This window comes from Elephas maximus, chromosome 21, assembly GCF_024166365.1.
Source record: "Elephas maximus indicus isolate mEleMax1 chromosome 21, mEleMax1 primary haplotype, whole genome shotgun sequence".
Taxonomy (NCBI): Eukaryota; Metazoa; Chordata; class Mammalia; order Proboscidea; family Elephantidae; genus Elephas; species Elephas maximus.
The window spans coordinates 55,759,156-55,831,244 of record NC_064839.1 but is presented as its reverse complement, the minus strand read 5'-3'; the positions used below and the strand labels follow the sequence as shown (position 1 = coordinate 55,831,244).

The following is a 72,089-nucleotide window of genomic DNA, read 5'->3' as shown; positions in this document are numbered from 1 at the left end:
CAGGAGTGGCAAGAGGCTCTGGGTGGAACACCCTGTACTGGGGTGATGAGAGGGTGTGGCAGAGACTGCCACTCCAAAGTACAGGCCCAGGCTGGGGCAAGAGGGGCCAGAGATGGTCACTGGCTGAAAGACCATAGAGAAGCTGGCTGGAGCAAGGGCCTACTGTCCGGGGTGAGACAGAGGAGGTAGGGAACCTGATGCCACTCACCTTAAGAATAATGAATAAGCAAAGTGGGAGGAAGGGCCTGGGAGACCCCAGGGCTGAGCTGGCTCTGGGTGGTCTTGGAAAGCTGGCCAGGTGACCGAGCCAAGCCTGTGGTACTGGCATAGCCAGCGAGGCCACAGCCAAGGCTCCTGGTCCTGGAAGTACAACAGATCAGAGACATCCCAGGCCTGGCACCTTCCCAGGGGCCTCCAGAGAGGGGGTGCTGAGGTGGGAGTGGGTGGGTATGGCCAGCTGTGTGACCCAGGTGTGCGTCCAGATGTGCCCCTCCGGTGTGTACTCCTGGTGCCTGTGAGCACAGAGGACAAGCCTGGCAGGCAGGAAGCCTGGCTCGGCCTGGGCACATGGTCATGTGGGGTCCCCTCTCTTGCAGCCTCAACCACGGCCCCATCAGTCTTTCCCCTGGCCCCCGGCTGTGGGGCCACATCTGAATCTAAGGTGGCCCTGGCCTGCCTGGTCGCCAACTACTTCCCAGAGCCAGTGCTGGTGTCCTGGAACTCTGGAGCCCTGTCTGGTGCATACACCTTCCCGGCCGTCCTGCAGTCGTCTGGCCTGTACTCCCTCAATAGCATGGTGACTGTGCCTGCCAGCGACTGGACCAGCCAGACCTACATCTGCAACGTCGCCCATCCAGCCAGCAACACCAAAGTGGACAAGAAGATCGGTGAGCCACGAGCCTGGTTGCAGTGGGGGACCCACAGCCTGCGTCCCCAGCAGACAGGTTCAGGGTCAGCCTGAGGCCCCTGACGCACCAAGAGATGCAGGGCAAGTGGTGACCCTGTCTGTCTCCTCCCACTAAAGGGTTCTGCCTGCCCCACCCTGAGGTCCCACAAATTCAAGGAGGGTGTCTTCTGGGGTAGCCTGCCAGGCAGAGAGGACACACAGGCTGGATGCCCATAATCCAGTCCCTGAGCTCAACGTTGGATGGTGGGTCTCAGAGCCACCAACTGCTGCATGGAAGAGCCTAACTTGACATCATCCCAGCCTGAGGGCCAAACATTCCCTCTCCCAGCTGGGATGCCCACTCTCTTTCCCACTAAGGTAACACTCCCTGTCTGTCTGCTCTCTCTGCAGTGCCACGCCAAGTGAAAGAAAAATGCAAGTGCCCAGGTAAAGTGAGCCCTACCCTTGCTAAGAGGAGACAGCCCCAATGGGAGGTCAAATCCACGCCCCAGCCTCAATGACCCTGTCACTGAAGCTCAGGTTTTTCCACCAGATCATCAGCTCCTGGGAGGACCCTCTGTCTTCATCTTCCCCCCAAAGCCCAAGGACACCCTCACGATCTCCGGAACCCCTGCGGTGACGTGCGTGGTGGTAGATGTTGGCCAGGAAGACCTGAACGTCCAGTTCACCTGGTACGTGGATGACGAGCAGGTGAGCACAGCCAAGACCAGCCAGCCGGAGATGCAATCCAACAGCACGTACCGTGTGGTCAGTGCACTCCCCATCTCGCACCAAGACTGGCTCAAGGGCAAAGAGTTCAAGTGCAGGGTCACCAATACTGCCCTCCCATCACCTATTGAGAAGGTCATCTCCAAGGCCAAAGGTAAAGCAGGTGGGCGAGGAGGGATGGGCAACCCCTTCGTCTTCACTGGGAATAACTCTCTCCACCATCTTCCCCACAGGCCAGCTCCATGAGCCACAGGTGTATCCCCTGCCCCCACACCGAGATGAGCTGACCAAGGACAAGGTCAGCCTCACATGCCTGGTGAAGGGATTCTACCCCTCTGACATTGATGTTACGTGGCAGAGGAACCAGCAGCCAGAGCCTGAGAACAGCTATGCGAACACTGAAGCCCAGCTTGAGGCTGATGGAACCTTCTTCCTGTACAGCAAGCTCACAGTGCCCAAGAATAGCTGGCAGCAAGGAAACACCTACTACTGCGTGGTTCTGCACGAGGCACTGCACAACCACTACACCCAGAAGGCCGTCTCCCTGTCTCCCGGTAAATGAACGCTGGCCAGCACGTCCAGCAATTGCCACCTCCCTGCCACTTGCCGGTGCCCCTGAGCATACCTGGAACCTTGCCTGTAAATACAGGCAATTCACCCCGAAAATAAAGCACCCAGCTCTGCCCTGGGGTACTGCAAGACTGGCATGGTTCTTTCCAAGGCCCACATGAACCTGAGCTCTCCCAGGCTGTTGGGTCAGGTGAGGCCTAAGAACTCCACTGTCACCACTGGGAGAGACCGTAGGGGTCAGTGCAGGTTACCCTGGGGAAACTGGCCATGGACAGCCTGCTACAGGGACAGGTCCTTCATAAATAGTGTCTCCCCTCTGGGTCCTTCCTCCAGCCAGCAGCTTCTCTGGGCTGGAGTGGGGGAGGGAACAGGTAGACGCAACTAGGGAGGCTGTGTGCTGAAGAGTGTCTGATTTGTTTCCAGGGGTCCCTGTCCACAGGGCCTTGCAGGAGCTCCCATGGTGGCTCTGTGTTCACATGGAGACCCGTGGATAGGGGGACGGGCCCTCTTTTTTCCTCTGGGGCTCCAAGAATAGACCACTGCACAGAACACACTCAGGATCCAGGTGGTTTGCCCAGGAGAGAGAGGGCACTGACAAGACACCCACCTGGACACTGAGTTCACACCCATGAAACACAAGCCTCTCCTGCGAAACAACACTCCAGCACCCACAGATCACCTTCACACATACCGCACACATGCATGCAGGAATACATGGACCACAGTGCACACACACACGCATGCACACATGCAAGCACACACATAAACACATGGGTATGTGGGTACACATGCACTCTTACATAAAATCCCATATACAAAGACAGACACATGGCACACACGCACTCACTCATATTCACACACATGCATATACATCCATGTACATATACACACACATATATGCACAAGTAAACATGCAAAAACACAGGCACACATGCACTTACAAGCACACACATGCACCCGTACACACAACCATACATGGGCATGCATGTACACACAAACACGTGGACACATTCACACATGCACAGTAAAGTACTCCCCTTATACACTGGGGCCTCACAAAGGGCAGACTGCACAATGCCTGCGAACACAAGCCCAGGTCACATGAACACACACACCAGCCTCATCCTACACCCTCCAAAGCTGCATGAGTGCCCCATGGGTTGCTCCCAGCTCACCTGTACCTGACCAACTCAGACAGGTCCCTACCTGCAAGAACCCACATTCCTCCTCCCAGACCCACCCTCCAGAGCTGCTCAAAGGGGCAAGACTCCTGCTCTCCTCACATTACCACAAGCTCACTCCTGTGATGACAAAGACTGCCACTGGCCTCCTGCACACTCACACTCCTGCCCCTCACACATGGGGTCAAATCCCTTCACTGTCCCTAACATTACTTCTTAGCACTGTGCTTCCCTGGGGAGGGTGGGATGCCCTCCAGGCCTTTGCACCCAAGGGAGATGAAATGGAAGGCCTGGGGCCCAGGCAGCCTGCAGGAGTTCTTGGGGTGGCCATGTCCCAAGATGAACGCTTATGCTGCCCCAACCAGCCCAGCACTGGTGGGCTAGCAAAAACAAGTGGTTATCACAGCTGGCTGGACCATAAGTGGGGACAGGTGTTCCAGCCATGCTGCGGTCCAAACTGTAGGAGAAGGATGGGACTGAGGACAGTGCCCAAGGCTGGGGAGGGGTCCCCAGCACAGTCCTGAGAAACCACAGAAGAGGCATGGCCAGGGACAGCTGACCATGGGGCCCTACTGCCTCACCTGTCCCTGGGAGGGGACAGGCAGGGAGGGCAGGGTGATGGGACTGGAGGACCATCCCCAGCATAGATGGAACCCTTCCTCCTGTACCTTCCTGTCCCCCATCTCTGCGCCAGCCCCCACAGCAGGGACACCCTCGCTGATCCCTCATCCCCTTCCCAGAGCTGCACCCAGATGAGAGCTGTGCGGAGGCTCAGGATGGGGAGCTGGACGGGCTGTGGACCACCATCTCCATCTTCATCACGCTCTTCCTGCTCAGCGTGTGCTACAGTGCCACCGTCACCCTCTTCAAGGTCTGATTCCCAGGGCCTCTATCCTGTGCCAGCCCCCAACCCCCAGCCCCCAACCCATCGCCCAGCACAGCAGGCTACTCTGCCAGTAGGGTCCCCATGCATGAAGCAGCCACACCCCAGGCAGGTAGGCAGAGGGAGAGAGGGGATCTCAGGGATCAGGGCCTGGGGCTGTAGGAGCCTGGTGTGGCCTGCTCACTGTCACCACCCTGTCACCCGCAGGTCAAGTGGATCTTCTCCTCGGCAGTGGAGCTGAAGCGGAACATCGTCCCCGACTACAGGAATATGATCGGGCAGGCTGCCTAGGAGCTACTGAGAGAGGAACACATAGGAGCCGAACCCACCACAGGCTTCAGTGGCTCCAAGCTCTACCCTGCCCTCTGACCCCACCGTTCCAGACACCTCACTGCCCTCTGACCATGTTATCTCATATCTCTCCTGTCAGAGAACCTGGTGGACAGCAGGTTCTCCCACAGACCCAGCAGCCTGGATGCCCTGCTACCCCATACCTAAATAGCATTTACAACAGCACCAGGAGCACCATTGGAGTCACCGCACTAGGAGACCCTCAGAATCAGCTGTGCATATCCATTCTGGAAGAGTGGATGGGCCAGTATTCCCCATGTCCATTTGGAGCAGGGACCTGAGTTCAAACCCCACCCCAGGCCTGGCTCAGAAAGACACCAAATCTCAAAGATCCTTGGTGGGGACATCATACACCAAGGCAGGGGAGCCACTGATCATCAACCTCAAAAGGGATACTCCTTGAGAAGTGCTGCAACCTTCACTGAATGGCCCTTCCTCCAGCCCTCACCTGGCCAGTTTCACCCTGGGAGACCGCAGGGATTCCCCCACCACTTCTATGGCCCTGGCCTGAGGAAGAAGCTCCTTTTCATTTTGAACTGGAGACTTGGTCTCTGGCTATTGTGAAAGAGCTTTCCATCCAATCCTGACCTCCTACGCAGAGCTCTTAGATATGGGGCTCAACCCAAGGGACAGAACCTCTGCCTGCATGGTGGCCAAGTGAGGGGCTTGGCCCAGGATACCCACCATCTCCCAGCCACTAACCTAGTTCCAGCTAAAGGCCCAACCTCACCACCACGCAGGGAACCACCAGAGAAGGCCTGGGCCATACCCATGGACACTGCAGGGTCTAGAGGGTGCAATGGCAGGGCTCCTGGGGTGAGGATGGGCATCTGTGCCAAACAGGAAGGGCATCAGGTCTGAGGTGCTAGTGGCCAGACAGCCTCCTAGAAAGAGGCCTGGTGACTAGTGCCCCAAGGGGTCAGGGTGTGCCAAGGGAGGCCTCATCCTTGGGCCTCTGGACAGAGGTGGCCGAAGACAAAGAGAATGGAAGAGAGGAAAATGACCAGATGCTGGGAGTGGGCATCTGGCCAACAAGACTCTGATGGGAAACCGGGCCAGCCCAGCCACAGGCACTGCACAGAGGTCCCGGGGCCAAGCATTGCCACCCCTCTGGGCTCCCTGTCTCCCATCTTCCCTTCCAGCAAATACTCAGCAGAGTCACACCACAAAGGAGCCAGAGTGCTGAGCCTGCATCTTAAGGTGGGAACAAGAATGACACAAATGGAAGCAAATCACACCAAAGAAATGCCACATCCATCAGCTCTGTAGCTTCTTACCTCTTTTTAATTTTCTGAATTTCCTTGATTTTCTTTCATGTAAATGTGTTGTTCTTGTTTTTTAATTACATTACAATGGACTTAAACTGCATGATTTATCTTGGTTGTAGTCTTTCTATGGTGACACCCTTTGAGCCCTTCAAGTGCCAGCCCCAGCACTGAGATGAGCCAAGCCATGAGTCCCAGAGCACCCTGAACTCACTCAGCTCCTGACACTGGCCAGGGTCCCTTTGGTGTCCCCAGCATCGGTGTCCTTTCTTCTCCAGCAGATTTTCACCTCGCAGCTAGGGGGGCATCAGCTTTGCCTGCCCATTTGCCCTGTGGTGTAGGCAGGACAAAGGAGTCTGAGGACAGCCTCCACCCTCACTGGAGTGACAGTGGCTGGCACTGTATAGAACAAGGCCCCCAGCTGATCATCGCGGGCCCAGGAGTTTGAGAACAGCAAGTCAGGAGTAATGATCTCAGCACCTGAAATGGATGGATCCAGTAGGTTCCAGGAGGTTCAAGGAGGCTGTTGAGGGAAACAGCTGAGGCTTGGGGAGCAAACCCCCAAGGGACAGCACAGGAGGCGTGTCTAGCCTTGGCCATCCTGAGGGAGAAGCCTCTGCTGTGCTGGAAGACAGTCAGAACTGGGCGGGATGACCAACAAAGGGCCATCAAAGAGCTGGGTCAAATGCACCTTTGAGTTACTGACCCATATCTTGGAGGCTATACAGAGATGCAGATAATTTTATGCAGGGAAGGGGTATGGACGGGTTCATTGGACGGTGGTGCATGGGAGCTGCTCTGAAGACAGGGAAGCCAGGAAGGGTAGCTATGAGAGTCCAGGCCCAACTTCTGGAATGGCTGTGGGTGGGGCCCATGGGCCATGGCACTGACACGATTGGGTCCTTCCCACTTGGCTTACTTCCATAGTGCTGCCTTAAGAGAAACACCACAACTGCGAGGCTTTAAGAGCCAGAATTTATTGTCTCACAATTCTGGTGGCTAGAATCAGAGCATCAGCTCTAAGGGGGGACAGGGACATATCTTTGTTGATAGCCCCAGCAGTTCCTTGGCATTCCTTGGTGTTTGTGTTCACCCTGTGTGTGTCTCTGTGTCTATCCTGCTCTTTTTATAAGACACCAGTCAGAAATGATAAGGTGTAGGACCCACTTTACTCAGTATGACTTCATTGCATGACAAAGTATACCCTGTTTCCAAACAAGGTCACATATACAGGTAAAGGCTTAAGACATCAACATAATATTTTTTTCAGGGGGATGGAGTGTGGAGAGGGTGGGGAGGGTATTGGTGGCTCAGTGGTAGAATTCTCACCTTCCATGTACAAGACCTGGATTCAACTCCTGACCAATGCACCACCTGTCTGTCAGTGGAGGCTTGCATGTTGCTAGGATGCTGAACAGTTTTCAGTGGAGTTTCCAGGTTAAGTTGGACTAGGAAGAAACACCTGATGAACTACTTCTGAGAATCAACCAATAAAAACTCTGTGGATTATACTGACTTGCTCCACAACCAGCCATGTGGGTGGAGGAAGACCAGGCAGTGCTTTGTTGCATTGTACACAGGCTCACCATGAGGTGGGGGTTGACATGGTGGCAAAGAACGACAAGAACTCTCCTATTTACAGAGTCAACATAACTTTTGGGGGGACATAATTCACTCCATAACACCACCGGAGTGTCCTTGCATTAGACTCAGGGCCAACCTTCAGGGAGCCTGAGACAGAGAAGGTTGTGTTCGGTAAGTGCTGCCAAATTGTGACTCTTGAAACCATAAGGCTTCCCTGTTATGGAGCTGTTGGCAAGGGGCAAAGGGTCCTGGGTAGGTCCTTCTTTCCTGACCTGAGGGCCCTTGCAGACAAAGGGATACACCACCTGCCAGCCCTATCCCAGCTAAGGATAGAGCTCCCGAGGTGCCATCGGCCCATTCACACACCTGGACACCAAGTCAAGGCCAGAACATGGGTGAGCAAACGCAGACACAGGAAGAGAAGACAGATGTCCAGAAAGTTCTCCACCTGGAAAAGGTCCTAGCCCCCAAACCTTGCCTGGAACACTGAGCATGGGCACCGCCTTTCTTGCAGAGTTGCATGAAGCAAAGGCTGCCAGTCTGACATCCACAGTGCACTTGGGACTCCTGGCTCAGTCCTTGCACTGGATGCGAAGGCCATGCAGGACATGCATAGTGTGAAGTCCAAGGTTGAGATCTAAAGTGTGCCTTTAAGTTCGCGGAACTGCAGTATGGGCAGCAAAGAGGGAGAAAAGAGCACTTACATCCTAGCCCCCTCTTCAAGTTGTACCCCAAGGTCCAGCCCAGGCCCTGCTATGGATGTGGCCAGGGCTGGGTAGATGGCAAAGGTCAGTGACGTGACCAATGTCACCCCACGGACATGTGGAATGGTGGGTCTGTACCTGGACTTCTGGACTCAGGGCAAGAAACCTTCCCCAACAGGACCAATGTCACCCCACTGGCACGAGGAGTGGTGGCTCTGTGCCTGGACCCCTGGATTTGAGGCTGGTAACCTTCCCTAACATAAGACCATCCCCAAGCTATGTTCAAACACAGGCTGCAGATGTTCACGCCAGAGGAAAGAGACCAGAGGGGAGGTTAGAGCTTGACCACATAAAGTAAGAGAAAAGACGACACCAAGAGGGGCCCAGCGGCGCCAGGGAATACAAAGACAGACCTGGGAAGGCATGATGCACAAAATGCACAAGACCTAGCAGACGCATTGGCTCTGAGGCAGACTCTGCTGAGCTCTCCAGCTGTATCCTCATCCTGATGGTAAATCACAGTCCTGCTCCTCACTATTCACTGCTGCCCAATTGCTGTGAGCATGCTTTCCCCCTGAGAGGAGGATACTCCTGCCACCACTAACACTGGCCTTGGTAGCCCACCCTATTTCCAAAGTGTGGCTCCACCATTGATCCTTTCTCTTGCTTGAGAATGGCATATTCCAGAAAGCACTTCTCCTTCAGCCTGGATCCCAGAACAAGAAAAGCACCCACACTAGAGCCACACAGTCAACTGCAGGGGACATAGACATGGGAGAGAAATAAAGCTATTATGCTGCAAGCCATTTTCATTTGGGGGTTGCTTGTTACCATGGCATATCTCTTCTAGCTCCTAGTGGCTGCCAGAAAACCAAGACAACGCTTGGCTTGCTACCATATCTGCCTCAGTCCTTCTGTCTCCCTTTCTCTATGTAAATCCTTTCTTTTTAGAAGATATCTTTCAGAAGGGATTAGGACTACAACACGCCTTACTCCTGTGTGACTTAATGGATACTATATTTTTAAAAGACCTTATTTTCTAAAACAGAATCTGTCACAAGTACAGGGGTTAGGACTTCAACATATCCTTTTAAGGGACACAACTTAATCCACAACAGAAACTTTTCTTTCATTTCATGCTGATAATACCCCCTAAGAAGTAGGCGTCACTGTCTCAATTTTACTGGTGAAGAAAGGAAGACTTTAAAGAGGCTTTAGCATCCTACTTGCAGGTAGGATGGAAGAACTTGAACTCAAGTATTTGGACTCCACGTTTCATATGCCTTCTACTCTCCCACACTGCCTTTTAAGAAGATTCCAGAAAACCATCCTGATCTCATTCCTGCCCAAGGGGGAAGGCAGGACTCAACCTAACCACTAAAATTCAGACCCTGAGGAAATTCCTCCAGCCCACAGAGGACAGAGGGCCCTAAGAAGTTCAGTGAGGACACTACCTATTTGTTTCTTAAACAAATATTTACCAAATGGCAACTTGGCACCAGATGCCACTAGGCATCAGCCACACAGACAAGGCTTCTGCCTTTCAGAAATTTGGAGTGTGGGGACACAGGCAGGGATCAAGTACATATTTCCACAATTATTTAAGTGCAATTGAGTAAGTGCTATAAAGGAAAATATGGGAGGCTATAAGGTCATCATGGACCAGAAAGAAGTGAACCCAGTATATGGGGTTAGAGAAGGCTTTCTGAAGGGAGTGCCCTTGAAGAAGACCCAAAGAGGAAGCATATGGTCGCGCTCTTAGTATCTGCTCATCAACTCCTGGCTTCCGGTCCTGGGCCAAAGGAGAATAAACCTGCTAGACACGGAGGTTGGGTAGGATCACATGGGATAAAACATTTACAACATATTAAAGGATTATTCTTGTTAAGGGTATAGTCATGACTCTCACATAGATGAATACATTTCAAAAATCGTATTTAACTCATTAATTAAGATGTTCCAACCAGTTCAAAGTAGAATTCAAAACACTATACTTACATAGTTAAATCAGGAATGCTAAAATAAATTTATAAATACAAATGATCTTTTTTTTCGTGGAAGAAGGAGAAGATTGAATTGTCCCTCCAACAAACAGGGTATATTTTGCTATCAATAATCTATAACCTATATAGTTGTGAAGTAGCTCAAAGACAATGAAAGACAGGCATAGAGCCCGCACAGAATCAGATAACCTGGAAGGGTGTGAAAGACAATGTCTTGTTTTTCACTGAAGACACCCAGTATTCTTTTGGCCCACTTCAAAGTCTTTCACAATTTTCACCTACAAACATAAGCTGATTAAAATATATCCAGAATATATAGAGCACCCCTGCAAATCAATTATAAAGATAAAACAATTCCATAGAAAAGTGGGCCAGAGCATTGAACACATGTTTTACAAAAGATAAGCTGAAGGCCATGAAACATATGAAAAAGATGTTGAACCACAGTAGTCACCAGGGAAATGAAAATGGAAAACCACACTAGAGAAAGTAGTTCTGATTCCAGCAATGGTGGAGGAGCTTGTATCAGACTAACCCTTTGACAGAGAACAGTTATAAACTCTGGGAAAACTATTTTTAGAATAACTATTTGGAGGCATGGAACGCGATCAAATGCAGGCAGACACTGGAGAGCATTCTTCCCTTTGAATATTTGTCTGAAGGCACTCTCCAGTCCACACAACCTGGTGCAACCAGAGCTCAAGCAGAACACTGAAGTCTTACTGGCTAAAGGAGTCAGATAATGAAACTCTGGACTGCATTTCCTGAGCTGCCAAGTTAAGGGAAGATACACAGTGAAACATGACAGAGCTGAAATTCGGCAGCACTGCCTTGTTTTTCTGGGTCTCTTAAGTTTTCCACCTTTGACAGAGTGAAGTCTTACCACTTTTCCCTCACTTATTTTAGCGGAAAATATTTGAGCATTCCTTCTATGACATGTTTCCACCTTACACAGGTTTTGGTTTTCACAACTTTTACTGTGCATAAAAGGAGAAAGTCCACTAACTGGAAGAAATCCATATTTACACTATTCCCAAGAAAGGTGATTGAACCAAAGGCGAAAATGATTGAACAATATCATTAATATCCCAGGGAAGTGAAATTTTGCTGAAGATCATTCCAAAGTGGCTGCAGCAGTATATTGACACGGACTGGCCAGGAATTCAAGCTGGATTAAGAAGAGGACATGGAACTAGGGATATCATTGCTGATGTCAGATGGACCATGGCTGAAAGCAGAGAACACCAGAAAAAAGTTGTGACGTTTAAGATTATGTGTCCACAGTCCTAGTCCATGGTTCTCACTGTTTGGCAGTCATATAATGTGATCACTTCCCTGTTCATATTTGATATGTGATCACCTCATGATGAAAACTGCTGTGAGTAGTTGATCAGTTGAAAGAAGATTTCCAGGGGTGTGTGGTCTGCATTCGAGTGTAAGTGGACATTCTGGTAAGGCTTGGGGGCTTTTTGCTCATTCTGGATCCTGCTTCTGGCACTTGTTCATCTGACCTCTGGTTCTTGGGGATTGAGCTAACAACTTACCTGTGCTCTTGCTGCCAATCTTGGGATTCAATGATCTTCACAGCCTGTGAGCAAGAGCCCTACTCCCTGACCTGCTGATCATGAGTTTGCCATCCTCCTCGGCTACATGGATCTTGCGAAGCCCCTATCCTAATCCATGGATGTGGGATGTCCCAGCCTCTACAACCGTGTGAGCCATGTTCTTGATATAAATCGCTCTCTCTCTCTGTATATATTATTTTATTTTTGCTTCTCTAGTGATCCCACTCTAAAACATTTGGTACCGAGAATGGTTCGAGACAAACAAAATTGTATGGATGAGTTTTCTAAATTGGTCCTCAAGTCTGGTTAGTCTTAAAGGTGTTGATGACTCTGCTACCAGTAACAAAGAGGACATTGCTAATCCATGGCATAAGACGACAATTCGAATACGCAAAATATCACCACCAATAGATCAGGTATTGGTGAAAGGCGAGGCTTTAGGTAAAGGCATGTGTGACACTTTCCTACAAGGAGGATGAGAAGTATAAGGAAGCTGGGTGGTTTGTCCTAATTTTGGTAGAAACTGGTGAAAGAAAAGGATAACCTCAGGCCTTCAGAGTCAAAGCTCAAGTGCTGCATAAATGCCCTCAAACTTTACACTACTGCCTTGAAAGAAAACCTTATTTCTTGTAGTAACGGAACTAACATTGCAGAAAACCAAACCCAGAGTCTAGCTGAATTACAATGGCAACTCAAGTGCCAACATCAAGAGATGTCTGAAGTTAAAGTGAGGACATTTATTGGGAAGAGATGGGATCCTGAAACTTGGGATGGTGACATATAGGCAGATAATCAGGAAGCTGGAGACACTAAGTCCCTAAATTCCATTGAACCACTCCTGCCAACAGAACCTGCCCACTCACTCCCATCTGAAGAGATTACTCCATGTTTGTCTGCTAAATCACCCTGCCCAGTAAAACCATTAGCCTACCCACTTCCATCTGATGAGATTAACCCCACTGCATCTAAAGCATTGTTGTCTGAGTCATTGCCTGGCGATTTACAAGACAAACCTGAATGTTCTCAAAACATTTTCCCACCACTTTTGGCTCCTAGACCTATAACTAGACTTAAGTCTCAGTGAGCCCCAAAGGGTGAAGCACAAAGTGTGAACCAGGAGGAAGTATTTATGCTACACTCCAAAAGAACTGCTTGACTTTTCTAATAAGTACAGACAGACACCTGGGGACTATGTGTGGGAATGGCTATTAAGGGTGTGGGATAATAATAAAAGGAATATAAAGATGGATCTGTCTGAGTTTATTGATGCGGGATCACTAAGCACAGATTCTTCATTCAATGTTTCAGTTCAGGAAGTTTGAAAAGGGTCTAATAGTTTATTCAATTGGGTTGCTGAAGCATAGATTACATGGTGGCCTACACTAAATCAAGTTGAAGTACCAGACCAGACTTGGTGTACTACAGAAGAAGGTATTCAAAGGCTTAGGGAAATTGGCACGCTAGAGTGAATTGATCAGGTTAGAACCACAGACACACACATGGAGCTCCCAGAGGACACACCTTTTACCAGAACTGTGAGGAACAAATTTGTGAAGGGAGCCCCAGCATCCTTGAAGACCACTGTGATTGCTAATTTATGTAAGAGAGATTTCACAGTGAGAACTGCCCTGGCTGAACTAAGACACCTAACTACAATGGGGCTGGTTGGACCCATTGGTGGAAGGGGCCAAGCGGCAGCACTCAATCAGCAAAGACAAGATGGGCGTGGTTACCGTAATGGACAACAGGTCAAAGCAGTAATCAGAGTAGTCTGACTCATACGGACTTATGATATTGGGTACTTAGTCATGATGCCCCTAGGAGTGAAATAGATGGGAAATCTACTAAATATTTACTTGATCTGTACAAGTGGATGGATTCTAGGTCAAGTGAACAGCACTCTAACTGGTATCTCCAGAAGAGAGAACCATGGCCCCTCAAGCAATTCCCAGACTTGAGTGAGTTCAAAGACCCTAAACCCCTTGATTGAAGGGGAGGCTAAAGTTCCCTTGAGGAAGGACTCCAACACACTGCCAAAAGCTTATACTGTTAATCTGTCACCCAGCCTTTCTTGAAGGGATCTATAGCCTTTTATGAGGGAATGTTCTTTGGGGAAAAAGGAAAGAATTAGAATTTTCTTGTATTACTGGATACCGGCTCTGAACTGACACTAATTTCAGGAGACCCAAAATATCACTGTGGCCACCAGTCAAAGTGTGCGCATGTGGACGTCAGGTTAATAATGGAGTCTTAGCTCATGTCCATCTCACCGGAGGTCCACTGGATCCCTGAACCCATCCTATAGTGATTTTCCCAGTTCCAGGATGCATAATTGGAATACATATACTCAGCAACTGTCAGAGCCCCCGCATTTGATCCCCAACAAACAAAGGAAGGGCTGTTATGGTAGGAAAAGCCAAGTGGAAGCAATTTCCTACATTGGAAAATAATAAACCAAAAGCAATTCCGCATTCCTGCAGGGATCGCAGAGATTACCACCACCATCAAGGATTTAAAGGATGCAGGGGTGGTGATTCCCACCACACCCCCATTCAACTCACCTATTTGGCCTGTGCAAAAAACAGATGGATCTTGGAGAACGACAGTGAATAATCGAAAACTTAACCAGGTGGTAACTCCAATCGCAGCTGCTGTTCCAGATGCAGTTTCATTGCTTGAGCAAATTAATACATCACTCGGTACCTGGTAAGCAGCTGTTGGTCTGGCTAATGCCTTTTTCTCCATACGTGTTTTGAAGGACCATCAGAAGCAGTTTGCCTTTGGCTGGCAAGGCCTGTCATACACCTTCAGTTGCCTGCCTCAGCACTACATCAACTCTCCAAGCCTTAGTCATAACTTAGTCTGAAGGGACCCAGATCACCTTTCCCTTCCACAAGATGTCACACTGGTCCATAACACTGATGACATTATGTTGATCTGATCTAGTAAGGAATAAGTGTCAATGACTCTGGGCTTATTAGTAAAACATTTGCGTGCTAGAGGGTGGGAAGTTAATCCCACAACAATTGAGGCACCTTACATCACTGAAATTTCAGGGGTCCAGTGGTGTGGGGTATGTTGAGATATTCTTCTAAAGTGAAGAACAAGTTATTACATCTGGCTCCTCCCACAAGAAAAAAGGAGGCACCATGCCCAGTGGGCCTCTTTGGATTTTGGAGACAGCGTACTCCTCATTTGGGTGTGGTACTCCAGCCTATTTAACAAGTGACATGTAAAGCTGAGAGTTTTCAGCAGGAGCGAGAACAGGAGAAGACTCTCCAACATGTCCAGACTGCCATGCAATTGCTTCGCCACTTGGGCTATTTGATGTGGCTGGTCCAATGGTACTTGAAGTGTCAGTGGCAGATAGAGATGTGTTAGGAGTCTTTGGCAGTCCCCTATTGGTGAATCAAAAACAGACCCTCAGAATTTTGGACCAAAGTCCTGACGTTCTCTGCAGATAACTACTCTCCTTTTAAGAAACAACTTTTGCCTTGTTACTAGGGCTTAGTGGAGACTGAATGCTTAAACATGGGACACTAAATCACCATGTGGCCTGAGCTACCCTTCATGATCTCGGTGTTGTCTGACCCACAGAGTCGTAAGGTTGGACACGCACAGCAGCTCTCCGTCATTAAATTAAAGTGATATATACAAGATCAGGCCCAAGCAGGACCTGAAAGAACAAGTATGAGGAAGCAGCCCAAATGTCCATGGTGTCTATTTCTGCCAAGTTAGTTGAAAAAGTCACTTTGGAAAACAGCTTAGTATCGTCTTCATATGTGACTGTTCTAGTTTTCTAGGGTGCCTTAAAAAGCCACCACAAAGCAGGTAGCTTTAAAGAACAGAAACCTATTTTCTTACATTTTGGAAAACTAGAAGCCCAAATCAGGGTATCAACTGTGTCAATTTTTTCCGAGGGCTTTGAGAGATGAACTGCTCTCTTGAATTCCCCTAGTTTCTGGGGGCTGCCAGGAATCCTTCGTGTTCCTCTGCTGCTTATAGATATATCTGCCTCCATCATCATATGATCTTTGTCTTACCCCTATGTATGACTCTCTCTCCATGTCTGTTCTCTCCTTTTATAAGACACCATACAGAAGAGGTTAGAACTATAACCTACCCTACCCTTATATGACTTAACTGATAATACCTTCAAAGAAAGACCATTTTCCCATTCAAGATCACATTCACATATTCAGGAGTTGGGATAGCAACATATCTTTTTGAAGGACACTATTCAATCCATAACATTTACATATCTACATACGATATGACCAAGCAATTCCACCCCTAAGTGTGTACTCAAAAGAATCCCTTGCATTTATAAACCAGAAAAACACATACAACAGATCATTTGGATCACTTGGTATTGTATCAGAAAAGCAGGACCACAGTTAATAATGAAGATTTATGTCAAGGGTTAGAATTTGTACAATTGGGAAAGCTGGGAAAGGAAAGGTGTGAAGGAGACTGGATCACTCAGGGCCCAGACAGAAACAGAGCCAGTAGGAGGAACACATTAAGAGATTTCTTGCAAGGAGTTGGCTTATGGAACTGTGGACTCTGGCTAGGCATGTCTGAAATCTGTAGGGCAGACCATCAGGAAAGACATGCTGGAACTCTAGGGCATGATCCAAAGCTGCTATTGTTGTTGTGAGTTGCCACTGAGTCAGCTCCAACTCATGGTGACCTTATATATAACAGCACAAAGACTTGCCCAGTCCTGTGCATAGGCAAGTTACGGGGCATGGTTTCTCAGCTCAGGAATAAGCTTTGCCTAGGTTCTTGCCTTCTACTGACCAAGAATGACCAGGAGAGGCTCAGAGGTTCCACACAAACAAAGGTTTATTAGCAGCAGAATGAAAGTGAATGTTCGCAAGCTGGGAACAGAGAGGGATCAAGCAACGCTACCTTCTGTTCCCCTGAACAAAGGTTTTCTGGGGCTTATTTGGGTTTAGTGAGGATAATAGGATAATGAATATTTAGTAGGTTTCTTTTAAGGGGCAGATATTTGCCAGAATGGCAGTGCATACTAAATAGCTACATGCATCTGGAATCCAAGATACAACCTGTAGCAAAGGCTCCTGGGACTGGATGGCAGGACTTATCATGGAGTGTCATGCCTGCACAGTCACTCCCCATGGTACCAGTTCAATTCCTGTCCCGGGTACTTGCATCAGGCGGAGGTCATCTGTAAATCACCTTGCGGATGTCTGCACATGCTCCAGGGACCAGATCCAGCCAGTCCTTCTGAAAGGCATCTTACAAGGGAGTGCATTGTTTGTTCTTTCCTTATCACACATTCCAGGATGGGGCTTTTAAGTCATTAGCCAAGCACATAATTTTTGTAAGTAAGTTGCAGGTGTTGCAGGGTTCCTTGCCTAGGGGCTCAGTCTCTTCCCTATCAGTCTCTGTATCTTCCCTATCTCAGGCAGAATTTCTTCTTCTTCAAGGAATCCTCAGCTCTGATCTGAAAAAAAATGATTCAGTCTGGATCACCCAGCTAAAACAATCTCCCATAAAGTCAACTGAAGATGGAGTTTGATCACATCTGCCAAATACCTTCACAGCAACAGATTGAAGAACTGGGGGCTGTAACCTATCCAAGGTCACACACAAAACTGACCTTCATAGGAACCATAGTAGAAACAGAGAAAAATCACTGACCAGGGACCATGAAAGGGAGCTGGTGCCAATGTCCATGGATGGCTCTAGCTTCTGCATCTGGTGTGGACCGAATGTCTCTGTAAGTCATCAAGCCAGGGACTTGAAGGAAAGCTGGACAGAAAGCAGTGAAAAACAAGAGCAAACAGGCATCTATAAAGGAAACTGAAGCTCATGGAAAAATTTTTGGAACCTGAGTTTCGCTAACCTCTAGAAGAAGTTGATGATCTTCACCACACACATACTCTGGCCTGGGACACAGAAGAGTTGAAGAAGACATGGTGGAAGCTGAAGAAGAACTAGTCTATGCCAACAACTTGAGTCTGCTGATCAGCAACGGCACACATGAGCAACACCTGGAACTCTATACCTGCCTCCTCTCAAACATAAGGACTGCAGCTTCATCTTTGTCTTCCAAATCTTCTCTTGTGATCATCCCTGACTTTAGTACACATTCAGAGAAGGAAATTCTAAGTAATGTAGTTAGAGCTTAGCTAAGTTGACATACTCCAAAACTACCACAGTCCATTCCTTGACAACCAAACATGTCTCTTTAAACCTTTTTTTCTTCCAGATACAAACAATAGCAAACTTATTTCCACCGAACATGTTGAAACTATCCCACATACATCTTTAACATGTTCACCATCTTCCCAAATAAAGAGATAAGTCAATCGATCACTTTAACTAGTTTTGAATGATGTTTATTTCTCTCCTTTGATGAGTTTCCTAGTACCACAAAGTGGCTGACTTAGAGGAATGGAAATTGATTTTGCCATAGTATGGAGGGTAGGAGTCTAAACCAGGGTGTCAGCAGGGCCATAACCTCTGACATTTTTAGAGGAAGATACTGTCTTGTGTCTCCCAACTTCTGGTAGCCTCAGGCGTTCTTTGGCTTGCAACTGAATAACTCCAATTCCACCTCCAATGTCACATGGCTGTCTTCAGTCTTTTATAGGACATTAATCATATAGGATTAGAACCCTGTCTTAGTTATCTACTGCTGCTATCACATAAGTACTGCAAGTGAGTGGCTTTAACAAACAGAAAATTTATTTTCTCACACTTAGGAGGGTAGAAGTCCAAATTCAGGGCACCGGCTCTAGGGGAAGACCCTCTCTATTTGTCAGCTCTGGGGGAAAGTTCTTGTCTCTTCAGGTTCTATTCCTTGGCTCCTTGGTGATCTTCATGTGGTATGGCATCTATCTTCCCCCATCTCTGCTTGATCACTTGCTTGTTTAATCTCTTTTGTATATCAAAAAAAAAAAGAGAGATTGACTTATGACACACCCTACACTAGTACTGTCTCATTAACATAACAAAGAAAAGCTATTCCCAAATGAGATTTTAACCACAAGTCTAGGGATTAGGATTTACAACACATACTTTTGAGTAACACAATTCAATCCATAATAGACCCACTTTACGGCAGTATGACCTCACCTTGTCTGTTAACATCTTCAAAGACTCTGCTTCCCCAAAAGATTACATTCAAATGTACTGGGGTTAGGACTTCAACATTCCTTTTTGGGCAACACAATCTAAACTAATAAATAATAGGCTACCCCAGATATCTTACAACTTAAATACTGAGACATAAGATAAATCTCTACTAATGCATTTTATGTGAGAAGTAGAGGAAAGAAAGGGAGAAAACAAGAAAAGAATTACAGACATACTCTATTTTGGTCCCATTGTGTAGCCACAACCCAATTACCTCCTTAGGTAATTGGTTTAGTCATGATCCTTTACCCCAGCTAGGAGACTAACTCCTCTTTTTTTTTTTTTTTTAAGTTTCTTTGCCGGCTGTTTTATTGATATGAGGAGCCCAAAGTTTCCGGGAGAGAGTTTCTACTTCCAGTTTAATGGAACCATTGCTAAGGCCCCTGGTAGAAGCACTCTCCCATATGTAATTATAACTACTATACTACTTTTTTTTTTATACTACTATCAGGATCCAATGTTGGAAGGAAAAGAATTCAAGATCCATGTAGGTTAAAATTCTATTTTTGGTACAAATTTCTATTTTGGTTATTTTTTACTGCATAACAAACCACTCCAAGCTTAGTGGATTTAAACCATATACTATCATTTTGACTTGGCTTAGCTTGGGATTCTCACCTGAGGCTTCTCATGTGGCAATAGTGAGATTTTGGGTGGAGCTGGAGTCATCTGATGGCTTAAATGGGCTGGAAGATCCAATGTGGTTCCCTCAAAAGGCTGATGGTTGATGCAGGTTGGTAGCTGGGAGTCCAGCTGGAATAACTGAATGGAGTGTCTACATGTGGCGTTTTCATAGGGCTGGGGCTTCTCACAGCATGACAGCTGAGTTCTAAGTAGGAAGAGCCCAAGTGTTAGTGTTCCAAGAGGCAGGAATTGCTATACCTGGAAATTGCAAAGCATCGCTTCTGTCTTGTTACTTTGATCAGAGCATCCCCAAACCCGACCCAAGATAAAGGATGCTGAGAAGTGGCACAGACACATTGTCTAAAAGCTTGTGGCATGGGAGAGACAATTGTTGCCAAGTTTGGGAAATGTAATTGGTCACATTTATAAATGTTTAAGGTACCTCTGTTTATAACGGCAGTCCTAGAAACAAGCCAAAAGCACATGTATGAGAAAAATTAAGAAATAAAGTCAGATCTTCAAAGACTCTTTTTATAAATAAGATTTACAGTGTCAGGGAATAGGATATGATATTTTGGGGGCCACCATTCAACCCAGTACACATACTCAGATACCATTACAGGCACACTATATAGAAACAAAATTAAGTTTTGAAAATACCAAATAGTAGCAAAATGTCGGTCACCTAGAACTCCTAGTAGTATTTTAAATTTGTAAAATCACGTCGATGTTTAATATTTTCTAACATAGTTGAATAAATTCAAACCATAAAGGATTCACTCCCAGCTACACACTCTAAGGAATTTCATATACAAGTGCACCACAAGACACATACAAGGACCTTTATGCAACAGTGTTCATAATGACCAAAAAATGGAGGATAAAACTAAAAATTCTATAAACACTAGAATGTATAAATATACTGTGGCATATGCATAAATTTAATTGAAGTGAGAATCAGTAACAAAATATAAATACCTTAGCATGGATGATTCTTGCAAACATGGCATTAAAAGAAACATGCCACAAAAGAGTATATGCAGTATAATTCCCTTTACATAAAGTTAACAAATAGAATAAACTAAAATATATTTGTTTGGGGATATATAATAGAGATAAAATTCTAAAAGTGGGGACTTTCACATATGACCACTTTGGAGTAACTGGCACTGGTATTGATCTTCTATAGTAAACCCTTCAGATCACTGTCGTGTCACTGAACTGACAAGAGATTGTGGTTTGGAGAGTCTAAAGTGGTTGGAATTAGTAGTAGAGAGAACTGGAGAGGAGGGAACAAGACAGAAGGAAAGTACCAGGCATATACACATAAATGTGATTGAGAATGCTGATGAAAACCAAACTGCACATGTAAAGGGTGTAACTCTATAAATTTGGGAAAAGTACTCCTAGGAGTCTGTAAGTTGACAAATCACCAGAGCATACACACGTCTGGGAGACATTGGAGTTTGATCCAGGTAGAGTGTAAAGACCACTGTTACTACCCAAGGCATTCAGGAGACACCTCAGAATGGCCACGCTTTAGTGGTAGACCTGCTTGTCCAAACAAAGTTCAATAGTCATGAAATCAATCAACAAAGTCTAGACACTGTAACATCCACAATATCCACCACCCAGTGAAAAATTACTAGATAAGCATAGATGCAGGAAACTGCAGCCCATAACAAGGAGAAAATTGGTGAACAGAACAGGTCCAGAAATGAAAGAGATGATGGAATTAACTATTATAAATAAATGCAAGATTTTTTAGAAAATAATATACATAATAATAAAGGCAATAAGACATGTAAGCAAAAGCCAATAGAATTTGTACAGCTGAAAAATGCAATATCTGAAAGAAAAAATTCATTCATACAGAAAGAAATAAAATATGCAAAATGAAGTACAGAATGAAAAAAGAATAAAACAAGAAAGAAAAGAGACTCAGGAATCCATACAACAATAGCAAGCAATCAATTTTATAGGAAATTGGCAAAGAAAATAGAAAAACCCACAATTAGAGTTGGAGATTTCAACTTTCTCACTAAATGATAAAACAATCAGACAGGAGAAAACAATGCATGGAGTATAATTACACTTTTACAAAATTCTAAAACAGACAAAATTTATCCATAGTAACAGAAAGAAGTTCAATGTGTGGGGCTGGGAAGTGAGGATTGACTGCAAAGGTGCATGAGGGAACTTTCTGGGATGATAAAAATGTTTGATATCATAAATGTGGTAGCGGTGATATGCGGGAATATCTAAAAAAAAAAAGAAATGTAAAGTGGGTAATAATTGTTCACAAAAATCCAGACACTGATTGCCTCCCTGAAAAGAGGCACTCGGATGTGCTTAGAGTAGGTACACTGTCAAGATTCTAGTTCTTCAACTCAAATATTTATAATAATTCTTTTCACTTTGTGTATTTGTTATATATGCTCTTTTGTATACCTGTTACAATTCACAAATTTTATGTATTTTTTTAATCAGACTAATGAATTTGTGAAGGTATTTATTCTGTAGAAAATAGAGGTATTATAGTTTTTATATACACAAATGTCCTAATCAGATTTATGCTTGCTTCAGGAAAATTAATTTACTAGTAACTGAAAATATCTTGGAACATTGAGAGAACAGAGGCAGAGAGATCACGAGAAAAGAAACTACCATAAAATGAAAGGAAAGAGGTTCCAAATTGATGCTCTTCTTGTCCCCCTGAGGCAGGCTTCCAAAATCTATTGATTGCGCTGCCCATTGTTCACCATTCCCTGTGTATTAGTTATCTATCACCGTGTAACAATTGCCAAAAGCTTAGCAGCCAAAACAACACACATTTATCTTCTCCCAGTTTCCATGGGTCAGGAGCCTCAGGAAGGCTTAGCTGGGTCATCTACTCAAAGTCTCACCAGGCTACAGTCAGGAATTAGTGAAGGCTGTGGTCTCATCAGAGGCTCAAAAGGGGAAAGATCCATTTCCAAACTCCCTCACTTGTTGGCAGAATTTATGTCCTTGCAACTAAGGAACAATGTCCTCATTCTCTTGCCAGTTGTTAGTTCTGGGTATCTATCTGTCCCAGTGGCCCCACAGTTCCTTGCCAGGTGGTCCTCTCACACGCCCTCTCACAACATGGCAGCTGACTTCTTCAAAGCCAACAGAAGACTCTGTCTCTCCAATTTGCTTAGAAAGAGTCTTATGTAACATAATGTTATCATAGGACTGACTATTCCCTCACCATTTCCATATAATATAACCTAATCGAAGGAGTGTTATGGAATAACAGTCTCTGTACTTGTGGGTGTAATACCATTTGGGAGTAAGGTTTTCACTGTTATGTTAATTAGATCATATCACTATAGAGTGTGTCCTAAACCTAATCACTCCTGAGTAATATAAACAGAATCATAGACACAGAGACATTATGGAACATCATAAGGAAGACAGGTTCCATGTGAGGACTGTCCACAAGTAAAGGAACCAAGGAATGCCTGGGGCTACTGACAAGGAAGGAATTGACATGGTCAAGACCCTGATTTGGGTTTTCAGCCTCCAGAGCTGAGAGAAACTTAATTTTTGTTCTTTAAAACCACCCACTTGTGGCATTTCTATTATAGCAGTACTAGGAAACTAATGGTCTGTTCCACAGTCGGCCCCTTGCCTTCTTCTGACTGATTATATTCTGTGGAACAGATCATCAATTTCTCATATGCAAGTTCAAGCTGAAACTGAAGAAAATCAGAGCAAGTCCACGAGAGCCAAAATATGACCTTGAGTATATCCCACCTGAGTTTAGAGGACATCTCAAAAATAGATTTGATGCATTGAACACTAGTGACCGAAGACCAGATGAGTTGTGGAATGACATCAAGGACATCATCCATGATGAAAGCAAGAGATCCCTGAAAAGAAAGAAAAGACCAAGGTGAATGTCAGAGGAGACTCTGAAACTTGCTCTTGAGCATCGAGCAGCTAAAGAAAAAGGAAGAATTGATGAAGTAAAAGAACTGAACAGAAGATTTCAAAGGGCCTCTCGAGAAGACAAAGTAAAGTATTATAATGACATGTGCAAAGAGCTGGAGATGGAAAACCAAAAGGGAAGAACATGCTCGGCATTTCTCAAGCTGAAAGAACTGAAGAAAAAATTCAAGCCTTGAGTTGCAATAGTGAAGGATTCCATGGGGAAAATATTAAACGACGCAGGAAGCATCAAAAGAAGATGGAAGGAATACACAGAGTCATTTTACCAAAAAGAATCAGTCAATGTTCAACTATTTCAAGAGGTGGCATATGATCAGGAACCGATGGTACTGAAGGAAGAAGTCCAAGCTGCTCTGAAGGCATTGGTGAAAAACAAGGCTCCAGGAATTGATGGAATATCAATTGAGATGTTTCAACAAACAGATGCAGTGCTGGAGGTGCTCACTTGTCTATGCCAAGAAATATGGAAGACAGCTTCCTGGCCAACTGATTGGAAGAGATCTGTATTTATGCCTATTCCAAGAAAGGTGATCAAACCAAATGTGGAAATTATAGAACAATATCATTAATATCACACACAAGCAAAATTTTGCTGAAGATCATTCAAAAACAGCTGCAGCAGTATATCGACAGGGAAATGCCAGAAATTCAGGCCGGTTTCAGAAGAGGACGTGGAGCCAGGGATATCACTGCTGATGTCAGCTGAATCCTGGCTGAAAGCAGAGAATACCAAAAGGATGTTTATGTGTGTTTTATTGATTATGCAAAGGTATTTGACTGTGTGGAGCATAACAAACTATGGATAACACTGAGAAGAATGGGAATTCCAGAACATTTAATTGTGCTCATGAGGAACCTTTACATAGATTAAGACGCAGTTGTTTACACAGATCGAGGGGATACAGATCGGTTTAAAGTCAGGGAAGGTGTGCGTCAGGGTCGTAGTCTTTCACCATACCTATTTAATCTGTATGCTAAGCAAATAATCCGAGAAGCTGGACTATATGAAGAAAAAAGGGGCATCAGGATTGGAGGAAGATTCATTAACAGCCTGTGTTATGCAGATGACACAACCTTGCTTGCTGAAAGTGAAGAGGACTTGAAGCACTTACTAATGAAGATCAAAGACCACAGCCTTCAGTGTGGATTACACCTCAACATAAAGAAAACAAAAATCCGCACAACTGGACCAATGAGCAACATCATGATAAACAGAGAAAAGATTGAAGTTATCAAGGATTTCATTTTACTTGGATCCACAATCAACAGCCGTGGAAGCAGCAGTCAGGAAATCAAAAGACGCATTGCATTGGGCAAATCTGCTGCAATGGACCTCTTCAAAGTGTCGAAGAGCAAAGATGTCACCCTGACGACTAAGGTGCGCCTGACCCAAGCCATGGTATTTTCAATCACATCATATTCATGTATAAAGCTGAACAATGAATAAGGAAGACCAAAGAAGAGTTGACGCCTTTGAATTGTGCTGTTGGCGAAGAATATTGAATATACCATGGACTGCCAAAAGAACGAACAAATCTGTCTTAGAAGAAGTACAACCAGAATGCTCCTTAGAAGCAAGGATGGCGAGACTGTGTCTTACATACTCTGGGCATTTTGTCAGGAGGAATCAGTAAATGGAGAAGGACATCATGCCTGACAGAGTGCAGGGTCAGCGGAAAAGAGGAAGACCCTCAATGAGGTGCATTGACACAGTGGCTGAACCAATGAGCTCAAGCATAACAATGATTGTAAGGATGGCGCAGGACCGGGCAGTATTTCGTTCTGTTGTGCGTAGGGTCGCTATGAGTTGGAACCGACTCGAGGGCACCTAACAACAACATCAACAAGGAAACTAATACACCATCTTACTCATAAGCCCTGCCCACACTCAAGCGGAAGGGATTATACAGGGCATGTACACCAGGAGGTGGGAAATTTAGTACCTTTTTTTCCCCAATTCTCCCCGCCACACTCTGGACCCACCCGATCCTATCAGTGGGGCACCCATGGTGAATGCTGAATGGAATACTACCCAGTTTACATAGAGACATAGCCCATGCCCTTAAGATGCGTGGGCTAATGAGGCTGGAGTCCAGAATTCTTTTTCAATCTATAAACAACCTTATGTAAGACTACTTCACACCCAGGAAAAAACAAAGCTGCGGTGCCACTTTTACCACCTAAGATGATGATTGTACTATCTTTGTCTATCTGCACCAAGAGGCCTCCTGCTGCTGTCCATAATGCCACTCTAGTTAGCCCTGGTGAAGATGTTCTGAACAGCTCTCCATGGTCTTGCTTTTGTTTGTCTCCACAGCATATTTTAATAATAGGACTACTTTTGATAGACTTCTTCCAATTGATTATTTTGATGGTGTTACCCATGGTTCTGATATTGTATAAGCTTTACTCTATAATTGGATGCAAATGTCAAAGGCAATTCTTGAAAGGTACAGTCAATTTGGTAAAAATGATAACATAATTACAGTAACCTATATGTTTCTCCAGAAACTGGTGCCTTCTGATAACATGACCAAACACCAGTCACTGGAGAAGGGCATCATGCTTGGTAAAGTAGAGGGTCAGTGAGGAAGAGGAAGACCTTCAACAAGGTTGACTGACACAGTGGCTTCAACAATGAGCTCAAACATAACAACAATTGTGAGCATGGTGCAGGGCTGGGCAGTGTTTCCTTCTGTTGAACATAAGCTCACCATGAGTCAGAATCAACTCGATAGCACCTAACAACAGCAACAACTTATATCTATACTTGGAGTCCCTGGATGGAATAAACACTTAATGTCCTCCACTGCTACCTGAAAGGTGGGAAGTTTGAGTCCACCCAAGGTACTTTGGAAGAAAGGCCTGACAAGCTCTTTCTGAAAATTTTACCCATAAAAACAATATGGACCACAGTTCTACCCTAACACACATGGGGTTCCCATGAGTCAGAATTGACTCAATAGCAGCTGGCTAGCTGGTTTATGTCTATATTCACATTTTAAATTAATAAAGATCAGAAAAGGTTAGGGCAGCCAGAGAAATATAAATATGCTGAGTTGTTCCTTTTTTGAGATTATAAAAAAGATACTCTTCGATTTTCAAGTTTGATAAGTACAGAAATAAATCTTTGATGTTTCTTTAGAATGTAAAATTACCATATTTACATTACACTTGGATAACGATAGACAATTGTCTTAGGCTGAGTTCTCTAGGGAAGCAAAATCAGTGAAGCATCCACATATATATATATATATAGACAGAGACAGAGAGACAGAGAAAGAAATTTCTATCAAGGAACTGAATCACATGGTTAGAGAGGTGGGAAACTTCCAAGTCTGTGATGTGGATCAGGATGGAGGCTTCTTCAGACTCATGGAGCTGCAGGGGCTGGCAAAGCCAAGATCCAGACTGCAGAGGCTGACAAACCCAAAGATCAGCAGACAAACTGCTAGCTCAATTCCCAAAGCCCAGAGGTCAGATGAATCGGAGCCAGCTAGAAGATCCAGCATAAGCAAAAGCCAGCGAGCTTTATCACAAAATCCTCCTATATTGGAAGCAGGCCAAGGAAAAGCCCTTTCAGCATATTGGCTACTCACAACAGATCTCATCATGGAGGTGATTACATCATTAAAAAACTGCAAACTGCATCCTGACTGCCAAACCACTGTGAATCATGGCCCAGCCAAGTTGACACACAACCTTAACAATCACAACAAGGAAGATTCTCCCTACAGGAGAAGCAGGGCGTAGTAAAAGAATAATTGAGACACCCAAGGTAGGGGCCTTCACATTGCCTGCCCAGCAGGATTTCAGAATTTCCATAAATCATGTGTGTCTTCTATTCTTGTTAAATGCCATTTTCCTGAACCTTTTCCATCACTGTATATTGTTTCACTTACAGGCTAGAGGGAATAATTTCTTGTTTATATCATAGTTCATAGGATTACAGGGCACCACAGAGGACCTAATGGAAATAAATGAGCACATCACTTATACATCTTGGCCTTTGGGTTTTTTCTTATAGAGTTGAAAAATGCAATATCTGAAAGGTAAAGAGCACCTGAACAGACAGCAATTTAAGTATCCAAAATGAAGCACAGAGAGAAGAAAGAAGGAAATAAAAATTAAAGAAGACCCGGTAGCGCATACAACAATAGCAAGAAGTGAATATACATTTCCAAGCCCCCTACTCTGTGACGAGTCCTGACCAGAGAAATGTCAGCAATCATATACCATTTCTGGGCCAGGCCCCTAAAACCTCCTCTGGGACCCACTAGTTAGAAAGAAACTGGGGCCCAGAGTGACTGTCGCCACCCATGATGGCTGTCTCAGGCCAGAGTGTGAGCATAAATAAATCAATGAAATGTCAAGCCACTGGGACTTGGAGGCATTATCCAATATCAGTTGGACTAGAGCAACGGCAAAATAAGTCACGCCGATCTCTTGAATCCTCTGAGCTCTCTGCAGGAGATACACTAGAGTGATAGTCAAAGAATAAAAAGGGTCATCAACCCATAAGAACAAGGAAATTTTAGAAGAGACAACAACAGGTAACAAAATTTCGTATAGTGGGAAGCAATGGGAAAGGTTTCCTGGGCTATTATCAGGACTATTGAGGATCTGTGACCCTCACACCCCAAAAAGAAGTGTGCTGAAGTCCTAGTCCCTGCACCTATGAATGTGACATTGTTTGAATATAGAGTCTTTCTTTTGGTATGTTAATGATTATTCAGGCTTTGAGCCTCCATAACTGTGAAACAATAAATTTTTGTTTATTAAAGCCACTCACTTCTGTTTTTTTTTTATTCTGGGAGCACTAGGTAACTAAGACTAAGATGGCACAAAGTAAAGACCCACAAAGAATACGGCGTGTGAAACCAAACAAGTAAATTCATCCTGGAAAGGAACATGAAAGGAGGGTGGCAAGTATTTCTGAAGTCCAGGGCAAATAAAAAAAGTCTAAAAACTATTTAAAAGCATTTATAAACAGTAACTGAGCTTCTGGAGACCCTCCCACCCTCGCCTCATTATCCATTCTGGAATAAGATGGAGATCGATATGTACAAGGCATCCATCCACTACTACTCAGGGAATCTGGTAGACATCAGGGAGAGAGGAGAGCTATGAGATTGGAAATAGGGTCACTGAGCGGACCATCAGGCCACAGTCCTTTTGATGTTGCCCAGAACACTGGAAACAAGGTCAATCCCCCAAGAGAAAAGACCTACTGATGTTTAGATTTGGAGTTTACCAACAAAACTGTGCATTCCCACTTAATCGCACTAGTTAAACCAACTGGTCAACAAACTCCACTCACCCACACAGAGCATTCGGCCATGATTTAGTGATGCTCCATTCCTAAAACAAAAGAAAGACAACATCTCCAGGCATTTGAGGAAATCTTTTAGCATGAAAAACAAACAGGAAATAGAGACAATTCAGGAAACAAAAGAAAACTTCCAAAAAGCTGTGAATAGTTGTTGCATTCAAAAAGCAAGAGTGAGGTGATGAAACTGAACATACATAGAAAAAGAAAGTGATCTTGAACATAAAATCTCTGTTAGCAAAAAATTTAAAATTTCAACAGATGCGCTTAAAGACAAGGTGGAAAACAGAATAAAAAAGAGTTGGAAAATGAGAAAGTTAAAACATCTAAATAATAGACATTCTCCAGAGGAATTGGAGGGGAAGGGATTGTTAAATAAACAATATCTGAAAATGTCCCAGAACCAAGAACAAGAGTTTCCATATAGTAAAAGTATAGGGAGCAGCCAGTACAATAAAAGAAAAAGATCCACAAAAGAGACACTTGTACCCCAGGGTTCACTGTAGCGTTATTCACAATAGCCAAAAGAGGAAACAACTCCAGTGCCCCTCAATGGATGGATGTACTAAGAAAATGTGGTTCTTGCATAAAAGGGAATATCATTCAGCCATAAAAAGAAATGCTGGTACATGAGGCAAAACGGAGGAACCTTAAAAACATGATGCCAAATGAAATAAGCCAGACACAAAAGGACAGATACTGTCTGATTCTATTGATGTGCAATGTCTGTAATAGTCAAATTCAGAGAGACAGAAAGTAGATTAGAGGTTACGAGGGACAATAGGGAGGGGAGAACAGGGAGCAATTGCTTAATGGGGGTGCTGAGTTTCTGTCTGCAGTAAAGTAAAAAATATAGAAATGGATAGTGGTGATCGTTGAACAGCATCAGGAATGTAATTAACCTCACTGAAATAAACATTCAAAATTCTTAAGATGGCAAATTTTATATTATATGTATTTGGCCATGATAAAACAAAAATTAAATATAAAAGTAAAGCGTGGTAACATTTCCAAATACCATAGATAAAAATAAAAGTTTCTAACAGGTGCCATTAAGAAAACGTAAGGTCAGCCATGTTAGGAAGCAAACTGCCCCACTCCTCACATTGCTCCTCCTGGGCCTTCAGTCCCCTATCCTACCCCACTCCTACCCTGGAAGTGGAAAGATGTTTACCTGATTGATTTGTTTGGGACCAAAAAGGTGGCCCCTTCTACAGACAGCTCTCTTTTGCCCATTATACAGTGGACAAACCTGTATCACTCCAGAATCAGTATTAGGAAGTGTATTGTTGGTGCACTTATGAGCACATCCTCCAAACATGTTCGTTTAGAAATAAAGCTGACCTCCTTCATCGGTGACAGAGTAGAATTCCTCCATAGCATTTACTGGGCTATAATCTTAACAGGCTGCTAACGGAAATGTTGCCAGTTAGAACCCACCCAGCATTTCCCCATGAGAAAGACCTGTCAGTCTGCCTCTGAAGATTACAGCCTAGAAAACCACATAGGGAAGTTCTACTCTGTCACATGGGATCACTATGAGTTGCAATCGACTTGATGGCACCTAAGAACATCAACAATCTTAACAGAAGTAGTTTGTCAGGGCTTTCTTTCTCAAGGCTGCTGACTGGGATCAAACCACCAATACTTAGATTAGCAGCCAATGACTGCAAACCAAGCTCCCATAAAAAAAAAAGGGAAGCATAATTACCTTAAAGTAGAAACTAGGACACAATGAAAAACAGTCCAAAAAAAACTGAAGAAAAATTATTTTCAATTTAAAATTCTACATGCTCTTAAACTAAATAAAATGTGAAGGTGAAATAAAGACATTCTCAGACACGTAAGATCTCAAAAACTTTTCCTTCCAGTCACTCTTCTTCAAAAAGCTACTAAAGGGTGTGCACCAACAGAATCACAGAGTAAATCAGGAACAAAGAAGACACGCACTTGAGAGAGCCAGGAATCCAAAACAGGAGAGAGAGGTAGGGAGACTCCTGGATGATGATAGGAGTGAAATCAAAGTTGATACTCTGTTATCAGGCCTAGAAAGTGACCAGTCCAAACAGAAGGAGGATTATGGGGAGTCCATGAAAAGTGTCCCCAGGGGAAAAAAATTACCTGCTGATAAATGAAATATATTCCTAGTAAATGACTTTCTCAGTTGGAAAATATTGAGACAGGAAATTGTTTCTCCTGTCAGAGTGTTTGATAATGAATTGCTGAAAGGTATAGAAAACTGAGAAAAAAGTGGGGGGAATAAAAACAATTCTTAAATCTATGGGTAATAAGAAGTTATGTATGAGACGTCCAATTTCAGAACACTGACAATGTACCTGTGTGGTACAAATGGTTAACAATCTCAGCTGCTACCTGAAATGTTGGAGGTTCCAGTTCACCCACAAGTGCCTTGGAAAAAAGGCCTGGGGCTATACTTACAAAAAATCATCCATTGAAAACCCTGTGGAGCACAGTTCTACTCTTGGTACTCTGACACATATGGGGTCACCATGAGTCAGAATCCACTTGAGAAAAACTGGTTTTTTTGTTTGTTTCATTTTGTTTTGCTTTTAGATAATTGCAAACACCACTCAAAACCCAGCACCAATGCCTAATTAAGTGAAAGAAAAATGTTTCAATAAGTATAAAATAAAAAAGTTAAGTAATAAGCTTTGGGTCTGTGCACTTGATAACATTTTTCTTTCTAAATGCTGCTTAAAATAACAGCGTATTGTAGAAGAAACAACATTCTGATTTTTAGAAATACAAGTGACACAGACCTGCCAATAAACTTTGTGGGTTCAACAGAGCAGTCCCATTCAGCTGTAGGTGTCTGGTGGGCACTGCTACTCCACTACAGCTCCCTCACCAGGGAGCTGATGGCAGCAGTGTCTCCTCAAGACCATGGTGAGCGTGTGATATTCCCACAAGGAGTCGTTCTCCACCTTTAGAGACAAAAATAGACAACTTTTCATAAGAAAGATTTACTCTGTCATCTGAGGTTATTGCACTTTGTTTGAAAGAGGCCCTATGTAGAATGAACTCACACCTCTATTGGCAAAGTTTAACACAACCAGGGGAAGGAAGGGAAAATGTGGCCAGGCTGATTCCAGTGCTTTACAGACATTCGTTCCATATTTCACATCCCCGTGTTGTTTCCCTAGCTCTTCACACTGCTGATGCTGCTACTCCTACTGCTGCTGCTCCTTGTCTCAGATTCACAGTCCAGATCTCTGCCACCAAAGATTACTGATTTACTTTAAGTTTAATATCCATTTACCATTTTCACTACTGCTGTTGTTTTAGTGAAAGACTTTTGCATGAATTAGCCAATTTTCTAAAAACAATACCAACATTTACCTTACCTTTTCTAATAACAGTTCCAACATCTAACGACATTTAACTAACTCTAACCCCTTATCTGAATGACAGGCAAGATGAAGAAATTCTTATAACACTGCATAGCCTTTAATCACAATGGGTTCCCCACTTAGTCCCTGGGAAGAATTCACCCGGGACGGTAGTCTTCAGTACGAGAAGTCTGTAAGCACCCAAGACCAGAATTCAACCAGAATTCTTTGCTCATGACCGCCTCCTTTCACTGCTTAAATCCACAAAAGCCTCCTCCCAGTTGCACACCTTCCCCAAGGAGAGCATTCAGGACCACCATGTCATCTGCCTCCAACTACCGCTATATCTATTAGCCTAAGCCTTTTCTTCTGACAATGGCAATAGTGTAAGGAGACACCCCTGTTACACACCGAATTGTGTCTCTCCCAAAATATGTGTTAGACCACCCATCAACACCAAAGTATACATTATTTTCCAATGCGCATGGAACATTCCCCAGCAGAGACCACATCTAAGGGCACAAAGCAACCCTCAGCAAAATCCAAAACGATGAGATAACACAAAGCATATACTCTGATCACAATGCCATAGAAGTAGAAATTAATAACAGGAAGAGCAAGGAAATAAATCAAATACATGGAAACTGAATAACACCTTGCTTAAAAACCACTGTGGAATAGAAGAAATCAAAGATGCAAGCAAAAAATTTCTAGACTCAAACAAGAATGCAAACACATCATACCAAAACCTTTGAGACACAGCAAAGGCATTGCTCAGTGCTCAGAGGTCAATTTATAGCAATAGATGCACACATCAGAAAAGAAGAAAGGGACAAAATCAAAACATTAGCTGTACAATTCAAACACATAGAAAGAACAGCAAAAGAAGCCCACAGACACCAAAAGAAAGGAAATAATAAAGACCAGAGTAGAAATACATGAAACAGAAAAGCAATAGAAAGAATCACAAAACCAAAAGTTGGTTCTTTGAAAGGATCAACAAAATTGACAAACCACTGGCCAAACTGACAAAAGGAAAACAAGAGAGGAAGTAAGTAACTCAATTAAGAAATAAAATGGGAGACATTACAACAGACCCAACTGAAATAAAAAGGATCATAACCGAGTACTGAGATACTGTACTCCAACAAATTTGAAAACCTAAAGGAAATGCACATATTCTAGAAACACACTACCTACCTAACTAATGCAAATGAAGTAGAAAATCTGAACAGAACTTTAGAAAGAGAAGAGATTGAAAAGATAATAATAATAAAACTCCCAACAACAAAAAGTCCGGGCCAAGATGGCTTCACTGTGCCCCTCTGGCAGAATTCTACCAAACATTCAAAGAGTTTGCACCAGCACTACTCAAACTGTTTCAGAACACAGAAAAGGATGAGGTATTTCCCAATTAATTCTGTAAAGCCAGCATAACCCTGATACAAAAACCAGGCAAAGACACCACAAAAAAAGAAAATTACGGACCCATATCTCTCACGAGTATAGATGCAAAATTTTTCAAAAAAATTCTAGACAATAGAATTCAGCACCATATCAAAAAAAATAATACACCATGACCAAGACAGATTCATAAGAGGTATGCAAGGATGATTCAACATTAGAAAATCAACCAAAGTAAGCCACTTCAGAAAGAAAAGAATTACATGATAATAATATCTCAATCAACACAGAAAAGGCATTTGTAAAGACCAACACCCATTCCTGATAAAAGCATATAATAAAATAGGAATAGAAGGGAAATTCCTCATCATAATAAAGGGCATCTATACAAAACCAAGAGGCAATGTCATTCTCAGCGGAGAGAGGCTGAAAAATTTGCCTTTAGAATGGGAACAAGACAAGGATACCTTTTATTACCACTCCTAGTTAACATTCTGCTGGAAGTCCTAGCTAGAGCAATAAGGCAAAAAAGAGAAATAAAAGGCATCTAAATTGGTGATGAAGAAGGAAAACTATCCCTATTCACAGATGGTGTGATCCTACACACATAATAGAGAACCCAAAAGACTCCACAAGAAAACTACTGGAACTAATAGGAAAATTCAGCAGAGTAGCAGGACACAAGATAAACACGCAAAACTCAGCTGGATTTCTAGACACCAATAAAGAGAACTATGAAAAGGAAATCAGGAGAACAACACCATTTATACTAGCCCCTTAAAAAATAAAATACTTAGGAATAAATCTAACCAGGGATGTAAAAGACCTATACAAAGAAAACTACAAAAAACTGCTGCAAGAAACCAAACAAGACCTACCTAAATGGAAAATCATACCATGCTCATGGATAGGCAGGCTTGATTTTCTGAAAATGTCCATTCTACCCAAAGCAGTCTACAAATACAATGCAGTCTTGATTCTAATACTAGCATCATTCTTTAAGCAGATTGAAAAACTAATCATTCACCTAATATGGAAAGGAAAGAGGCCCCAGATAAGTAAAATATTACTGAAGAAGTACAATGTAGGAGTCGGCACACTACCTGACCTCAAAAACTGATATATAACTATGGTAGTCAAAATAGCCTGGTACTGGTACAACGATAGACACATTGACCTATGGAACAGAATCGAGGACCCAGATGTATATCCATCTACCTACGGCCACCTCATCTTCACAGACACTCCCAAATGCCTTGAGAGACAGAGCTACTGGGCTGAGGGCTGGGGACCCCGGTCTCAGGGGACATCTAGCTCAATTGGCATAACAATGTATAAAAAAAAATTGCTCTACAACTGACTGTGGTGAGTAGCAACTGAGGTCTTAAAAGCCTATGAGTGGCCATCTAAGATACATCTACTGGTTCCATCCTGGCTGGAACAAAAGAGAATGAAGAAGAGCAAAAACGCAATGGAAAGATTATCCAAAGGACTAATGGACCACATGAACCACAGCCTCCACCAGCCTGAGCCCAGAATAACTAGACGGTGCCAGATTACCAACACTCACGGCTCGGGCAGGGAGCACAATAGAGGGTCCAAAAACAGAGCCGAAGAAAAATGCAGAACAAAATTCAAATTCACAAACACACACACACAAAAAAGATCAGCCTTGCTGGCCTGACAGAGACTGAAGACACCTGAAGAGTATGGCTACCGGTCACCCCTTTAACTCAATACTGAAGTCACTTCTGAGATCCACCCTTCAGCCAAAGATTAGACAGGTCTATAGTAACACATGTGAGGGACATGCTTCATAATTCAACCATGTATAGAAGACTAAACGGGCACACTAGCCCAGAAGCAAAGACAGGAAGGCAGGAAGGGACAGGAAAACTGGAAGAATGGGGTGGAGAAGGGTAGAGTGTTGACACATCACAGGGTTGGCAACCCATGTCACAAAACAATTTCTGTATTAACTGTTTCATGAGAAACTAATTTGCTCTGTAAACGTTTACCTAAATCATATTTTTTTTAAAAAATCAATCATCAATATAGTACAATGGAAAAAATATATATGTGTTAGAATCCTAGCCCCTATACAACTAATCTAATATAATGTAACCACCTTTCATAATGCAGTCTAATGTAATCGATCTATCAGTTGAGGTCATACCAGTGTTAGATGAGCCCTAAAACTAATCACTTCAGAGATTAGACACAGAGACAAAGGGAACACAGACACTATCTGACAACAGGGATAGATGCATTCAGAAGCTCAGGAATGCCAAGGATGGCTGGCAGCTACTAGAAGCTGAAATAGTTAAAGAACTGGCCTCTAGAGCCACATCCTGAGTTTGGACTTCCAGAGTCCTAAATGCTGAGACAATAAATTTCCTTTCCTTAAAGCCACCCACTTGTAGAATTTACAGCAGCACTATGGAACTAAGACACCGTCACGCCCAGGGTGCAGGACAAGGCAGTCTCATTTGGACAATCTTCAACTCTGTCAATCACATACTACATTTGGTGGTCCAGGAATGGAAACATTCCATTTTCCTCCTTCTACCCTCCCGGTCCCACAGTCCTGTAGACTTATCTCCATAATCCCCAACACTTGCCAAAAGCTCCATTCATCCTGCCCTGGATGCCGGCACCTTTCCCGCTCCAGGGCAAGTGCCCATCTGGTCAGTGGGACCTCCAGCCTCTCACAGAGTACCTCCTGAGATGTCCTTGCTCGTTTTAGATCAGGTGGGCTCTTTCTTGGGTGACAATGAGCTGCCAGAGGTGTGGGGGACAGCAGTGGCAGGGAGCCTGTGACCCCTATGGGAGGAGACACCTACAGATCACAAGATCAATGCTGGCTCTGCCTCCCATTGCAACCCACACAGCTCGACTGGAGGGGCCACCTGCATGAGTATCCATGGTCCCCTGGTCATAGCACCCCGCTTGGATAGGGAGGTGGGATGGCTTTCATGTTATAAAGACCCTGGCTCATAGCATTTGGCCATGCAAACTCCCATCAGGACCAAACCCCTTCCGTCCCCCCACCCAGGCTCAAAGTGATGGCCTATACTAGGGGGTCAGACCCTGCAGACCTTTGCATCCATGCCCCACATTCTCTCCAGGAGTTCTTGAAGGACAATGTCTCCTTGCAAGTTCACACTGAGATCCATGAACATCAATTTCCTGTAGGACCACCCTCTGATACTTGTGTTGGCAGAAATACCAGCAGGACCACTGCAGACTCCAGAGCTGGTACCAACACACTTGGCCTGAAAGAGGAGGGAGGGAGGGGCAGTTGCTGAAGCCTGGAGGTCACCTTGACAAAACAGAGCCAGTTCACTGAGGGAGAGAGCCCAGGTAAATCCTCTGCCTTGATGTCCCCCCCACCCCATCTGACCTCCTGCCAGGTCCCCCTTGACCTGACACCCCTTTCAGCAGCCAGGGAGTGGAACCTTTTATAGAGACAGCTCCAGAGCCAACCTGTGGATGCTGGCTGAACCAGACATTTCCTGGCACCACACCTGGGGAACAGAGTATCTGGCAGCTGGAACGGCCTAAGGGTTGCACCTGGAGAGAGGTGCTGGGGACAGGGGTTGCCAGAGCTGACAGCATAGAAGAAATGGAGGCTGTCATCAGAGATGCCTTGATCTTCCTCGCTGGCAGGCTAGGGGATGTCAGACTACCCTGTGCAGACCACACTAGGCCTCCCCATGTTGGGACAGTCTATTCCAGTTATTGGACAGGAACACTGGGAGAGGTTGTGGTAAGGTTCCATGGAGTCACCCCTCAACTTATAGTGACTCCGTCCACAGCGGAACAAAGCGCTGCCCAGTCCTGCACCATCCATGATAGGTTAGGTTTCAGATCACAGATGTGATCCACAGGGCTTTCGTTGGCTGGTTTTCAGAAATCCTTCTCCAGGCCTTTATTGCAAGTCCATCTGAGTCTAGAAGCTCTGCTAAAATCTCTTCAGTACCATAGTAATATGTAAGCCTCCGCTGACAGATGGGTGGTGGCTGCACATGATGTGCATTGTCTGGGAATCGAATCCAGGTCTCCCACATGCAAGGTGAGAACTCTACCGCTGAACCTCCAATGCTGCATACTGGGAGAACATCCTTTAACTGATCTCCTTTGGCACTTCTAGAATGTTTTGTCACTGAGTGGGGACATGGAATCAGACAGAAACCGATTTTCCATGTTCCTTCTAAGTCTGTCGGATCCCGGAACCCCACATTATTGTCTACCTCTAGGCATGACTTTGAGGGGCATGGATTGTCCTGGAAAATAGCTAGACCAAGGCCCTATCACTGAGGCCAGTGGAGACAGGAGGTACATATCCAGAGCTACCCTCTAGCTAAGCTGGGAGGATGTGCATCCACTCAGCCTGAAAGGCAGATGTTTACACTCACCATGACCAGGAACTGGCTTAAGGGTGTTATGAGATCAAACATAGCACAGCACAGGGATTTTGTCAAAACAATACCAACCACTTTGCATGAGTTGCCAAAAGAGAAAGTAAGGGTTCAAAAGCTGGAAACATATGTCCTACATTCCTAGGGGTTAGGGTAGAAAACTGGGTTGGGGTTGGTGGCTCAAAGGAAGTATCTCAGTTAAAGGGAAGGGGTCCTCAGTTGTTATCCTGATTTGTATCAGCACAAAATAAATCTCTTAAATATGCTTTGATTCTTAGTCAAAATCATCTAAATTCCCTGCACCATTGGAGCATGTTCCAGTTTCTATGGCTGATTAGGACAGCGGTTCCCAGGAAGGGGTTACCCTACGGCCTTCTCTCTTCCACCCCCCACCCATCCACCTGCCTGATGGCCTTAAAGGCAGGCCAGTGAGATTGAGAGCGTGTTGGAGATTTGGGATCCTGCCCAGTGGTTCTTATGGGCTTTCCTTTTAAGATACACTGGGTTGGGCTTATTTCTTAGAAGACACAAGGTTTTGTGATCACAGCTCATGATCATGGTTACAAACAGCCTAACTCTATTTTTGGACTTGGACTCAAGCAGGAGGCATACGTGAACCTGAAGAGGGCCTAGAGCCCCTTGGGGCACAGTGTGGACAAACAGAAGTTGGTTGCAGTCTGTGGAAGAGCATCCAGAATACAAGGGCTGGTCCAGGCAACCCTGTACCCCCTGCAAGCATGTCCCAGAGCTAGAAGGTTCCTGGAGACTCATACCTTTAACCAGGGCCTCCAAATGGTGAGGCAACTCAGGTCATTAACTTTCCACTCACTGTGTTGTTCCAGCCATGACAAGGTTGCCTGCAGGGTTCTGTTGTTGTAGCAGCTCATGTCAACACCATGCACAATGGTACAAAATGCTGCCCAGTCCATCCCCATGACTGGTTGCAGACCAGACTATTGGGATCCATAAAATTTTCATTGGCTGCTTTTCAGATGTAGATCTCCAGGCCTTTCTTCCTAGTCTGTCTTAGTCTGGAAACTTTGCTGAAATCTGTTCGGCATCATAGCCACATGAACGTCTCCACTGACAGATGGATGATGGCTGCACAAGAAGTGCACTATCTGGGAATAGAACCTGGGTCTCCCACATGCACAGTGAGAATGCTACCACGGAATCACCAATGAGTGTTGATGATGGGACTCGCTTTCACCTTCTTGTTTTGGGACATGTGCACACAATCATGCCAGCAGTCAACCCCATAGTGTGATCTGACCCACACCACAAGGAAAAGTGGATATGCTGTCTTTCTTTCAGATTTTGAGCCAGTGGACCTCACCCCAGTGCTCATCATTTTTACCATTATGGCAATTTTGAGCAGCCTCCTGGGAATCACCCACTTCGGTGTGGCAGGCAGTTGACCACTTGCTTCCTTGGGAATCCTGAGCCTCTGCGTTTCTGGATGGCAGCACTTTTTTGCGATCTTCACTCCCCCAGCTCATCCAACAAGGTTGTGCGCATTTGGTTCATCATGTCGCGTCCCTAACTCTTTGAAACACCTGGAGGGTCTTCTGTTTTCTTGATTCAATTCTGTTTTACAAAGTAATGAGCAACAAAGTAATTTCATGAGGCAGAACCCCAGAGATGGGAACTGAGATTGCTTATCTGATTAATTAATTATGACGTCTTTTGGAGGAAATGCTCATCAGTGGAAAGGAGACAGGGGCAGTCCCGGCAGACTGTGGCAAATCTGGCACATAAATGATCATCTACATTTGCCTGAAATGAAGTGGCAATTAACAGCGAGCCTTTGGGGAGACAGATACTGTTGCAAGACAATGTTAGCTTAGGAATGAGGACTGGAAGGACTGAGGAGCAGCTGGCCTTTCATCATTGCATTGGAGACTACACAATAAGAAGGATGATCTCAGAACTCCAAGCTCTCAGCTAGAGGCAAGGTCAGAGAGCAAGGGGCCCCATCACTGCCCTAAAAGCATTGATTTTCTCTCATAACCACAGGTTGAATGTGATTGTAGGGGGGAACGTATCTGAAAGTCAGACCCAATGTTTGCTACAACAGCTTGCCAAGTCTCAACACCAAATGAATTAATTCACAGCCTCACCAGGTGTCTCATGTGAAAGAATTTGTCTGGAAAGAATGTGACCTTGAGAACTAGAATGGTGACATTCCTACAGATTTTGATAAAGCCCAGTACCATAAATGCCCAAATGACCACTGGCCAAAGCAGTTTTTGCCCTCCTTGGTCCAAGGACAGTAGCCACCTGGTGCTTGTGAATCCTGTAATTACCTCCAGAGTTGCCAAGTTTCCTGGAGACCAGCCCACACCGCTGTAATTCAGGAGCAGTCCTGGGAGAGCCCAGGGAGCCAAGACAGGTTGGGACCAGAAGATGGTGAGCTCCACACCACATGCAAGAATTGTCAGCTGATCTTCCAGAAAGCTGGGCCTGGTGGTGGGTATGGACTCTATGGGATGCACACTCACAGGTCTGAACTAAGAAGACAGAAATACACTGAGGGACTTTGCCAATGTTATCAACGTGCATGAGCTGACAAGGGATGATACAGACTCAAAGTGTTTCTCTAGTGTCTGCAAATGTCCCTTGGGTGGATCTTGAGACCAACGTCCCCTCTGGCCAGGGCATTGCACCCATTTGGTGGTCAGGAAGATGGGCAAAGGATGGTGCCAAAGAGGCAGGAGGGAAGCCATCTGCAGGAACCAGAGGCAGGGATCAAAATGACAAGGTTTTCCTCCTGAGGCCAGTTGTGCTGGTAGCTCAGACAGGTGTGGAAAAGGATGGGGCTTGGGGCTGGGCTGAGGGTCTCAGCGGCACCAAGGACCAGGATCATCCAGAGGCACTGATCTGCCCACACTGCACCCAGGTAACAGCAGAGGGATGTGTCCATGGGGGTCAGGAGAGAGGCCCTGGAACCTCAGCCTGCTGGTGGGTTTTAGTCTGGGCACTTGATGTGGGGGACCTGAGAGGGACACAGTCACTGCCTGGCCAAGACTGGCCTGGGGATCCTGGGGGGGAGGGGGGAAGTAGCCAGTGCCTGATACCTGGTGCTTCTACCTGCCCCTCCCAGGCTCCTCTGGGTCCCAGGGCACCACGCCTCTCCCACACGCCCAAGTGAGAGGCTCTAGAGTGTCTGGACTGCCCCCAAGGCAGAAATCACCCAGACGAAAGGAGAACTTCAGGAAGCAAGCGGTGCCAGCCAGGTTTCAATCCCGTTCTTAGTTGTTGCAACCTGTGGAGGAGTTCACAACTCAGGGGCCAGGGCTGGGAGGGGCCAGGAGCCCCCTGGGCCAGGGCCAGCGCAGGGCACTAGCTCGGTGAGTCAGGTGGGCAGGGAGCAGCTTGTCTGCAGAGGAGAGGGGCTAAGGCCTGGATGCTAGGGGCTGGGAGCTGGGGCTAGGGACAGGGTGCTAGGAACTGGGATCTGGGAATAGGGGCTAAGAACTGAGAGTTAGGAGCTGGGGGCTGAGAGCCGTGAGCTGGGGGGTAGGGGAAGGGTGCTAGGAGCTGGGAGCTGTAAGTTGAGGACTGGGAACTGGGTGCTGAGAGCTGGCAGCTGAGAGCTGGGGCTAGGGACTGTGAGCCTGGGTCTGAGAGCTGGGGGGCTGGTGGGTGAATGCTGGTAGCTGAGAAGTCAGTACTAGGGCTGGGAGCTGGGTGCCAGGAGCTGGGGGCTGGGGATGAGAGCTGGGGGCTGGTAAGTGATGCTGAGAACTGAGTGGTAGGTGTTGACACTGGGAGCTTGTTTCTAGGAGCTGGGAGCTAGGGACTAGAAGCTAGTGGTTGAGAGCAGGGAGGCAGGAGCTGGGTGCTAGGACTTGGGGGCTAGGGGCAGAAAGCTAGGAGCTGGGTGCTAGAAGCTGGGGCTAGTACCTGGGGACTGGGAGCTGGGGTTTAGGAGCTGAGGGCTGGCAGCTGAGGGCTAGGAGCTCACAGCTGGGATATGTGGTCTAGGAGTTAGATGCTGGGACCTGGGTGCTAGGAGCTGACTGCTAGAAGCTGGAGGCTAGGAGCTAGGGGCTTGGAGCTGGTTGCCACAAGCTGGGAATAGGAGCTGGGGGCTGGGCACTGGGAGCTGGGGGCTAGGAACTGGAGAGTGCTAGGAGCTGGGGCTGGGGGCTGGGGGCTGGGGGCTGGGGGCTGGCTGCTAGGAGCTCAGGGCTGGGAGTGGTAACTGGTAGCTGAGATCTGAGAGCTGGGATCTGATTGCTAGGAGCTAGGGGCTAAAAGCTGGTGGATGGTTGCTAGGAACTGAGGGCTAGAAGGTGGCTGCTGGGAGCTGGGGGCTAGGAGCTGGATGCTAGGAGTTCGGGGTTGGGAGATGAGTGCTAGGAGCTGGGGACTAGGAGCTGGGGTCTTGTTCCTAGGAGCTGAGCTAGGAGCTGGGGGCTAGGAGCTGGGGGCTAGGAGCTGTGTGCTGGCAGCTTGGGGCAGGGAGCTGAGGGCTAGGAACTGGGTGCTAAGAGCTCAGGGCTGGAAGCTGGGGCTAGGAGCCAGAGGCTAAGAGCTGGGTGCTAGAAGCTGGGTACTAGGAGCTGGGTGCTAGCAGCTTGGGGCTAGGAGCTGGGTGCTAGGAGCTGGAGCTGGGAACTGGGTGCTAGGGGCTGGGTGCTATAAGCTGGTGGCTAGGAGCTCGTTGCTAGGAGCTGGGGGCTGGGTGCTGGGTCTTAGGAGCTCGTTGCTAGAAACTGGGTGGTAGGAGCTGGTTTCTAGGAGCTGGGTGCTAGGAGCTGGTTACTAGGAGCTAGAGGCTGGAGTTGAGTGCTAGGAACTAGGTGTTAGGAGCTGGGAGCTGAGATCTGAGGGCTAGGACCTCAGAGCTGGGGGCTGGGAGCTGAAAGCTGGGTGTTAGAAGCTGGTTGCTAGGACCTGGGTGCTGGGAGATGCAAGCTGAGAGCTGTGTGCTAGCAGCTGGGTGCTAGGAGCTGGGGGCGGGGGCAGCAAGCTGAGAGCTAGGGGCTGGTGGGTGAATGCTGGGAGCTGATAGATACATGCTAGGAGTGGGAGCTGGGTGCTAGGAATGGGAGCTGGAAACTGGGAGCTGGGTGCTGGGTGCTAGGAACTGGTTGCTAAGAGCTGGGGCTGGGAGATGGGGGCTCGCGTTGGGAGGGGAGAGCTGGGGGCTGGGACTGGGACTGGGAACTGGAGGCTAGGAGCTGGGGGCTGAGGGCTGAGAACTGGAGGCTAGGAGCCAGGAGATGAGGGCTGGAACCTGGAGGCTAGAAATTGAATGCTAGGGGCTAGAAGATAAAGAGTAGGAGCTGAGTCTGGTGAGTGAATAGTGGAAGATGAGAGGTAGGTGATAGAGCTGAGAACTGGGTGCTAGGAGCTAGAGGCTAGGAGCTAGGGGCCAGGGACAGGTAGCTGAGAAGCAGGGACTGGGATAGGGGTCGGGAGGCTGGGACTTGAAAGCTGGGAGCTAGGAGCTAGGGGCTGGGAGCTGTCTGCTCAGAACGGAGAGCTAGGGGCTGGGAGCTGAGGGTTGGGTTCTGGAGCCTGGGACTTGAATGCTGAGAGCTGGTAGTTGAGTGCCAGGAGCTAGGAGCTGGTAGCTGGGGGGTGGGTGCTACATGCTGGGGACTTAAAGCTAGGGACTGGGTTCTAGGAGCTGGGGGCTGGAAACTGAGAGCTAGGAGCTATGATTTAGTCGCTGGTTGCAAGGGGGTTGGGGTCAGAGAGCTGAGGCCGAGAGATGGGGGTAGCAGCTAGTTGCTCTGACAGGAGAGACTGAGAGCCTTGGCACCTGAACAGCTGGGCCTAGGGTGGGTGTCCTGGCGACCGAGGGAACAAGCCCAGTACTGGGAAGTGACACCTGGCAAGTCTGGCTGAATGTGCTGGGGCTGGCAGGGGGGCAGAAGGCCTGAGGACACTGAGGCAGGTCCTGGCCTCAGGGCCTGTGTAGGTGGTCTCAGGCCTGGAGAGCAGGGGGCGCGGGAGTCCTGCAGGAGCTGGGGAAGGAGTTCTGGTTACTCAGTGCTGAGGGCCCTGAGGAGGGCGAAGTGCTCTAGGCTGGGAAAGCTGGGAGGGGCCAGGCCTGAGCTGACCGATGGGGAACAGGTGGGCAGAGGCAGGAGACTGGTCTGGCAGGAGATCCAAGGCTGGTGCAGGGAGGGGACTCTGGGCAGCGGAGGCCCCAGGGCTGAGGGAGAAGCCAGTGGCTCTTCCAAAGGGCTCAGCCCTGTTTCAGGGGTGGTGGCAACATGGGGTGAGGTCACAAGGTGGCTGACCCAGCGGAGGGGCCTGAGCAGCGGCTGCTGGAACCTGTGGGACGAGTGGGCAAGGGAGAGGGGACAGCCAGGGGGGCTCATAGTTGGAAGGCACAGGCCTGGGAGGGGTGGGCTTGAGCTTCTGAAGCCTGAGGACTCAGGGACAGAGAGTGCACTCGACCTGCCTGGGGCTCACAGTACCGGCACAAACAGGGAAGAAGAGGATCCAAGGGCAGGTGCAGGGCTCCCACCTGGGCTAAGGGTGGGCTGGGGTGCCCTGGTTTCCAGAGCTGCTAGGCTACAAAGCAGGGCCTGAGGGTGGGTAGGGCTCGGGCTGAACTGATAGACCTGGGAGCCAGGTGGGCAAAGGCAGGGACAGGCTGAGTTTAGATTGTGGAGGGAGCAAGAGGTGTGCCTTGGAGCTAGCTCAGGAAGGACCATGCAAGGAGGAGGAAGCGTCTAGGTGAGCAAGGAGCTAGACAGTGGCCAGGAAGCATAGGTAGGCCACAGTGTGGGGAGTGTGGATGCTGGATTGGTGGAGTCACAGGGGGCCACAGGATCGCAGGCCCAGAGGAACAGACTAGAAGGAGCCTGGGCTCGGCACCTGGGCTGGGCTGGTGGGTGGGGAGTGGGACAGAGAAAGCCATGCCCATGCTCCCAGGGAATTGGTCCAGGACAGGGAGGGGCCTGGCCAGCAGTCACTGACATAAGACAAGGCCTGAGCAGCCTTCACTACAGAGAGAGATCCTTCCTGGAGGGAGGGGATGGACCCCAGGAGACCTGGAGACACAGAAGGCAGAGACAGGACTGGCAAGAGGCTCTGGGTGGAACACCCTGGACTGGAGTCCTGACAGAGTACAGCAGAGGCTCCCACTCCAAAGTACAGGCCCAGGCTGGGGCAAGAGGGGCCAGAGATGGTCACTGGCTGAAAGACCATAGAGAAGCTGGCTGGACCAGGGGCCCACAGTCTGGGGTCAGGCAGATGAGGTAGGGAACCTGGTGCCACCCACCTGAAGGCTAATGGATAAGCAAAGTGGGAGGAAGGGACTGGGAGACCCCAGGGCTGAACTGGCTCTAGGTGGTCTTAGAAAGCTGGCCAGCTGACCGATTCAAGCCTGTGGTCCTTGCATAGTCAGCGAGGCCACAGCCAAGGCTCCTGGTCCTGGAAGCATGTCAGATCAGAGACGTCCCAGGCCTGGCACCTTCCCAGGGGCCTGCAGAGACGGGGTGCTGAGGTGGGAGTGGGTGGGCCTGGCTAGCTGTGTGACCCAGGTGTGTCCAGATGTGCTCCTCAGGTGTATACCCCTGGTGCCTGTGAGCACAGAGGACACGTCTGGCAGGCAGGCAGCCTGGCTCGGCTTGCGCACATTGTCATGTGGGGTCCCCTCTCTTGCAGCCTCCACCACGGCCCCATCAGTCTTTCCCCTGGCCCCCGGCTGTGGGACCACATTCGAATCCAAGGTGGCCCTGGCCTGCCTGGTCACCAACTACTTCCCAGAGCCAGTGACGGTGTCCTGGAACTCTGGAGCCCTGTCTGGGACACACACCTTCCCGGCCGTCCTGCAGTCATCCGGCCTGTACTCCCTCAGTAGCATGGTGACCGTGCCCGCCAGCGGCTGGAACAGCCAAACCTACATCTGCAACGTCGCCCACTCGGCCAGCAACACCAAGGTGGACAAGAAGATTGGTGACCCATGACATGGTTGCAGTGGGAGACCCATAGCCTGCATCCCCAGCAGACAGGTTCCCCTGACACACCAAGAGATGCCAGCCTGCTCTCACAGTAGGACTCTGCCTACCCCATCCTGGGATCCTACAAATTCAAGCAGGGAGTCTTCTGGGGTCACGCACCAGGCCTAGGGCACATACGGTCTGGATGCCCATAATCCAGTTGCTGGGCTCAGAATTGGATGGTGGGTCTCAGAGCCGCCAACTGCTGCATGGAAGGGCTAACTTGACCTCGTCCCTGTCTGAGGGCCAAACATTCCCTCCTTCAGCTGGGAGGCCGAGAGATGGGGGTAGCAGTTAGTTGCTCTGCCCCCTGCCATCCCCAGCACATTCAGCCAGACTTGCCCGGTGGCACTTCCCAGTACTGGGCTTGTTCCCTCGGTCGCCAGGACACCCACCCTAGGCCCAGCTGTTCAGGTGCCAAGACTCTCAGTCTCTCCTGTCAGAGCAACTAGCTGCTACCCCCATCTCTCGGCCTCAGCTCTCCTCCAACCCTCCTTCCCACTAAGGTAACACTCCCTGTCTGTCTGCTCTCTCTGCAGTGCCACCCAAAGTGGGAGGAAAATGCAAGTGCACAGGTAAAGCAAGCTCCGCACTTGCTAAGTGGAGACAGCCCCAATGGGAGGACAAACCCAACCCACACCCAGCCCCCATAGCCCTGTCACTGATACTCAGCTCTTCCACCAGAAGCTGAGCTCCTGGGAGGACCCTCCGTTTTCATCTTCCCCCCAAAGCCCAAGGACACCCTCACGACCTCCCGAACCCCCGAGGTGACGTGCCTAGTGGTAGATGTTGGCCAGGAAGACCTGAACGTCCAGTTCACCTGGTACGTGGATGGTGAACAGATGAACACAGCCAAGACGAACGAGCCGGAGGGGCAGTACAACAGCACGTACCGCATGGTCAGTGCACTCCCCATCTCGCACCAAGACTGGCTCGAGGGCAAAGAGTTCAAGTGCAAGGTCAACAATACTGCCCTCCCATCACCTGTTGAGAAGGTCATCTCCAAGGCCAAAGGTGAGGCAGCAGGTGGGCGAGGGCAGGTGGGCGAGGACAGGTGGGCAACCCATTCCTCTACACTGGGAATAACTCTCTCCACCTTCATCCCTACAGGCCAGCTCCATGAGCCACAGGTGTATGCCCTGCCCCCACACCGAGATGAGCTGACCAAGGACAAGGTCAGCCTCACATGCCTGGTGAAGGGATTCTACCCATCTGATATTGATGTTACATGGCAGAGGAACCTGGAGCCAGAGCCTGAGAACAGCTTTGCAAACACTGAAGCCCAGCTCGAGGCTGATGGGACCTTCTCCCTGTACAGCAAGCTCACACTGCCCAGGGATAGCTGGCAGCAAGGAAACACCTACTACTGTGTGGTTCTGCACGAGGCACTGAACGAACACCGCATCCAGAAGGCCGTCTCCATGTCTGCCGGTAAATGAACGCTGGCCAGCACGTCCAGCAATTGCCACCCCCACTGCCGCTTGCTGGGGCCCTGAGCACACCTGGAACCTCGCCTGTAAATACTCCCAGGCCATCCACCCCGAAAATAAAGCACCCAGCTCTGCCCTGGGGTACTACAAGACTGGCATGGTTCTTTCCAAGGCCTACATGAGCCTGAGCTCTCCCAGGCTGTGGAGTCAGGTGAGGCCTGAGACCTCCACTGTCACCATTGGGAAAGACCGTAGGGGTCTGTGTAGGCCACCCTGGGGAAACTGTCCATGGGCAGCCTGCTACAAGGACAGGTCCTTCACCAATAGTGTCTGCTTTCTGGGTCCCTCCTCCAGCCAGCAGCTACTCTGGGCTGGAGTGGGGGAGGGAACAGGTAGACACACCTAGGGAAGCTGTGTGGTGGAGAGAGTGTCTGACTTGTCCCCAGGGGTCCCTGTCCACAAGGCCTTGCAGGAGCTCCTACGGTGGCTCTGCGTTCACATTGAGGCCCCTGGATATGGGGATGGGCCCTTTTTTTCTGCTGGGGCTCCAAGAATAAATCACTCCACAGAACACACTCAGGTTCCAGGTGGTCTGCCCAGGAGAGGGAGGGCACCGACCAGACACCCACCTGGACACTGAGCTCAGACCCGTGAAACACAAGCCTCTCCTGCTAAACAACACTACGGCACCTACAGATCACCTTCACACACACCGCACACAGGCATGCAGGAATACATGGACCACAGTGCACACACACACATATACACACATACACACATAAACACATGGGCATATGAGTACACATGCACTCTCACATACAATCACACATACACACACAAACACATGGCACACACGCAGTCACTCATATTCACACACACACATATACACCCAAGTACATACACATGCACACATACACACAAGTAAACACACACAAAAACGCAGGCACACATGCCCTTAAAAGCACACACATGCACCCACAGACGTGCATACATGGGCATGCATGTACACACAACACATGGACATGCTCACACACTCACAAACTAGCACACCCCTTATACACTGGGGCCCCACACAGGGCAAACTGCACAATGCCTGCGAGCACAAGCCCAGGTCACATGAACACACACACCAGCCTCATCCCACACCCTCCAAAGCTGCAGGAGTGCCCCGTGGATTGCTCCCAGCTCATCTGTACCTGACCAACTCAGACAGGTCCCTAGCTGCAAGGACCAATGTGCTTCCTCCCAGGCCCACCCTGCAGAGCTACTCAAAGGGGCAAGACTCCTGCTCTCCTCACATCACCACAAGCTCAATCCGTGATGACAAAGACTGTCACCAGCATCCTGAACACTCACACTCCAGCCCCTCACACATGGGGTGAAAGCTCTTCACTGTCCCCAACATCACTTCTTACCACTGTGCTTCCACGGGGAGGGCAGGCTGCCCTCCAGAACTTTTCTCCCAGGGGAGATGCAATGGAAGGCCTGGGGTCCAGGCAGGCTACAGGGATTCTTGGGTTGGACATGTCCCAAGATGGCCCCTTATGCTACCCTGACCAGCCCAGAGCAGGTGGGCAAGAAAAAGCGAGTGGTTCTCACAGCTGGCTGGGCCGTAAGCAGGGACAGGGGTTCCTAGCCATGCTGGGGTCCAAGCAGTAGGAGAGGGATGGGACTGAGGACAGTGCCCAAGGCTGGGGAGAGGTCCCCAGCACTGTCCTGAGAAACCATAAAAGAGGCATAGCCAGGGACAGCTGACCATGGGGTCCTACTGCCTCAGCTCTTCCTGGGAGGGGAGAGGCAGGGAGGGCAGGGTGATGGGACTGGAGGGCCATCCCTTGCATAAATGGAGCCCTTCCTCCTGTACCTTCTTGTCCCCCATCTCTGCTCCAGCCCCCAAAGCCAGGACACCCTCACTGATCCCTCATCCCCTTCCCAGAGCTGCACCCAGATGAGAGCTGTGCAGAGGCTCAGGATGGGGAGCTGGACGGGCTGTGGACCACCATCTCCATCTTCATCACTCTCTTCCTGTTCAGCGTGTGCTACAGTGCCACCGTCACCCTCGTCAAGGTCTGATCCTGGGGGCCTCTACCCTGTGCCAGTCCCCAGCCCCCAGCCCATCGCCCCCCACAGCAGGCTACTCTGCCAGTAGGGTTCCCATGCATGGAGCAGCCGGACCCCAGGCGGGTAGGCAGAAGGAGAGAGGGGGCATCAGGGCTCAGGGCCTGAAGCCACAGGGGCCTGGGGTGGCCTGCTCACTGTTGCCACGCTGTCACCCGCAGGTGAAGTGGATCTTCTCCGCAGTGGTGGAGATGAAGCGGAACATCGCCCCCGACTACAGGAATATGATCGGGCAGGCTACCTAGGGGCTGCTGAGAGAGCAAAACACATAAGCCGAACCGAACAACAGGCTTCAGGTGTCTCCACCTCCACCCAAGCCCCAACCTGCCCTCTGACCCCACCGTTCCAGACACCTCACTGCCCTCTGACCATGCTATCTCATATCTCTCCTGTCAGAGAACCTGGTGGACAGCAGGTTCTCCCACAGACCCAGCAGCCTGGATGCCCTGCTACCCCATACCTAAATAACATTTACAGCAGTACCAGGAGCGCCAGTGGGGTCATTGCACTGGGAGACCCTCAGAATCAGCTGTGCATGTCCGTTCTGGAGGAGGGGATGGGCCAGTATTCCCCATGTCCATTTAGAGCAGGGACCTGAGTACAAGCCCCACCCCAGGCCTGGCTCAGAAAGACACCAAATCTCAAAGATCCTTGGTGGGGGCATCATGCGCCAAGGCAGGGGAGCCACTGACCATCACCCCCAGAAGGGGCGCTCCCTGGGAAATGCTGCAACCTTCACTGAATGGCCCTTCCTCCAACCCTCACTTGGCCAGTTCCTCCCTGGGAGACCACAGGGATTCCCCCACCACTTCTACGGCCCTGGCCTGAGGAATAGGCTCCTTTTCATTTTGAACTGGAAAATTGGTCTCTGGCTCTTGGGAAGGGGCTTTCCATCCAATCCTGGCCTCCTACACAATGCTCTTAGATATGGGGTTCAACCCAAGGGACAGAAGCTCACAGCCTCTACCTGCATGGGGGCCAAGCAAGGGGATTGGCCCAGGATACCCACCATCTCCCAGCCACCAACTCAGTTCTAGCTAAAGGCCCAGCCTCGCCACCACACAAGAGACCACGTGAGAAGGCCTGGGCCATACCCACGGACACTGCAGTGTCTGGAAGGTGCAAGGGCAGGGCTCCTGGGGTGAGGGTGGGCAACTGTGCCAATCAGGAAGGGCATCAGATCTTGGGGGTCAGTGGCCAGACAGCCTCCTAGAAAGAGGACTGGTGACCAGTGCCCCAATTGGTCAGGGCATGCCATGGGAGGCCACCTCCTTGGGCCCCTGGACAGAGGTGGCCGAAGGCAAACAGAATAGAGAGGAAAATGACCAGATGCTGGGAGCCAGGCCAGCCCAGCCACAGGCACTGCACAGAGGTCCCAGGGCCAAGCATTGCCTCCCCTCTGGGATTCCTCTCTCCCATCTTCCCTTCCAGCAAATACTCAGCAGAGTCACACCACAAAGGAGCCAGAGTGCTGAGCCCGCATCTTAAGGTGGGAAGAAGAAATGGAAGCAAACCACACCAAAGAAATGCCACATCCATTAGCTTTGTAGCTTCTTACCTCTTTTTAATTTTCTGAATTTCCTTGATTTTCTTTCATGTAAATGTGTTGTTCTTGTTTTTTAATTACAATATAATGGACTTAAACTGTATGATTTATCATGGTGGTAGTCTTTCTATGGTGACACCTTTTGAGCCCTTCAAGTGCCAGCCCCAGCAATGAGATGAGCCAAGCCATGAGTCCCAGAGCACCCTGTATGCACTCAGCTCCCACCACTGGCCAGGGTCCCTTTGGTGTCCCAGCATCGGTGTCCTTTCTTCTCCGGCAGACTTCCACCTTGCAGCTAGGGGGGCATCAGATTTGCCTGCCTACTTGCTCTGTGGTATAGACAGGACAAAAGAGTCTGATGACAGCCTCCACCCTCACTGGAGGGACTGTGGCTGGCACTGTATAGACCCAGGCCCCCAGCCAACCACCGTGGGCTCAGGAGTTTGAGGACAGCAAGTCAGGAATAATGACCTCAGCACCTGAAATGGATGGATCCAGTAGGTTCCAGGAAGTTCAAGGAGGCTGTTGAGGGAGTCAGCTGAGGCTTGGGGAGCAAAGCCTCAAAGGACAGCAGAGGAGGCATGTCTAGCCTTGGCCATCACTGAGGGAGAAGCCCCTGCTGTGCTGGAAGGCAGCCAGAACTGGGTGGGATGACTAATAAAGGTCCAACGAAGAGCCGGATCAAAAGCGCCTTTGAGTTGCTGACCCATGTCCTGGAGACTGTAGAGAAATGCAGGTAATTTTACACATGGAAGGGGTATGGAGGGCCTCATTGGATGGTGCTGCATGGGAGCTGCTCTGAAGACAGGGAAGCCAGGAAGGGCAGCTATGAGAGTCCAGGTCCAACTTCTGGAATGGCTGTGGGTGGGATGCATGGGCCATGGCACTGACATGATTGGGTCCTTGCCACTTGGCTTACTTCCATAGTACTGCCTTATGAGAAATACCACAACTGGGAGGCTTTAAAGAGCCAGAAATTATTGTCTCACAGTTCTGGAGGCTAGAATCAGAGCATCAGCTCTAAGGGGGGAAGGGGACCTAACTTTGTTGATAGCCCCAGCAATTCCTTGGCATTCCTTGGTGTTTGTCTTCACCCTGTGTGTGTCTCTGTGTCTATCCTGCTCTTTTTATAAGACACCAGTCAGAAATGATAAGGTGTAGGACCCACCTTACTCAGTATGACCTTATTACATGACAAAGAATACCCTGTTTACAAACAGGGTCACATATACAGGCACAGGGTTAAGACTTCAACATAATTTTTTTTCTTAGGGGGAGGGAGGGTGAAGAGGTTGGGGAGGGTATTGGTGGTTCAGTGGTAGAATTCTCACCTTCCATGCAGGAGACCTGGATTCAATTTCTGACCAATGTACCACCTGTTTGTCAGTGGAGGCTTGCATGTTGCTAGGATGCTGAACAGCTTTCAGCGGAGTTTCCAGGCTAAGTTGGACTAGGAAGAAACACCTGGTGAACTACTTCTGAAAATCAACCAACGAAAACTCTGTGGATTATAACGGCTTGCTCCACAACCAGTCATGCGGGTGGGAGAAGGCCAGGCAGGGCTTGGTTCCATTGTACACAGGCTTGCCATGAGTTGGGTGCTGACATGACAGCAAAGAATGACAAGAACTCTCCTATTTACAGAGTCAACATAACTTTTGGGGGGACATAATTCACCCCATAACATGACCAGAGGGTCCTTGCATTAGACTCAGGGCCAAGTTTCAGGGAGCCTGAGACAGAGCAGGTTATGCTCGGTAAGTGCTGCCAAATTGTGGCCCTTTAAACTGTAATGCTTCTGTGTTGTGGAGCTGCTGGTGAGGGAGGGGCAAAGGGCCCGGGGTGTGTCCTTTCCTGGCCTGAGGGCCCTTGCAGACAAAGGGGTACGCCACCTGCCACCCCTATCTCAGCTGTGGAGAGAGCTCCCAAGCTGCCATCAGTCCAGTCACACACTTGGACACCAAGTCGAGGCCAGTACACGGCCGAGCAAATCCAGACACAGGCAGGTGTCCAGAGATTTCTCCACCTGGAGAAGACCCTGGCCCTCAAACCTTGCCTGGAACGCTGGGCATGGGCACCCCCTTTCCTGCAGCTCTGCATGAAGCAAAGGCTGCCACTCTCTGGGCTCTACAGTGCCCTTGAGACCCCTGGCTCAGTACTTGCACTCAATGGCCAGGCCATGCAGGAAATCCGTGGTGTGAAGTCCAAGGATGGCATCTAAAATGTTCCTTTGAGTTTGCAGAACTGCAATATGGGCAAGGAAGGGGGAGAAAAGAGCACTGACATCCCAGCTCCTTCTTCATGTTGTACCCCAGGGTCCATCCCAGGCCCTGGTATGGATGTGGCCAGGGCTGGGTAGATGGCAAAGGTCAGTGACATGACCAATGTCATCCACTGCCATGTGGAAAGGTGGGTCTGTACCTGGACCTGTGGACTCAAGGCTAGTTACCTTCCCCAACATGACCAATGTCACTCTACTGGAATGTGGAGTGGTGAGTCTGTACATGGAACTCTGGATTCGAGGCTAGTAACCTTCCCCAACATATGGCCATCCCCCAAGCTCTGTTCAAATACAGGCTACAGATGGTCAGGGCAGAGGAAAGAGACCAGAGAGGAGGTGAGAGCTGGTCCACATAGGATATGAGAAATGCCCACACCAAGAGGGGCCCAGCAGCACCAGGGAATACAAAGACAGACCTGGGAAGGCATGATGCACAAAAAATGCACAAGACCAAGCAGACGCATTGGCTCTCAGGCAGACTGTGCTGAGCTCTCCAGCTGTATCCTCATCCTGATGGTAAATCACAGTACTGCTCCTCACTATTCACTGTCCCCTACTTGCTGTGAACATGCTATCCCCCTGAGAGGGAGATACTCATGCCACCACTAACACTTGCCTTGGTGGCCCACCTTGTTTCCAAAGTGTGGCTCCACCATTGATCCTTTCTCTTGCTTGAGAATGGCATGTTCCAGAAAGTACCTCTCCTTCAGCCTGGATCCCAGAGCAAGGAAGGCACCGACACTAGAGCCATACAGAGTCACAGACAACTGCAGGGGACATAGAAATGGGAGAGAAATAAAGCTATTACGCTACAAGCCATTTTCATTTGGGGGTTGCTTGTTACCATGGCGTGTCCTAGCAAAAGCATTGTCAAAATGCTTCTCCAGTACTTGAGGTAACTCAAATAAGCAGTAAAATATGACAATAACCATGCCTGATGTTTGCACAGTGTTTTGGCTTTTCGGAGTTTTCTGAGACTGTCTTAGTCTTCTAGGTCTATCATAAAAAATCTCACAAAATGGGTGGCTTCAAAGAATACAAATTTGTCTCACAGTTCTGAAGGCTGGAAGTCCAAAGCATGGTCTCGACCATGTCGACTGCCTCCAAGGGCTCCCTCCATGTCTCTCTCCTAGCTTCTAGTGGATGCCAGAAATCCATGAGAATCCTTGGCTTGCCACCATAGCTGCTTCATTGTTCTTCTGTCTCCCTGTCTCTGTCTAACTTCTTCCCTTTTCTAAGACACCTTTCAGAAGGGATTAGGACTACGACACATCCTACTCCTGTGTGACTTAACTGACAATATATTTCTTAAAAGACCTTGTTTTCTAAAACAAAATCACAGTTACAAGTACAGGGGTTAGGACTTCAACATATCCTTTTAGGGGACACAATTTAATCCACAACAGGAACCCTTCTCTCATATCATGCTGATAATACCCCCTAAGAAGTATGAGTCACTGTTTCAATTTTACTGGTGAAGAAACAAAGACTTTAAAGAGGCTTCAGCACCCTAGTTGTGGGTAGGATGCAAGAACTTGAACTCAGGTATTTGGACTCCAAAGTTCATATGCCTTCTACTATCCCACACTGCCTTTTAGAACATTCCATAAAACCATCCTGATCTCATTCCTGCACAAGGGGAAAGGCAGGGCTCAACCAAAACACTAAAAGTCAGACCCTAAGGAGATTCCTCCAGCTCAGAGAGGACAGAGGGCCCTTGGAAGTTCTATAAAGACACCATCTATTTGTTTCTTAAACAAATATTTACTAAAATTAGAGTTGCAAGGACTGTGGAGTGGGCTGGCCTTTCATCACTGCATTGGAGCCTACAGAATGAGAAGGATGACCTCAGAACTCCAAGCTCTCAGCTAGAGACAAGAACAGAGGGCAAGGGGGCCCATCATTGCCCTAAAAGCATTTGTTTTCTCTCATGACCACAGGATGAATGTGATTGTGGGGCAGGGTAGGGGGGAATGTTTCTGGAAGGCAGACCCAAAGTTTGCCACAACAGCTTGCCAAGTCTCAACACCAAATGAATTAATTCACAGCCTCACCAGGTGTCTCATGTGAAAGAATTTGTGTGGAAAGAATGTGACCTTGAGAACCAGAACGGTGACATTTCTGCAGATCCTGATAAAGCCCAGTACCATAAATGTCCAAATCGCCACTCGCCAAAGCAGCTTCTCCCCTCCTTGGTCCAAGGACAGAAGCCACCTGGTGTTTGTGAATCCTGTAATTACCTCAAGAGTTGTCGATTTTCCTTGAGACCAGCCTGCACCACTATAATTCAAGAGCAGTCCTGGGAGAACCCAGGGAGGTAAGACAGGATTGGAACCAGAAGAAGGTGGCCTCCACACCACATGCAAGCTTTGCCAGCAGATCTTCTAGAAACCTGGGCATCATGGTGGACATGGACTCTATGGGGTGCACACTGTTGGGTAACAACCCAGCGGCACCTGAACCCAAGATAAGCTGTATCTCCAAGAGACCAAAGAAAGACTCTGGAACCAGCAATCATGACATATGGATGGTTTATTCGGAAAGCTTACTTACAGGACTGTGGCGCAGGGCAGTGTCTGGACCAGTTTAGTGCTCCACAACCACCCAGCAAGGGATACAAGCTTATATACCATTCGAGCTGGGACCAAGGCTCATTGTTTTTCTGCCACATCCTTGGGCAGTCAGTGTTCCCAAGAAACTTCATGTCCAGGCCCAGATGTTTTCCTTCTTGTTGCTAAGGCATTCCTTGGACTTGGCCTTGGCCACTGGCCCTGTCATGCCACTCCCGGTATTGTACCTTAGCCTGAATCCACCACAAATTCATCCCTAGCATGCTTCAGGAAAGAGTAAAGCTGATTCCGTCAGAAGGGAATGCATATAGCTGAATAGCATTACCCTACAACACTCACAGGTCTAAACTAAGAAGAAAGAAACATGCTGAGGGGCTTTGCCAAAGTTATCAATACGGATGAGCTGACCAGGAATGATATGGACTCAGTGTGTTTTGCACCTGCAAATCCCCCTTGCACTGAATCCTGAGGTCAAAGTCCCCTCTGGCTAAGGCATTGCACCCATTTGGTGGTCAGAGAGATGGGCCAAGGATGGTGCCAAAGAGGTAGGAGGAAAGCCACCTGCAGAAGCCAGAGGCAGGGCTCAAAATGACAAGGTTTTCCTCCTGAGGCCAGTTGTGCTGGTAGCTCAGAAGGGTGTGGAAGAGGATGGGGCTTGGGGCTGGACTGAGGGTCTGAGCAGCACCAAGGACCAGAATCATCCTGGGGCATTGATCTGCCCACACTGAACCCAGGTCAGGGCAGAGGGAAGTACCCATGGGGCTCAGGTGAGAGGCCCTGGGAACTCAGCCTGCAGGTGGTTTTAAGCTCCAGGCACTTGATGTTGGGGGCCTGAGAGGGGCACAGTCACTGCCTGGCCCAGACTGGCCTAGGGATACTGTCAGGGACAGAAGGGGATAGCCAGCATGTGATGACTGGGCTTCTACCTGCCCGCCCCCCCCCCCGGGCTCCTCTGGGTCCCAGGGTACCACCCCTCCCCCACACGCCCACATGAGAGGCTCTAGAGTGTCTGGACTCCGCCCAAGGCTTCTGAGGAAGAAATCACCCAGACAAAAATGGAACTTCAGGAAGCAAGCAGTACTAGCCAGGTTTCAATCCCGTTCTTAGTTGTTGCAGCCTGTGGAGGAGTTCACAACCCAGGGGCCAGGGCTGGGAGGGGCCAGCAGCCCCCTGAGCCAAGGCCAGCACAGGGCACTAGCTCGGTGAGTCGGGTGGGTGGGTTAGAGCTGGTCTGCAGAGGACAGGGGGCCAGAGCCAGGGGAGAGGGTGAAACTGCCAGATCCGGGCAGTGAAACAGCCTCAAGGAGTCTGGGATGAGCAAAGGAGGGAACAGACCCTCAGGGTCAGGGAGACCGACTGGCCACTAGGGCTGAATGGGTGACCACATGAGGTTGGGAGCTGCTCACTGCAGGGACCAAGGGACGGTGGCAGGGGTACGGCCACGCCAGCAGAGCTGTATGCCAAAAGCAGGCAGAGGCGGGCTGTAGGGGCCCCTGGGCCCTTGGAGACAGTGCCAGGGTGTGTGGATGGAGGTCTGGGAGCTGCACAGTATCTGTGTTGGGCTGGGGGCACAGTGCAGAGCCAGCTGGGGCTGAGCGTGACACAGGGTGGGGAACAGCAGGTATGAATTGGGGGGTCAGGGATGGGGTGGGCTCAGCACAGGGGAGGGACCTTCCAGTGGCCAGAGGGTTCAGTCCAGACTCATGGAACAAGTAGGAGCCCCAAGGGAGGGTCAGAGAAGGTGGCAGGGAGGGGCATCCTAGGTTACAGCCAGGGCCAAGGGTAGGAGGGGTCAGAGTGGATGTCCATGTGCCCAAGTTCAGTGGGCCAGGGGCTGGGCCCAGGGCAGGTATTGAGTGGACAGCAGGATGGGCTTCAGGAAGAAAGGGTCAGATCAAGGGACCTAGGGGCAAAAGGGAGATGTCGGGCCCCCCAGAGTAGATATAGGGTTGGGAGAAGGGGATCCAGTCATGGTTGGGGATCAGCACTGGTCCTGCCAGTGGGGAGATCAGGGGCCTAAGCTGGGGTTGGGGAAGTCAGGGTGAGGTCTGGCAGGGGCCAGGAGCTCACCTGGGAGGGAACTAGGGAAATGGGGCTGGGGGTAGAAGGGTGAGAGGAACTGGGGGCTATAAGCTGAAAGCTGGGGGTTGTGGGCTGGGAGCTGGGGCTAGAGGCTGGTTGTTAGGGGCTAGGAGGTAGGGGCTTGGATCTGGTGCTACGGGCTAGTAACTGGGTGCTAGGAGCTAGGACTACATGCTGGGGACTTGGGGTTGGGGGGATAGTAGCAGAGAGCTGGGGCTGAGAGCCAAGAGCTGGGAGCTGGGTGCTGGGAGATAGGGGCTGGGGGCTGGGTGTTAGAAGTGGAGAACTGTTTGGGGCTAGGGGCCAGGAACTGCAAGCTGGGGACTGGGGGCAAGGAACTGGGTTCTCGGGGCTGCATGGTAGGAAGTTGGACCTGAATGCTGGGTATTAGGAGCTGGGAGCTGACAGCTAGGTGATGAAAGCTGGTGCTGGGATCTGGGGAGTAGGGGTTAGGAGCTGAGATCTAGGAGCTGGGGACTGAGAGCTGTGAGCTGGGGGCTAGGGGAAGAGTGCTAGGAGGTGAGAGCTATGAGTTGGGGACTGGGAACTGGGAGCTGAGAGCTGGCAGATGGAAGCTGGGGCTAGGGACTGGGAGACTAGGTCTGAGAGCTGGGGGCTGGTAGGTGAATGCTGGTAGCTGAGAAGTCAGTACTAGGGCTGGGAGCTGGATGCTAGGGGCTGGGGGATGGGGGCTAAAAGCTGAATGCTAGGAGCTGGGACCCTGGGGCTGGGAGCTGGGGGCTGGTAAGTGATGCTGAGAGCTGACTGGTAGGTGCTGACACTGGGAGCTTGGTGCTAGGTGTTGGGAGCTGGGGTCTAGAAGCTAGGGGTTGGGAGCTGGGGGCCGAGAGCTGGGTGCTAGAAGCTGGGGACGGGGAGCAGAGGGCTAGGAGCTAGGGGCTGGGAGCTGGGACCTAGGAGCTGGGGGTTAGGAGCTGGGCACTGAGAGGTGGGGTTTAGGAGCTGGGGGCTGAGAGCTGGGTGCTAGGTGCTGGGGGCTGGGAGCTGAGGGCTAGGAGCTCAGGGCTGGGAGCTTGGGCCTAGAAGCTGGAGGCTGGGACCTGGGTGCTGGGACCTGGGTGCTAGAAGCTGGCTGCTAAGAGCTGGAGGCTAGGAGCTGGGGCTTGAAGCTAGTTGCCAGGAGCTTGGAACTAGGAAATGGGGGCTGGGAGCTGGGGACTAGGAGGTGGAGGCTAGGAGCTGGGGGCTGGGGGCTGGGTGCTAGGAGCTCAGGGCTGGGAGTGATAGCTAGTAGCTGAGAGCTGGGAGCTAGGAGCTGATTGCTAGGATCTGGAGGCTGGAAGCAGGGTGCTAGGAGATGGTTCCTAGGAGCTGGGGACTGGGAGCTGGGTGCTGGGAGCTAGGGGCTGGGAGCTGAGGGCTAGGAACTCAGGGCTGGGAGCTTGGGCCTAGGAGCTGGAGGCTGGGATCTGGGTGCTAGGAGCTGGGGGTTAGGAGCTGGGAGCTAGGAGCTGGGGGCTGGGGGCTGGGTGCTAGGAGCTCAGGGCTGGGAGTGGTAGCTGGCAGCTGAGAGCTGGGAGCTAGGAGCTGATTGCTAAGAGCTGGGGGCTAGGAATTGGGTGCTAGGAGCTTATTGCTAGGAGCTGGGGGCTAGGAGCTCGAGGCTAGGAGCTGGGTGCTAGGATCTGGGGGCTGGGAATAGGGTGCTAGGAGCTAGTTCCTAGGAGGTGGGGCCTGGGAGCTGGGTGCTAGGAGCTGGTTGCTAGGAGCTGGGTTCTAGGAGCTGGGGTCTGGGAGCCGAGTGCTAGGAGCTAGAGGCTTGTTGCTAGGAATGGGGTAGGAGCTGGGGCCTGGGGGCTAGAAGCTGGGTGCTAGGAGCCGGGGCTGAGAGCTGGGTCCTAGGAGCTGGTTGCTAGAAGCTGATTGCTAGGAGCTAGAGGCTAGCAGCTGGGGGCTAGGAGTTGGGGACTTGTTGCTAGGAGCTTGGCTAGGAGCTGGTGGCTAGGAGCGGGGTGCTAGGAGCTGGGAGCTGGGTGCTAGGAGGTTGTTGCTAGGAGCTGTGGATTAGGAGCTGAGTTCTAGGAGCTGGGGCTAGGAGCTGGGGGTTAGAAGCTGCGGGTTAGGAGCTGGGGGCTAAGAGCTGGGTCCTAGGAGCTCGGCTAGAAGCTGGGTGCTAGAAGCTGGGGGCTGGGAGCTGAGTGCTAGCAGCTGGTTGCTAGGGGCTAGGAGCTGGGGGCTTGTTGCTAGAAGTTGGGCCAAGAGCTGGTAGCTAGGAGCTGGGGGCTATGAATTGGGATCTGGAGGCTGCTTGCTAGGAGCTGGGAGTTGAAGGCTGGGAACTAGGAGCTTGGAGCTAGGAGTTGTCTGCTAGGAACTGAGAGCTCTCTGCTGGTAGCTAGGGACTGAGACCTAGGGAATGGGGGCAGGGGACTGGGAGCTGAGATCTAGGAGCTTGGGTCTAGGGGTTGGAGGCTGGAAGCTGGGGTCTGGAAGATGGGTGCTAGGAGCTGAGGGCTGATGGTGGGGTGGGGGGCTGGGTGCCAGGGCTGGGGAATGTGAGCTGAGGGCTGGGGAATGTGAGCTGAGGGCTAGGTGCTAGGACCTGGGAGCTGAACGCCGAGAGCTGGTAGTTGGCTGCCAGAAGCTGGGGTCTGGTACCGGGGGGGCTGGGTGCCAGGAGCTGGGGACTGGGAGCTGAGGGCTAGGTGTCAGATGCTGGGGGCTGAAAGCTAGGGTCTGGGTTCTAGGAGCTCAGGGCTGGAAACTGAGAGCTAGGAGCTGTGATTTGGGAGCTGGGCGCAGGGAGTTGGGGTCAGAGAGATGAGGCTGAGAGTTGGGGGTGGGAGCTGGTTGCTCTGACAGGAGAGACTGAGGGCCTTGGCACCTGAACAGCTGGGCCTAGGGTGGGTGTCCTGGCAGCCCAGGGAAGAAGCCCAGTGCTGGGAAGTGAGTGAATAGAGGAGGACCTCCTGGCAAGTCTGGGCTGAATGTGCTGGGGCTGGCAGGGGGGCAGAAGGCCTGAGGACACTGAGGCAGGTCCTGGCCTCAGGGCCTGTGTAGGTGGTCTCAGGGCAGGAGATCAGGAGGCTCAGGAGTCCTGCAGGAGCTGCAGCTGGGGTTCTGGCTGGTCAGTGCTGAGGGCCCTGAGGAGGGCAAGGTGCTTTGGGCTGGGAGAGCCCAGGACTGAGCTGACCAATGGTGAGCAGGTGGACAGAGGTAGGAGACTGGACTGGCAGGAGCTCCAGGGCTGGTTCAGGGAGGGGACCCTGGGTGGTAGAGACCCCAGGGCTGAGGGAGAAACCAGAGGCTCTTCCAAAGGGCCCAGCTCTGTTTCAGGGCTGGTGGGGTTATGGGGTGGGGTCACAAGTTGGCTGACCCAGCAGAGGGTCCTGAGCAGGGGCTGCTGGAACCTGTGGAATAAGTGGGCAAGGGAGAGAGGGCTGCCGGGGGGCCCATAGTCAGAGGGCAGAGACCTGCCAGGCGGTGGGCTTGAGCTTCTGAAGTCTGAGAACTCAGGGACAGAGCGTGCACTCGACCTGCCTGGGGCTCACAGTACTGGCACAAGCAGGGAAGAAGAGGATCCAAGGGCAGGTGCATGACTCCTATGTGGGCTGAGGGTGGGCTGGGGTGCCCAGTTTCAGGAGCAGCTGGGTTAGGAAGCAGGGCCTGAGGATGGGCGGGGCTCAGGGTGAACTCAGGTGGGCAAAGGCAGGGACAGGCTGAATTTGGTTTGTGGAGGGAGCAGGAGGTGGTGCCTTGGGGCTAGCTCAGGCAGGACCATGAAAGGAGGAGGAATCATATGGGTGAGTAAGGAGCTGACAGTGCCCTGGAAGAACAGGTAGGCCACAGTGTGGGGAGTGAAGGTGCTGGATTGGTGGAGCCACAGGGGGCCACAGAAGCTCAGGCCCAGAGGAGAAGATTAGAAGGAACCTGGGCTGGGGGTTTTTGCTGGCCGGTGGAGGGGAGGAGAGCAGAGAAAGGGATGACTATGCTCCCAGGGGGTTGGTCCAGGACAGGGAGGGGCCAGGCCAGCAGTGACTGGTAGGAAACAAGGTCTGGTCAGCCTTTGCTACAGAGAGAGCCTTCCTGGAGGGAGGGAATGGACTCCAGGAGACCTGGAGGCACAGAAGGCAGAGACAGGAGTGGCAAGAGGCTCTGGATGGAACACCCTGTACTGGGGTGATGACAGGGTGAGGCAGGGGCTGCCACTCCAAAGTACAGGTCCAGGCTGGGGCAAGAGGGGCCAGAGATGGTCACTGGCTGAAAGACCATAGAAAAGCTGGCTGGAGCCAGGGCCTACAGTCTGGGGTCAGGCAGAGGAGGTAGGGAACCCGGTGCCACTCACCTTAAGAATAATGAATAAGCAAAGTGGGAGGGAGACCCCAGGGCTGAGCTGGCTCTAGGTGGTCTTGGAAAGCTGGCCAGCTGACTGAGCCAAGCCTGTGGTACTGGCATAGTCAGCGAGGCCACAGACAAGGCTCCTGGTCCTGGAAGTACATCAGATCAGAGATGTCCCAGGCCTGGCACCTTCCCAGGGGCCTCCAGAGAGGGGGTGCTGAGGTGGGAGTGGGTGGGTATGGCCAGCTGTGTGACCCAGGTGTGTGTCTAGATGTGCTCCTCAGGTGTGTACCCCTGGTGCCTGTGAGCACAGAGGACAAGCCTGGCAGGCAGGAAGCCTGGCTCGGCCTGGGCACATGGTCATGTGGGGCCCCCTCTCTTGCAGCCTCCACCAAGGCCCCAGCAGTCTTTCCCCTGGCCCCCGGCTGTGGGACCACATTCGAATCCAAGGTGGCCCTGGCCTGCCTGGTCGCCAACTACTTCCCAGAGCCAGTGACGGTGTCCTGGAACTCTGGAGCCCTGTCTGGGGCACACACTTTTCCGGCCGTCCTGCAGTCGTCTGGCCTGTACTCCCTCACCAGCACGGTGACCGTGCCCGCCCCCTGGACCAGACGACCCTACGTCTGCAATGTCGCCCACCCAGCCAGCAACACCAAAGTGGACAAGAAGATCGGTGAGCCACGAGCACAGTTGCAGTGGGGGACCCACAGCCTGCATCCCCAGCAGATAGGTTCAGGGTCAGCCTGAGGCCCCTGACACACCAAGAGATGCAGGGCAGCTGGTGGCCCCTGCCTGTCTCCTCCCACTAAAGGGCTCTGCATGCCCCACCCTGAGGTCCCACAGATTCAAGAAGGGAGTGTTCTGGGGTCACCCGCCAGGCCCAGGGGACACAAAGGTTGGATACCCATAATCCAGCCCCTGAGCTCAGCGTTGGATGGTGGGTCTCAGAGCCTCCAACTGCTTCATGAAAGCCTAACTTGACCTCATCCCAGCCTGAGGGCCAAACATTCCCTCTCCCAGCTGGTATGCCCACTCTTTTTCCCACTAAGGTAACGCTCCCTGTCTGTCTGCTCTCTCTGCAGTGCCACGCCACCCAGATGTGTGCTCCGAATTCAAATCCAGGTGCCTAGGTAAAGTGACCCCACTCTCGCTAAGAGGATCCAGCCCCAATGGGAAGACAAACCCAATCCATGCCCCAGCACCCATGGCCCTGTCACTGACTCTCAACTCTTCCCACCAGCTCCTGAGCTCATAGGAGGGCCGTCCATCTTCATCTTCCCCCCCAAGCCCAAGGACACCCTCATGATCTCCCGATCCCCTGAAGTGACATGCCTGGTGGTAGACCTGGGCCAGGACAACCTTGAGGTCGAGTTCAGCTGGTTCGTGGATGGCGAACAGGTACACAAAGCCAAGACCAGCGTTCAGGAGGAGCAGTTCAACAGCACATACCGTGTGGTCAGCACACTCCCCATCACACAGCAGGACTGGCTCAAGGGCAAAGAATTCAAGTGCAAGGTCAACAATAGTGCCCTCCCCACACCTGTTGAGAAGGTCATCTCCAAGGCCAAAGGTGAGGCAGCAAGTGGGCAAGGAGGGGTGGACAACTCCTCCCTCTGCACCAGGAATAACCCTCTCCACCTTCGTTCCCACAGGGCAGCCCCATGAGCCACAGGTGTATGTCCTGCCCCCACACCAAGATGAGCTGACCGAGGACAAGGTCACCCTCACATGCCTGGTGAAGGGATTTTACCCATCTGACATTGATGTTACATGGCAGAGGAACCAGCAGCCAGAGCCTGAGAACAGCTATGAGAATACTGAAGCCCATCTTGAGGCTAATGGGACCTTCTTCCTGTACAGCAAGCTCACAGTGCCCAAGGACAGATGGCAGCAAGGAGACACCTACTCCTGCGTGGTGCTGCATGAGACGCTGCCCAGCCACCGCATCCAGAAGACCATCTCCCTGTCTCCTGGTAAATGAGCCTAGCCAGCATGCCCAGCAAGTGCCTCCCCCGCTGATTGGCGGGGCCCCTGAGCACACCTGGAACCTCACCTGTAAATAACCCCCAGGCGATCCGCCCTGAAAATAAAGCACCCAGCTCTGCCCTGGGGTCCTGCAAGACTGGCATGGTTCTTTCCGAGGCCCACGTGAGCCTGGGCTCTGCCGGGCTGTGGGGTCAGGTGGGGCCTGAGACCTCCACTGTCACCATTGAGGGAGACCGTAGGGGTCTGTGTAGGCCTCCCGGGGGGAAGCTGGCCACGGGCAACCTACTACTGGGACAGGTCCTTCACCAACAGTGTCTGCTCTCTGGGTCCCTCCTCCAGCCAGCAGCTACTCTGGGCTGGAGTAGGGGAGGGAACAGGTAGACACACCTAGGGAGGCTATGTGGTGGAGAGAGTGTCTGACTTGTCCCCAGGGGTCCCTGTCCACAGGGCCTTGCGGGGGGCTCCCCGTGGTGGCTCTGTGTTCATGTGGAGGCCCCTGGATATGAGGATAGGCCATCTTTTTTCACTGGGGCTCTAAGAACAAACCACTCCACACAACACACTCGGGATCCAGGCGGCCTGCCCAGGAGAGGGAAGGCACTGACCAGACACATGGACACTGAGCTCAGACGCATGAAAAACAAGCCTCTCCTGCTAACACCAATCCAGCACCCACAGATCACCTTCACACACACCTCACACATGCACGCACAAATGCATGGACCACAGCTCATACACACACACAAACACAAGTAAATACATGGGCACATGTGTACACATGCACTGTCACATAAAATCACACATACACATACAGACAAATGCATGGCCCTTATGCACGTACTCATATTCACACACATGTACATACACATGCACACAAACACACAAATAAACACACACAAACACGTGGACATGCATGCACACATATGCACCCGCACACACATGTATACATGGGCATGCATGTACACATGAACACATGGACACACTCACACACACACATACAAGCACTCCCCTTATACACTGGGGCCTCACACAGGCAAAATGCACAATGCCTGCGAGCACAAGCCCAGGTCACATGAACACACACACCAGCCTCATCCCACACCCTCCAAAGTTGCAGGAGTGCCCCGTGGATTGCTCCCAGCTCAACTGTACCTGACCAACTCAGACAGGTCCCTACCTGCAAGAACCCACATGCTTCCTCACAGACCCACCCTCCAGAGCTACTCAAAGGGGCAAGACTCCTGCTCTCCTAACATCACCACAAGCTCAATTCTGTGACGACAAAAACTGCCACCAGCCTCCTGCACACTCACACTCCTGCCCCCTCATACGTGGGGTCAAAAGCCCTTCACTGTCCCCAACATCACTTCTTAGCACCGTGCTTCCCTGGGGAGGGTGGGCTGTACTGTCCCTCCTGCCCTCCGGACCTTTTCACCCAGGGGAGTGCAATGGCGGGCCAGGGGCCCAGACAGGCTGCAAGTGGGCTTGGGGGTGGCCATGTCCCAAGATGGCCCCTTATGCTGCCCTAATCAGGCCAGTGCTGGTGGGCAAGCAAAAGTGAGTGGTTCTCACAGCCGGCTGGGCTGTAAGAGGGGACAGGGGTTCCCAGCCATGCTGGGGCCCAAGCTGTAGGAGAGGGATGGGACTGAGGACAGTGCCCAAGGCTGGGAAGAGGTCCCCAGCACTGTCCTAAGAAACCATAGAAGAGGCATGGCCAGGGAGAGCTGACCATGGGGCCCTGCTGGCTCAGCCCTTCCTGGGAGGGGACAGGCAGGGAAGAGAGGGTGAGGGGGCTGGAGGGCCATCCCCAGCATAGATGGGGCCCTTCCTCCTGTACCTTCCTGTCTCCTGTCTCTGTGCCAGCCCCCACAGCCGGGACACCCTCACTGATCCCTCATCCCCTTCCCAGAGCTGCACCCAGAGGAGAGCTGTGCAGAGGCTCAGGATGGGGAGCTGGATGGGCTGTGGACCACCATCTCCATCTTCATCACGCTCTTCCTGCTCAGCGTGTGCTACAGTGCCACCATCACCTTCTTCAAGGTCTGATCCTCAGGGCCTCTACCCCATGCCAGCCCCCAAGCCCCAGCCTCCAGCCATCACCCCCCACAGTGGGCTACTCTGCCTGTAGGGTCCCCATGCATGGAGCAGCCGGACCCCAGGCGGGTAGGCAGAGGGAAAGAGGGAGCCTCAGGGCTCAGGGCCTGGGGCTGTCGGGGCCTGGGGTGGCCTGCTCACTGTCACCACCCTATCACCCGCAGGTCAAGTGGATCTTCTCCTCGGTGGTGGAGCTGAAGCGGACCATTGCCCCCGACTACAGGAATATGATCGGGCAGGCTGCCTAGGGGCTGCTGAGAGAGGAACACATAGAAGCCGAACCCACCACAGGCTTCAGTGGCTCCAACCTCCACCCAAGCTCAACCCGGCCCTCTGATCTCACTGCTCCTGACCGCTCTCTGCCCTCTGACCATTCTGTCTCATTTCCCTCCTGTCAGGGAACCTGGTGGACAGCAGGTTCTCCCACAGATCCAGCAGCCTGGATGTCCCGCTACCCCATACCTAGATAGCATTTACAGCAGCACAAGGAGCACCGGTGGGGTCATCGCATTGGGAGTCTCTCAGAGTCAGCTGTGTATGTCCATTCTGGAGGAGGGGATGGGCCAGTATTCCCCATGTCCATTTGGAGCAGGGACCTGAGTTCAAACCCCACCCTGGGCCTGGCTCAGAGAGACACCAAATCTCAAAGATTCTTGGTGGAGACATCATGTGCCAAGGCAGGGGAGCCACTGACCATCACACCCAGCAGGGATGCTCACTGGGAAGTGCTGCAACGTTCACCAAAAGGCCCTTCCTCTGGCCTTCACCTGGCCAGTTCCTCCCTGGGAGGCCACAGGGATTCCCCCATCACTTCTATGACCCTGGCCTGAGGAATAGGCTCCTTTTCATTTTGAACTGGAAAGTTGGTCTCTGGCTGTTGGGAAGGGGCTTTCCATCCAATCCTGGCTTCCCACACAGTGCTTTTAGAAGTGGGGTTCAACCCAAGGGACAGAAGCTCCCAGCCTCTGCCTGCCTGGGGGCCAGGCGAGGGGCTTGGCCTGGGATGTCCACCATCTCCCAGCCACCAGCCCAGTTCTAGCTCATGGCCCAGACTTGCCGCCATCCGAGAGACCACCTGAGAAGGCCTGGGCCATACCCATGGACACTGCAGGGTCTGGTTGAGTGTGGGCATCTGTGCCAATCAGGAAGGGCATCAGGTCTGAGAGGTCAGTGGCTGGACAGCCTCCTGGAGAGAGGCCTGGTGACCAGTGCCTCAGGTGGTCAGGGCATGCCTTGGAAGGCCACCTCTATGGGCCCCTGGACAGAGGGGGCCAAAGACAAAGAGAATGGAGGCAAGGAAAGTGACCAGATGCTAGGAGTGGGCATCTGGCAAACAATACTGATGGGGAGCTGGGCCAGCCCAGCCACAGGCACTGCACAGAGGTCCCGGGGCCAAGCATTGACACGCCTCTGGGCTCCCTGTCTCCCATCTTCCCTTCCAGCAAATACTCAGCAGAGTCACACCACAAAGGAACCAGAGTGCTGAGCCCGTATTAAAGTGGGAAGAAGAATGATGCAAATGGAAGCAAACCACACCAAAGAAATGCCACATCCATCAGCTTTGTAGCTTCATATCTCTTTTTAATTTTCTGAATTTCATTGATTGTCTTTCATGTAAATGTGTTGTTCTTGTTTTTTATTTACAATAAAATGGCCTTAAGTCGTATGATTTATCATGCTGGTAGTCTTTCTATGGTGACACACTTTGAGCCCTTCAAGTGCCAGCCACAGCATTGAGATTAGCCAGCCATGAGTCCCAGAGCACCCTGCACTCACTCAGCTCCTGCCACTGGCCAGGGTCCCTTGGGTGTCCCCAGCATCGGTGTCTATTTTTCTCCAGCAGACTTCCACCTCGCAGCCAGGGAGGTATTAGATGTGCCTGCCCACTTGCTCTGTGGTGTAGGCAGGACAAGAGGTCTGAGGACAGCCTTCACCCTCACTGAAGGGACTGTGGCTGGCACTGTGTGGGACAAGGCCCCCAGCCAACCCTCGTGGTCCCAGGAGGTTGAGGAGAGCAGGCCAGGATTAATGATCTCAACACCCAAGACAGATGGATGCAGTAGGTTCCAGGAGGTTCGAGAAGGCTGTTCAGAGAGGCAGGTGAGGCTTCGGGAGCAGAGCCCCAAGGAACTGCACAGGAGGGGTGTCTAGCCTTGGCCATCGCTGATGGAGAAGCCTGGGGCTGTGCTGGATGGAGGCCAGAACCAGGTGGGATGACCAAGAAAGGGCCATCCAAGAGCTGGGTCAAAAGCATCTTTGACTCGCTGACCCATGTCCTGGAGGCTATAGGGAGGTGCAGGTAATTTAATGCGGGGAAGGGGTATGGAGGGGCTCATTGGATGGTGCTGCGTGCGAGCTGCTCTGAAGACAGGGAGGCCAGGAGGGGCAGCTATAAGAGTCTAGGCCCAACTTCTAGAATGGCTGTGGGTGGGAAGCAGGGACCATGGCACTGATTGGGTCCTTGCCACTTGTCTTCCATAGTGCTGCCTTTAGAGGAATACCACAATTGGGAGGCTTCGAAGAGACAGAATTTATTGTCTCACAGTTCTGGAGGCTAGAATCAGGGCAACACTCTAAGAGAGGAAGGGTGTCCATCTTTGTTGGTAACCCCAGGAGCTCCTTGGCATTCCTTGGTGTTTGTCTTCCCCAGTGTGTATCTCTGTGTCTATCCTGCTCTATTTATAAGACGCTAGTCAGAAATGGTCAGGTGTAGGACCCACCCTACTCAGTATGACCTCATTACATGACAAAGAATACCCTGTTTCCAAACAGGGTCATATTCACAGGTACAAGGTTAAGACTGCAATATAATTTTTGTCTGTTTATTTTTGGGGGGAGGGAGGGTGGAGAGGGTGGGAAGGGTATTGGTGGTTCAGTGGTAGAATTCTCACCTTCCATGCAGGAGACCTGGATTCAATTCCCTGCAAATGCACCATCTGTCAGTGGAGGCTTACATGTTGCTAGGATGCTGAACAGCTTTCAGCGGAGTTTCCAGGCTAAGATGGACTAAGAAGAAACACCTGGTGAACTACTTCTGAAAACCAACCAATGAAAACTGTGTGAATTATAATGGCTTGATCCACAACTCGTCACGGGGGTGGAGGAAGACCAGGCAGCGCTTTGTTCCATTGTACACAGGCTCACCATGAGTTGGGGGCTGACATGACAGTAAGAACAAGAATTCTCCCATGTACAGAGTCAATGTAACTTTTGGGGGGACACAATTCACCCCATAAAACCACCAGAGGGTCCTTGGATTAGACTCAGGGCCAAGCTTCAGGGAGCCTGAGGCAGAACAGGTTGTACTCATTAAGTGATGTAGCCCTTTAAACTGTAAGGCTTCCATGTTGTGGAGCTGTGGGCAAGGGGCAAAAGGTCCTGTAACTCTCCTTCGTTCCTGGCCCAACAGCCCTTGCAAACAAAGTAGTGCACCACCTGCCAGACCTATCCTAACTGTAGAGAAAGCTCCCAAGCTGCCATTGGTCCATATACACACGGACACCAAGTCTAGGCTGGACAAACCCAGACACAGGCAGAGGGGAGAGAAGTCCAGAGAGTTGTCTTCCCAGAGAAGGTCCTGGCCCTCAAACCTTATCTGGAATGCTGGGCATGGGCACCCCCTTTTTGCAGCTCTGCATGAAGCAAAGGCTGCCACTCTGACCTCCACATTGCCCTTGGGAACCATGGCTCAGTTCCTGCACTTGATGGCCAGGCCATGCAGAATGTCCATGGGGTGAAGTACAAGGATGGCATCTAAGCGTGCATTCGAGTTTGCAGAACTGCAGTATGGGCAGGAAGAGGAGAGAAATGAGCACTGACATCCTAGCCCCTTCTTCATGTTGTATCCCAGGGTCCAGCCCAGGCTCTGCTATGGATGTGGCCAGGGCTGGGTAGATGGCAGAGGTCAGTGACGTGACCAAAGTCACCCCACTGGAATGTGGAGTGGTGAGTCTGTACCTGGGCCTCTGGATTAGAGGCTAGTAACCTTCCCCGACATATGGCCACCCCCCAAGCTCTGTTCAAATGCAGGCTACGGATGGTCAGGCCAGAGGAAAGAGACCAGAGGGGAGGTAAGAGCTAGTCCACATAGGATATGAGAAATCGCCACACCAAAAGAAGTCCAGCGGCACCAGGGAATACAAAGACAGACCTGGGAAGGCATGATGCACAAAAAATGCACAAGACCAAGCAGACGCATTGGCTCTCAGGCAGACTGTGCTGAGCTCTCCAGCTGTATCCTCATCCTGATGGTAAATCACAGTACTGCTCCTCACTATTCACTGCCCCATACTTGCTGTGAGCATGCTATCCCCCTGAGAGGAGGATACTCATGCCACCACTGACACTGGCCTTGGTGGCCCACCTTGTTCCCAAAGCGTGGCTCCACCATTGTTCCTTTTCTCTTGCTTGAGAATGGCATGTTCCAGGAAGCACTTCTCCTTCAGCCTGGATTCCAGAACAAGGAATGCACCAACAGCAGAGCTACACAGAGTCACAGACAACTGTAGAAGACATAGAAATGGGAGAGAAATAAAGCTATTACGCTGCAAGCCATTTTCATTAGGGGGTTGCTTGTTACAATGGCATGTCCTAGCAAAAACATCATCAAAATGCTTCTCCAGTACTTGAAGTAACTCGAATAAGCCATAAAATGTAATAACTATGCCTGATGTTTGCACACTGTTTTGACTTTTCAGAGTTTTCCGAGACTGTCTTACTGTCCTAGGGCTATCATAAAAAATATCAAAAAATGGGTGGCTTCAAAGAATACAAATTTATCTCACAGTTCTGAAGGCTGGAAGTCCAAAGCAGGGTCTTGACCATGTCGATTGCCTCCAAGGGCTCCCTCCATGCCTCTCTCCTAGTTTCTAGAGGCTGCCAGAAACCCATGACAATCCTTAGCTTGCTACCATATCTGCCTCATCCTTCTTCTGTCTCCTTGTCTCTGTGTAACTTCTTCCCTTTTCTAAGACACCTTTCAGAAGGGATTAGGACTACAACACATCCTACTCTTGTGTGACTTAACTGATAATATATTTTTTAAAAGACCTTATTTTCTAAAACAAAATCACAGTTACAAGTACAGGGGTTAGGACTTCAACATATCCTTTTAGGGGACACAATTTAATCCACAACAGAAACCCTTCTCTCATTTCATGTTGATAATACCCTCTAAGAAGTAGGAATCACTGTCTCAATCCTACTGGTGAAGAAACGAAGACTTTAAAGAGGCTTCACCATCCTACTTGTGGGTAAGAAGCAAGAACTTGAACTCAGGTATTTGGACTCCAAAGTTCATATGTCTTCTACTACCCCACACTGCCTTTTAGAACATTCCATAAAACCATCCTGATCTCATTCCTGCCCAAGGGGAAAGGCAGGGCTCAACCTAACCACTAAAAGTCAAACCCAAAGGAGATTCCTCCAGCTCAGAGAGGAAAGAGGGCCCTAGGAAGTTCTGTGAAGACACCATCTGTTTCTTAAACAAATATTCACAAATGGCAATTTGGCACCAGGTACCACTAGGCATCAGGTACACAGACAGGGCTTCTGCCTTCAAGAAATTTGGAGTGTGGGGACACAGGCAGGGATCAAGTATGTAATTCCACAATTATTTAAGTACAATTGAGGTAAGTGCTATGAATGAAAAGTATGGGAGCCTATAAGGTCACATAACAGAAAGAATTGAACCCAGTATATGGGGTTAGAGAAGGTTTTC

General features: G+C 49.8%; 3 gene segments (V, D, J or C); all 3 read left to right on the top strand.

Annotated features, from left to right (window-relative positions):
• LOC126064590 (immunoglobulin heavy constant gamma 1-like) overlaps nt 1–2,309 on the top strand; it is a 3,264-nt gene extending 955 nt beyond the window's left edge. The window contains 4 exon segments of the C gene segment in view: nt 267–887; nt 1,298–1,333; nt 1,440–1,769; nt 1,849–2,309. Coding sequence covers nt 267–887; nt 1,298–1,333; nt 1,440–1,769; nt 1,849–2,177 — 1,316 coding nt within the window.
• A 43,079-nt stretch (nt 2,310–45,388) lies between these two features.
• Nucleotides 45,389–64,410, top strand: LOC126064686 (immunoglobulin heavy constant gamma 1-like). The segment is given in 5 exon segments: nt 45,389–45,694; nt 62,741–62,963; nt 63,373–63,420; nt 63,531–63,860; nt 63,943–64,410. Coding segments are annotated over 5 exon segments (1,221 nt in total).
• LOC126064699 (immunoglobulin heavy constant gamma 1-like) lies at nt 45,986–47,530 on the top strand. The segment is given in 4 exon segments: nt 45,986–46,146; nt 46,504–46,539; nt 46,649–46,978; nt 47,075–47,530. Coding segments are annotated over 4 exon segments (732 nt in total).
• Nucleotides 64,411–72,089: the final 7,679 nt, after the last annotated feature.